Source organism: Xyrauchen texanus, chromosome 39 (genome assembly GCF_025860055.1).
Source record: "Xyrauchen texanus isolate HMW12.3.18 chromosome 39, RBS_HiC_50CHRs, whole genome shotgun sequence".
Lineage (NCBI taxonomy): Eukaryota > Metazoa > Chordata > Actinopteri > Cypriniformes > Catostomidae > Xyrauchen > Xyrauchen texanus.
The window spans coordinates 32,479,888-32,540,835 of NC_068314.1; the positions used below are offsets into that span (position 1 = coordinate 32,479,888).

General features: G+C 38.0%; 1 protein-coding gene across 1 annotated transcript; it reads right to left on the reverse strand.

The window, feature by feature from the left end:
* Positions 1 to 47,048: 47,048 nt before the first annotated feature.
* wnt7aa (wingless-type MMTV integration site family, member 7Aa) lies at positions 47,049 to 58,381 on the reverse strand. Its single transcript, XM_052111879.1, has 4 exons — positions 57,674 to 58,381; positions 56,800 to 57,026; positions 52,299 to 52,570; positions 47,049 to 49,308 (listed from the first exon to the last, which is right to left on the reverse strand). Exons 1-4 carry the CDS (start codon positions 57,742 to 57,744, stop codon positions 48,829 to 48,831), a joined length of 1,050 nt encoding a protein of 349 aa, XP_051967839.1. The 5' UTR covers positions 57,745 to 58,381; the 3' UTR covers positions 47,049 to 48,828.
* Positions 58,382 to 60,948: the final 2,567 nt, after the last annotated feature.

Consider the following 60,948-nt stretch of genomic DNA (forward strand, 5'->3'; position numbering starts at 1 on the left):
CTGGCTGAAGCTTGCTAAACAGTCAGGTATTTTTATGTCTCTATCCCACACACGCTGTGTCTCTCTCGTGCAGTTTCGCTTTTGAAACGGGTTCAGGTGGAATGCAATGCGATGAGATACAGCAGCCTGCCCGTATCACTTGCCCGCTTTCATGCAGTCTTCATTCTCCAGTCTTCATTCTCCATACAGTAAATCAACTCCCTTGTTTATTATGCCAGGGGAATGCATCGCGTGTTGAGTCAAGTGAGTACCTCCTGAAAATGTATACAGTAAATGCCAATGTTAGCCACATAAAGTGGGGAAACATTGGTGAAGTTTCACCCTTTGCATAAAAATGCCTGGGTTTGCTCCTGGCAGGCAGCAGATAACCTACAAATCGGAGCCTGTAAGGCTGAGTAGCCTACCAGGAATGACTCTCGTAAGCTTTCTTCTATCGCATGGAGTTTCAGGAAGTAAAAACAAATGGATACTGCATTAATTGTTACATTTTGTTTTTAGCATGTTAAAAATATATGCAGAAATTGACACATTCGATTTCCCAGACCTATACATTTGATATACTTTTTCCAGCATATGTGTTTAGCATTAGTAAACAAGTGCTTAGGTCATGGAAAGAGGTAGTTTTGTCTAACGTGACTGGTTGGGCTGTTTTTTCATTTAATATAAGCTCCATAATTAAAGTTTCATAATTATGTGTAGTCATCTATAAAGCATGTTCAGTTGATAATGCATGGTCTATGTAAATGCTGTTAAACCTATATAAATAAACACATCACGGGCAGGTACATAGTACACAATACAATGAAAATAAATAAATAGAAAAAGTCTAGCTTACATTGTCATTTAGGTTGCAAATCTTTATTAGCTCACAGCGTTTCAGGCATTCTTTTAATTTCTCTAAATATTCTTCCTGTTGCAAGAGAAATATCACTGTAACCATCATAATTTACCCAAGAAGTTTTACCAGTGATGCTGGCGATGCGCTTAACCTAAGGTGGTAGAAATCCTCCTACACAAACACACTTAAAACAAAACATTTAACAAAAGAGTTTTGACACTTTTAGTTCTAGAGTTAAGGTGCGTACACACTGCCAGCGACATCGCGCGCAACCGACTCCATACCATTCATTTTCAATGAGAGCACAGTGACTTCCGGCGACACGAGCTGTCGCGACCGTTGGCGACTAGATGTGGGCGTGTCCAGCGACGCGACAAAGTTGAGACAAGTTCAACTTTATTCAAATGAAGAGCGACAAACGGAAGCGACAGCCAATAGGAGAGAAGACGCGAGAGCTCACGTGATCCTTCTCTCTCTCTCTCAGATCCTGCAGTAACGGAAAGATGGATGAAAGGCTTATTCTTGCTGTTAGAAATTTTCCAGTGCTCTATGAGATGTCTCTTCCCACGTACAAGGACATTTTTAAGAAAAATACTGCGTGGAAAGGTGTATCTGAGATCACAGGGATTTTATGGACTCAGACAGACTGGCATTTGCATTTTCGCTGCAGATAATCAGCCGCTATGGCAAACAGCACGCCTTGTTTCTCATTCATCTTTGATATAAAGCATTTTATGTACTAATTCCATTTATATTTAGTCTTTTCCCTCCAAAATGTTTGTTTTTAGTGGCAAGAAAAGAGATTCGCTGTCAACAGCAATGGAATGACATCCGTGAAAGTCATTTATAAACGTTACTAGGCAACCAGTAGTGGGAACACCCACTAGCGACTTCAGTGGCGACCTGCAGCGGTAAAGTCGCTGGCAGTGTGTACGCACCTTTAATGTGATCCACACCTGTGAACTTGATTTTATAATCGCACAAATTTGAGTTTAATTTATGCGCTAAATGTCAGATGGTAACTGTTTTTGGAACCTGAACGTTTTTATGAGCACATGAGCATGGTATCGGACCCCATTCTGATACAAGTATCTGTATCGGGACATCCCTTGTTATAAGTAATTGCAAAAATTTACACAAAAAGTGACGTTCGTTCTGAAAAGGTCTAGCATAATATTTTGTGGGTACCACATAGTTTTCATCCAAATATTTTTCTGGGACCAAATATAGTGACTCTGGTGTGTCAAACCCAAACAAAAAAACTAGCAATCCAAGTCTAAGTCAAGGTTATTGCGTTAGGGGTCATTGCAGAGTGGAATGATGGGGTGCCACCTGACCAGCCAACAAAGCCTGCCAATGCTTCCGTTCCATCAAATGTCTTTCGACACAGCCCTAAGACATTCCACCTCTGCTCCCCTTGAAGAGAAGCTTGAGGATTTTTTCCTCTTTAAACCTGAGTGGCAGGCATCTGCGCTCTTCTGTTTACTAAATAAGCCACGGGAGGTAAAGAATCCATTTCATGTAATAGTCTTCATCACATCAGGGGAAGATACTTTTCGTCTGAAGTGAGATGACTCATCTTACACTCAGAAAGGAAAGAACTAGTCAGTGCTGGTATAATTGGGGAGGTTTGAATTATGAAGGGATTGTGTGTAGAACTAATAAAGCTTCAATTTGATGAAAGTGACCTTTGATAATAAAATTGCAAGTGCTAAATCATAACATTCCGGGGTGCTTAACTTTACAATTCATATCATAAAACTACAATAATAGTGCAGTGGGTAAAAGGTCAAGGACCTCCCTCAAATAGGTGGACAAGTAAATCTACCTTCAATGTGATTTAGGTGGAGAGATATTTAAAACTGAAAACAAAAGGGCAGTTTTATGCAATTTAATTAACAAAAAAAATTTGAAATTTAAGATATAAAAATTTTGACTTTTTTTCAAGCACATTTTATATGCTCTCTACTTCATAAAAGCACATGGCCAACTGCTTTGCGCACACTTGAACTGTTTTCTCTCGAGTTCTTGGACAGGTGGAGAAGCGTGTTCATATTTACCTTGGCTCTGAGCCTATCAGTAAAGATGGGAACTATGTTATGAAAGGCATATTTGTGGGTGGCCTTTTGCATGTTTGTGGTTGAAGTGCTTGCAAACATCTTTAGCCTTTATGGTTTTTGATATAACTGTGTGGAATAAATGTATTTCAAAAGCTTTGCACTTTCAATAATGTGCAATAACATTTCAAAATTGTCACAATTGGGAATATTTAGGGATGCACCGGTGTAAAATTTGTTTGACAATAGTGATATTTGATTATTTAGAACAACATCTGCCTATACCTATTGACCTATGCCTACGGTGGGACCGCGCTGCCATGTTTGTGAACAAAATTCCATATACTGTACCTTCTGTGGGATGCAACAAAAGTCGACAAAATTGAAAAAGTGATACGGCAGTTTATTTACCAGAGCCAAAATGTAATTTCTCTTCCAATAAGGTTTATGTTTTAAGTAGCATGGCAAGTTTGAACTGATCTGTTATATAACAAAAAAGAAGCCTGTTTTGTCTTTCTTTATAACTTTTTTCTGTCTTGTTTTCTCATGATCACGACTTCATTTTCTCTTGTGTTCTCGTGATTTCGACTTTTAGTTCTCGCAGGAACACATTTTCGCACCTGCAAGAGGATGCATCTTTTGGTCAAGGAGATGGATTTTATCTAGTGAATCGCAAGCCTGCATCTCTCATTCATCATCCCGATGGAGAATGATGGGGAAATTAAGCTTTCGGAAGCAGTGGAGATTTCATTATGATCGTCTTGAAATTGGGTTTGTTACTCAAAGCTTCTGTTCATGGTTTCCATTTACTGCCATCTGGTGTTCAAAAATTAAGCACAACTGGTAAGCCGTTGTGGCTGACAACGTTTAAAGCAATAAAATGTATTAATGCTATTACTGAATGTCGTTTTGGTCTTTTGTTAATTGAAGCAATTTTTAATAAATAAGTAATTAAGGCTCAAAAAACAACATCTGAGAGTAAATTAATAACTGATTAATTATTAACAATTAAGTTGTGGTCTCGAGAAAGCAACTTATGTTATGTTGAGATCATGAGAAAACAGGATGAAAAGTGCTAAAAACATTTGTTTCAAACATTTTAAACAAAGCACAATATTAACTTGCAATTAACTGAATTCTGAATTGCCTCTTGTCAGGCTCACATTAAATTGGTAAGATTTCTCAATTTTTTAATGTTCTCACATTATCGGAATTCTGACTGATGAAGCAAAACATCCTCCGCTTTATCTTTTACAAACTTGTCATTTTAAACCGTAGTTTCACCTCATGAAATTCTTGCAGTGAAATGCTTACAAATTACAACTCTGATGTCATTGTCACCCAATTCGAAGTAATTCCACTGAAGAGACATTTTCTTTCACAGACATCACATGTTGGAGGCGAATTGTCCGATGCCTTTTTTTATCCGACTTTTACAGGAAATAATCAGCCCTGATCTTTCGTTGTTTTGAAAGAATTGGCTGACTTTTGATATAGTGCAGATAATGACTTTCATCGATGAAACCAATGTTTGGCTGATACGTTGGTAAATCTCTAAGTATATTATTCCGATAATGATTCATTATGATTCGTTTTAGTCATACGGTTTGTTTTCATAGTTTAAAAATGTAATAAAAACCAAGTTGTCACTTTGTTTTGCAATAGTTATTGGTCATGTTTTACTATTAGATTATTCAGATGGCATCAAATGTAGTGTTTATTTTGTCGACAGTACTGTGTTGAACATCACTAAGAATAATGTTCCCAATATTACTAATAATATAATGTATTAATGTTATTAATTATTCCCAATACTGTTAACAATATTGTTCCCATCTCCAAGATTTACTCTTAAAAAAAGTTCTCTCTTATGGTTGAGCGATTTGCAAATTGTTTCGACAGAGTGATTAGAATGATTTTAAATTTTGGTTCGTTTACGAATCGAACATCGCTATTCTGTAAGAGGCTTTATGGAATTGATCCTTCACTGAGACCCGCCTTAAAAGCGCTTCTGACCAATCCTGTCTTGGCAACTGTTGCCCTGCCACCATTACTCTGACATGTGTTTGCTCTTTTATAATTAGAGCCTATGGAAGTAATGTGTGTTTGAGTACTTCTAAATGGGATATTATCAAAATAATAAATTCTATTTAAAAAGCATGGTTGCCGGGTCATTAGTACTATCGACACAAATTACCCAGTGTGTGTGTTTTTTTTTGTTGTTTTTTTTTTCAGTAATTTTTAAAGAAATCTGGAGAAGGGCATGTTATAAACCGTGTCAGCCCTCATTCCCAATTCAACATATAACATCTGCAACAATACCTAAATTTGCTCCAATGTAAATTAAAGCTAATAACTGAACATTTATTGATTTATGTATTACTTTAAGTCTGGTAAAAGCAATAGTAAATGGTTCACAGCATCAAAACGATGTTTTAAACGGCTCTGTTCACTTATGATAATGTTATTAGATGTGTAATGACTATTAAATGTAGTTTTTCCTCTTCAATTGACTGTGATAATCGTTTGCCTTGATTCTGATTCACAGTCTACACAGATTTTAATCAAATTACTGCATAATGTAACCATTTCTTTTACAAAACAAATATTCAGATAAATATGCATTACAATGCCACTCTTCATATCCGGCCATGTAAAATTATTATTCATTTCATTAAATGAGAATATTTTTCCAAAACCACGTCTTTTATGGCAATCTCCCATTTATTCCAGATTATTATTATTTGCAGAGAAGTTCTGCAAAGCTTGTCAGAGCGAGCAACCGAACTTAAGGTGGCGGAGCTTACCGTAGGGTCAATTGAATCAACCATCACACTAGAGCAAAGATATTGTAGATATGCTGTTTCTCAATTTAAAATGAAGATACTCTACTGAAGTGTTATACTTACAAATAATAGCTGCAATCTCAGTTTATCAACTGTTTATTAAGAACAAGTGGCTACATCAGCATAAAATGTTTCTTTTATATTTGTTTAGAAAAACAGCTCATGGTCAGGAACCTGTCCAAGGCAACATCAAGCCATTTTGCCAGTTAATAGTAGGACATTTAAACACCCTGAAGGGAAGTTGCTTTAGCTGTATGGAAAAGTAGCTTTAATATTTTTTTTATGTACAAACAATAAAGCTAAAGTTCACTTCTAACTTGGAAATATTTCTCCCCTATCATTTTTGTGTTAAGGAACTGAAGTACAGCTCTCCAAGTTGTTCTCTTTGCCGATTCTCAGTTCATGATCTGTTGTCAGTCAAATTTTAAGAGTCTTCTCATGGGTCTTTAAACCTCTGCTGAAGCATTTTTGTGGGGAATAGTAACCCACATTATACCGCTTGTCCGACTGACTTTCCATAAAATTCATTCCTATCTCAAGGTCAATGCGCTGTGTTTGTTTAAGTAAAATACACTGCTTTGTAATTGATACAAAAATATCCTTCACTTTATAAAGCCTCTATAAGAGGGAATTAATTTGGGGATTAAGGAAATCGGAGAAGGGAAGAGAACTACCTCTGGTGAATGCTCTTTAACCCAGACTTTCAGCACATGACTGGCTACAACAAAGGGTAATGGTGGTGATGATAGATGCTGCTGCTGTCTCTCTGTGTGGCACAGTCTGCGCCTGTTTTTAGTGTCATGCTTCTCAGAGGCTCAGGCTGGCTGCTACATTACCCCCGACTCTCAATCAAAGTTCACTGTCTGTTTGTAGGGCTCTGGAAAAAGTAGTCGGCCACTGCAATGGATACATTGGGTTATGATTACAGGTGTCAGTCCAAGGAATGATTTTTATCCATTAGACTTCATTATGAGACTATTACTGAGGATTGACTTACGTTTGTTGTGGATTTTGATTATCTGAGTTGATGAACAAATCTCAAAATATTGATATTTATTGATTTGACCAAATAGTGATTCAAAATTATACTTTGCACACAGTCTTGGGGGTCTTTTTTTTCTCATGTCAAAAGAATGGCCACCTACATGTTGGTGACACCTCATGACTTTGATTTGGTGGACAAATATTTGTTATGAAATAAAACAAAAGGTATTCTGACATTCCGTATATTCTGATATGTAACAGATATTCATTTTTTTTTTTTAAAGAATTCCAGCTTTTAATGAGACTTTGCCTTTGTTTGTTTTTTAATGTCTCTGGACGGTTACACCACATGACATTTTTACTTTAAGCCCTAGAAATATACTGAAATGAAATTTAAATGAAATGAAAAATATTGATCTAATCGAACATGTTTATCATAGAATAGGTGTATACAAGTAATTGTTTGTAAATTTAATTTTTTATGTTTTTGAATACGTTCTAAATCCAACCTAGTCTCCTAGAATGAACAAATTAAAGTTTTACGTGCCTCATTCAATGTTTCGTCACAGTTTTCTGTGAATTTAACACTAGAGGTGCTTCAACAACTGTGTTTTATTCAATGCCAAGACCAGTCAAGCATGCAAGCTAACACATGAGACGAAAGTGCCAGAGAAGCGACACAAGATGATGTGGTTGCTTCAGAAAATATGCTTTTCATTTCTCATTTTGTTTTTGGATACTATCGTTTAGGCATTGGTTAATAGTGCGGATGTCTATTTTGTTTATCTCTCATTTGATTTTAGATTACTGTTGGTTAGGTTTAGGTTAATGTTTAAGGTTAGGGATGTACATTTTACTCATGAAAACCGCCATCTAATAGTCAACTTAAAACTTTGACTGATTACGGCACCATCTCACTTGCTTTTGCCAGATAGTTCACTTGACAACACAACGCATCTGTAGTTCTCCATCATTTGATCATTACTTGATGAATTAATGCTGACATATGATTGATAAGAAATGTCAAGAAAATGAAAGAAGCTTGTTATTAAAACAGGTGCGACAGCTGGTGTGTTGGTTCACAAAAGCTGACTGTAATCTGAATCTTAAAAAAATTTAATCTGCAAACTGTGTTGTGCAACGATAATCATTCATCATAGTACAAGCAATCTTTTTTTTTCTGCTTGAAATGTTTGCATAATTTTTGATATTTTCTGCCAGATGTGTTATTTTCGTGGGTTGTTTTTTAGGGATGCTCCGATTGATCAACCACCAATCGGTATCGGATGATATTCACATCCTATGACTCGATCAGTGATCTGTAATTTGGCCGAACGCATAAACTGATTGCTCGAAATGCAAAAGATGTGCGGCTTCTTTAAGATTTCAGCAGCAATGGCATGGCATCAAGGAATCTGAGTGTGGGGAATACTGGCAAAGTGTTGTAAGACAACAAACTTGATTCAGCAATTAAGAACAATGCAGTTGGAGAGGTATGGCGAATATGAGAAGTTTGTGTACTGTAGGGTTGGGCAATATGTAAAAAATATTTTATCAATAATCACCTTATACATCGTCAACCCCCATGCCGAGGGTCGTTGAATTTTTTTGCTGTATTAATTTTGATTTAGAAATGTCATTCATTTATTGAAACACGAAAAATAAAAACAAATGACATTTCTAAATTAAAATTGCACTTTAATCTTAACAAAAAAAGCAATAAAATAACGAAGTGATCAAAAAATCTTATTTAAACATTTACAATCTCCAACGGCTCAATTTGCACATGTTTTTGTGACTAACAGCATTTCTTGTCATGTGTCACTCCGAGACGCTTTACAGGTTGCCCGCCTGTTTTGGGTGGATGAGCAAAATTACCAGAAATACTTTTGGACGAGGAGCTTGCGAACTTGATTCCGCCTCGTTGCATTTTAAGGGTGGCGGGTGCTAGTTTCACACCCTGGCCACTGTTGAATTTATTTGCTGACTTTCCAGATCCATGGTTTTTCCATTTCCCGATATTGCCGACCAACATCTGTTTGCAATCGGCATCGGAATCTTTGTAAGGCATCGTCGATATCCGATTACATCATCCTATCATCTAGCCCTAGTGTAATGTACTGTTAATGTAGTGTTTCACAAGTGTAATCAGCAAGAATTGAAAAATTAACTATTAATACAATCATCCAACTAAATGAAAAGGCAGGGAAGTAATTATACAATATTAAGATACCATAATATAATGTATTAAAGCTACACTATGTAACTTATAATCAAGCCCCATAGCATTTAAAAATAAAACCGCATACGTCTTGCAGAAGAACATTGGTAATGATGTAAGTTGTGGTTCGGCTCTGCTTCTCTGCACAGATGAATGTAGTTCGAGGCACCGGTGTACACATGGTTACAGGACATCTTATCAGAGAGAATGGACAAATAAATAACGAAAGAAATGAAAAGATGGATATCTGAAAACATGTCATCTGAGCAGGTAAGTGCCATATCTTATGCTGTTGTTTTGACTTAGAAACATTGGTGTTTTGAAATAAATGACGTTACAAAAGTTTGGCAGCGCTTGTTAAAATTAGACATTAACTTTTGCTAGTCTGATAAGGTCGAACGTAAAGTTTTTATAACTGCAGGATATTCTGGCCAAATAGACCACAATAGTAACTAATTTATATGTTGTCATTGTTACCAACCAGTGGTCAACATAATTTCAAGACTCACATGTCCTTGGCAAGCCTAGGACTAAAGGAGATATTTATATAAATTATAGCTGTTATAAGAAAAATACACACGTATGCTAGCAAGTGAAAAGTTCTGCACCGATTACAGTGTAATTATTGTATTTCACTACATACGTGTTTGTGTGAATACACAGTTATACATAAACCATATAAAAAAATATCTTGCCTGTTGAGTAAAATAAAGCCATCTCTGGGACACTTAAGTCCTTTCAGATCTCGGAGTTGTCGCCACCTCTGAAAAGCCAAGCCGATATTGATTCAGGTTTTATTACGGACTCCGTCTCTGGCCCTTTTTGCTTGTAGACTCCGCTCTGTTCAGGGTGATTCCCCTGAGGTTTGCCGTTTTGAATAATCTATGGTCAATTTTTCTCATTCGTTGTGACAACAAACTTTCAGATTCATGCTACTCCCACACCATACATGCACTACTGTAGCCAGACCTTATATTCTGTGCATGGATATGACGTCAACACACACAGGCGAATGACGTATTAATGCACTTTCCCACGAAATGTACCCCGACAGTTCTAAAATATTTATAATATAATATAATTATTGGTTTTTCAAAGTGTATTTGGGTAAAGACATAATTTGGAAGATGGATTTTTGTTGCACTCTCTCATTAATAACATTTTGTTATTTTTTAACAAAAAAAAGTTACATAGTGTAGTGTGTTACATTTTAAGTATTATGCAAAAATAAATAAGCAATAACAATAATTACAATGGCGGCCAGAGTTTTGGAATAATGTACAGATTTTGCTGTTTCGGAAGGAAATTGGTCATTTAATTCACCAAAATGGTATTCGACTGATCACAAAGTATAGTAAGGACATTATTGATGTAAAAAAACAGCACCACCACAAAAAAGTATTCCATCCATCCATCTTCAACCGCTTATCCAAAGTCGGGTCGCCGGGGCAGCAGCTTCAACAGGGAGCCCCAAACTCTCCTATCTCGAGCCAAATTAACCAGCTCTGACTGGGGGACCCCAAGGTATTCCCAGGCCAGTGTGGAGATGTAATCTCTCCACCTAGTCCTGGGTCTTCCCCGAGGCCTCCTCCCAGCTGGATGTGCCTGAAACACCTACCTAAGGGGGCGCCCCGGGGGCATCCTTACCAGATGCCCAAACCACCTCAACTGGCTCCTTTCAAAGCAAAGGAGCAGCGGCTGTACTCCGAGCTCCTCACGGATAACTGAGCTCCTCGGCCACTTGTACTCGCAACCTAGTTCTTTCGGTCATAACCCATCCCTCATGACCATAGGTGAGGGTAGGAGTTAAAATTGACCGGTAGATCGAGAGCTTTGCCTTCCGGGTCAACTCTCTTTTAGTGACTATGGTGCGATAGAGCAAGTACAATACCTGCCCCGATTCTCCGGCCAACCTCCCGCTCCATTGTCCCCTCACTCGTGAACAAGACCCTGAGGTACTTTAACTCCTTCACTTGGGGCAATACCTCCTTCCCTACCCGGAGTATGCACTCCATCGGTTTCCTGCTGAGAACCATGGCCTCAGATTTAGAAGTGCTATTTCTCATCCCAGCTGCTTCACACTCGACTGCCAAGCGATCCAGTGAGAGCTGAAGGTCATGGACCAATGATGACATGAAGCAACAAAAAGCAGCGATGAGATCTCCAGCCCACCGATCCGCACCCCTTCCCCACCCCGACTTCGCCTCGATAGCCAGTCCATGAATATCACAAACCGGATTGGTGACAAAGCACAGCCCTGGCGGAGACCAACCCCCACATGGAACGAATTCTACTTCGTCCCGAGGACCCAGAAACGGCTCTCGCTTTGGATGTACAGGGATTGGAACACCCTAAGAAGGGACCCCCACACCCCATACTCCCGTAGCACCTCCCACAGTATCTCCCGGGGGACCCGGTCATACGCCTTCACCAGATCCACAAAACACATGTAGAGTGGATGGGCATACTCCTAGGCCCCCTCCAGGATCCTTTTGAGAGTTTAAGATCTGGTCCGTCGTTCCACGGCCAAGACGGAACCCTCATTGTTCCTCTTCAATCTGAGGTTCGACAATCGGCCAAACCCTCCTCTCCAGCACCTTGGAGTAAGCTTTACCAGGGAGGCTGAGAAGTGTGATACCCCTGTAGTTGGCACACACTCTCTGGTCCCCCATTTTGAAGAGGGGAACCACCACCCCGTTCTGCCACTCCTTGGGCACTGTCCCAGACTTCCATGCAATGTTGAAGAGGAGTGTCATCCATGACACCCTCTCCACATCCAGAGCTTTCAGTATTTCTGGTCAGATTTCATCAATCCCCCCCGGGCTTTGCAACTGCGGAGTTGTTTTACTACCTCAGTGACCTGCCCAGGGAAATTGAATCTGATCCCCCATCATCCTCCGGCTCTGCCAATAGCATAGAGGGCGTGTTGGGATTTAGGAGTTCTTCAAAGTGTTCCTTCCCCCTCCTCTGTTGAGGTCAACAGCGTCCTTCTTTGCTGTATACAGCTTGGATGGTTCCCCGTTTCCCCCTCCTATGGTGGCTGACGGTTTTCCAGAAACACTTTGGTGTGGACCGAAAGTCCTTCACCATGGCTTCTCCGAAATTTTCCCACACCCACTGCTTTGCCTCCCTCACGGCAGAGGTCTCAGCCTTTCGGGCCTGTCGGTACCTTGCAACTGCCTCCAGAAGGCCTCTTTCTTCAGTCGGACAGCTTCCCTGACCATCAGTGTCCTGAAACTTTGATGAACTTTGGTTTTGCTTTCATTTAATTGTAAGAAAATGTTTGCCAGCCAATGTTTTATATCTTTGAAGAAATTTAGGGGGTTCTTAGATGAACAATTCTTGTCTACACTCACTGGGAAATATAATTGGGAATTGTCAGCATAACAGTGATGAGATATGCTGTACTTCTGAAAAAAAGAGCTCAGAGGAAGCATGTACAGTGAAAATAACAAGGGTCCTAAAATCGACGCTTGAGGGACAGCATGCTGTAATTGAGCCAACGTAGAAGAAAAATCACCTACATTTACAGAGAATGACCTTTCTTTTAGATAGGAAAACCACTGGAGGGCCATACCCTGGATGCCAACCATACATTCTAGATGATTGAGGTGAATATTATGGTTGATTGTGACGAATGCAGCAATGAGATCCAATAAAACGAAGATGTACAACTAAACAAGAGTATAAGTACATTCTCTTGTTTGAGAATTATATGCCTCACATGTCCTCAGCTGACTGCTTCATTGAATTCTACCCACTCAACACCAGTTTCATGTACAACAGTAAAGAGAAGACTCAGGGGTGCAGGCCTTATGGGAAGAATTGCAAAGAAAAAGCCACTTTTAAAACAGAAAAACAAAAAGAAAAGGTCCGAGTGGGCAAAGAAACACACTGGAAAACAGATAATTGGAAAAGAGTGTTATGGATCTTAACCCCATTGAGCTTTTGTGGGATCAGCTAGACTGTAAGGTGCATGAGAAGTGCCCGACAAGACATCTATGGCAAGTGCTACAGGAAGTGTGGGGTGAAATGTCACCTGAGTATCTGGACAAACTGACAGCTAGAATTCCAAGGACTGCAATGCTGTCAGTGCTGCACATGGGGGATTTTTTGATGAGAACTCTGAAGTAGTCTGAACATTTTTTTCAAGCTGTAATAGTAATTTTTCATGTTATCAATGTCCTGACTATACATTGTGATCAGTTGAATGCCACTTTGGTGAATAAAAGTAACAATTTCTTTCCATAAGAGCAAATTCTGTACATTATTAAAAACTTTTGGCCATCAGTGTATACTGTATGAAGTAATGACAATAAATCAATAACCACAAATATCACATTAAGTTTAATTGCACCTATGAGTTATCAGTTTTGTCTTCATTTTGACATTTTATAGGGCTATATATCTTAATATAGAGAATATTTTGTTAGCCTATACTTGTTTTAAAGTCTTATTAAAAAAGCAATTTTAATAAGCCTTGTAAACTTTAAAAAAAAAATGTTTTCATCAAAAACTAGGCAAAGTGATCTTACTGGGAAGAGGAAAATGTAATTAAAAGTGACCCTGTACAGAAAGCTTACATATAGCCAGTTATGACAGAGATACTGATAAAATTAAAATTATCTGGTTTTGTATTGGCCGATCAGGTGACTAGAGGATTGTGATCAGTGTTGGCTGTAAAAATCCTGATCGGAGAATCCTGTGCCACAACATGTCCCTTTGGATAAACCCAACTTGCAGCTAAAAACTGGAGGAAGCTGTGTCTTCTACTGTTGATTTATGCCATGTGCGCTTAACAGGAAAGTATTGCTCTGTTAAATCAACACTGTGGAAAACTACAGCCCAGGTGATAAATGTTAAGGCAATTTATTTAGCACGATGATCTGTTTTTATGCCCTCAGCACAACGCAGATATACCATTGATGGTAAAAAGGAGACTGTGGTAGGTGTTTGCAGGTGTAAATGGAGGTTTTGCGTGCTGCAAGTAACTAAGAAATCAGGCCTGTCTGTGAGGATTTAGGGTGGAAAACAAAGCGCAGTAGTGGTAGCCATCATCGACTGAGCAACACTCTAAGCAGCTGGTGACAGATCTGTCGGGATGCATGACCACTTTACACCATTATGCATGTGTGGGACACACAAACGCACTCACTGTTTTTACTGAAGGCCTAACAATCCAGCACAATGCACCTGAGGAATTCCACCAGTGTCCAGTGTTAAAAAGCAGTCTCTAAGCCCTCACTCCAACTAGCATGCCTCTGGCACCTAAGTCATAAACACACGTATTCACTCTTGTACTCACTGGTTTTTGGAATTAGGCTCCCATTCATCACGGTTGAGGTTTTTTATTTTTTTATGCATTGACGTGAGCAGCAAAGTCCTTTGTTTCTTTTTCATACCTCATTAATGCACAATATGTCCTTTGATCATATGGAGTTCGGTCAGGATTCTATTGGATCAGTATTACCAAATGGTCTTCACTTGAATGAGGTATCACAGAGGAATGACCATATCTAGAGTAAAGTGTTAGGAATTTGTTTTCGCATTCGCTCATCTCCAGGATTCATTCCTATCCTCTTACCAATAAAGTGTACTCAGGTGCATTCTCTCGTCTTGTGTAGAGGCAGAGAATGTGAAGGTGTTCAGATATTGAAAACTATTAGTCTTTTCTTGCTTAATGTCAGGCCTGTTCCCAGGTAATGGTGCTTTGTGTGATCAACATTTGGAGATGTCTGATTGGATAATAATTTAATTTGCCTGATATGTGTGCATGAAAATTGGAGAAATCTTTTGATGCATCATATGACTGGCACAGTCAAAATAAGAAATGTTACTCATCTAACCAGGTGTCATATGCTATTTAAGAGAGATGGAACAAGATTATGGTACATATGGAGCTGTTACACATTTGTTTAGTCTGTCTCTCCTTACTGGTGACTTTGCTTTAAATACCCATTTAAAAATCTTCTAGTGTGCTTAAATTGTAATGACTACTGTTGTGATTCAAATTTTATTATCCTTATTAAGCAATACACAGAACCTGAATGATAGTAAGAGCAGTCTATGAACTTAATAAAAGAAAAGCCTAGAAATAGAAAAGGTGACAGAGAAAAAATGGGAAATAATATTTTCCGTGTTCACAGGGTTTCCATTGATTAATACACATCAAAGCCAAGTTAGAGAGGCAGCGGTCATGGTTCATCACCTGAAGGCAAATCCAAAGTCAGAGTCAAAGCATGTTTGAGACATGTGAAATAGTTCTTCACACCAAAATAGGTGATTGATTGAATATTTTGACATGTACTGCATGTACATAATTCTAGTCTAAAGATTGGGGGCAACTCTCTTGAAAACATTATTTGCACGTCTATTGGTATGGAACAGATTAATACATCCTGGATCATGATTTCCCCACCAAATACAAGCTTAGTTCCAGAGATAAGTCTCTTCATACAGGACAAGGGCACTTGCAACAGAACAATCTCCCACCCATGTAATAACATATTAGGCAGTGGAAGTATGACCGCCTGAGGGTGGATAGGTAGAATTCATTGTTTGTTTTGTAAAGACAGGGAGAAAAAAGATTGAGAGGTATAGGAAGAGGTAATGGAAAGTTCAGTGGCAGGTGAGACTCACCTGAGAAGAGAGTGACCTGTAGGCCTGTCTGACTCTGACTGCAGTTGGGCTTGGGAAGGGAATCTGTTGACAGACACTCAGATATCACAGGCACTATGGAAAGATAAAGGCAACATTGTTTTACGGAAGGGGCTGGTCATAATCTAGGCAACCTAAAGATCAGTGTCATAGCTAGTGGGAGTATTAGTACCTAGTGTTCACCATACAGCATAACAGAAAGGAAAGTCACTTTGGAGATAAAGCAATGGAAAATTTGGCTAACCCAAATTAAACAGTTTTAAGATGTCATACTGAAGTTTCACCAACATGCACATTTTAAAATTACTTTAAAGTTACTGTTAATACTACCTTTCCCTAGCATATAATTACACACATGTACATGGAGTGCACATTGACTTTGCACTAAGAGTAAGGGTTACTAAACCCAGTATGTAAATGGGTAGTTGACCATCTGATAAATATGTATTAATGAATCTGGTCTAGCAGCGCACCATAAGGCCTGAGCATATAGACATTATCTACTCATCAGATGATAGTGATCTCGGTTCAAAGAGAAGCAGACTGCCCTGTCATTAGGAAAAAGGCTATGATCTATAATTAAAGAAATTAAAATCTCTCCAAAAAGATGGAAAGTTGATGGCATAATGGTATGTAGATGTGAAGACCTGTGTGAAACAGACATGGTAATTGTAAGATTTGCACAAGGACACACAAAAACAAGAATGGGTAGAGCCAATGTGGACAGGGTGCTAAAATAAATGACATAAACCAGGTGTTGAACTTCCTGAATATAGATATTAAGCAGGCCTGTCAAACACTGTCATTCCCCCCTCTCATTACACTCAAATACCTGCTGCCCTCACACATTGAAAAACATTCACTATCTGAGCCTTGTTAGAAAAAGCAAGCCTACTTTTCTTATTAAAGACAACATGAAATTGCATTCACAAAACAATTAGCTTCCATAATGTGTCATATTTCATATTTAAATAGAATTTTCAGTGGGAAATAATGTAGGGAGGGACTTTTAGGAGAACATTTTGTCTATAAGGGTTTAATTGGATTGTGAAAAGTAGAACGTTATTGGTTAAAGAGACCGTCTGTGTTGAATACAAGTTAAGCTCAACAGACAGCATTTATGGCATAATATTATGACAAAAAAATATTTTCAACTCCTACCTCGTTTATTCAAAAATCGCTGTTAATCGTTTATAAGAAATATGCTATCATTTTTCTATCTAGGTCCAGAATATCATAAAGATGCTTTCGACTTGGGCCTGTAAGAACCACCCACAACACTCTAGTAGTGTCATGGCAGTGACTTTGCACAGCAAGCACCACTCGTATTTTTTTTTTTTTTAATGTAAACATTTTTTTTAATTGTAGATTATTCACTTTGAACAAATACTTGCTCTGTGCACTTAACTTTAAAAAAGTATAATAATAAAATAAAAGGCTAAATGTGAACATTTTGTCAAGAGCCTTGGGATAAGTCTTTGTGAATTCATTAGGTGATCAAGCTTTAACTCTTTACATATGTCCTCCTGTTTCTTCATGACACTCTAAGTCTGCGCTACCACAAACTTCAGAAAGTTACAGTTCTTTCATCACTCCCTGCAGGAAATAGACAGCTGTATGATGAGCTACTGATCCAACGTAGCGCTCACCTACCTTAGTGATGGCTCTGTAATTTTCTTGTTGCCTGGCCCCATCATGCTCGTGAAGGCATAATTAGCCTCATACTGAGGTTACCTTTAGTTTCCACTGAGAAAACCACAATGATTTTGAGCTTGAAATTTCTCCCCTCGGCTCAGTATTTAGTGGTCGAGTTACCTGTAGCATGACTTGCTTGTCTCTTCAAATTCCCTTGAATTCCCCCAAATTCCAATACCTCTCTGATCTGAAGCTACCAGGCACGTATGAGAAAATAGGGTATGACGTGGCCTCGGCAGATATGGAATTCAAAGGAACCCTGGTGGGGTTTTTCTTCACCAGAAACCATTCCACTCTTCATGAGTGGAAAAAGATGGAAGCCTGTTAGCCAGAGATACTGACAAGAACCATCTTTGATCACAACCTTTGAAAGACAACATGCAATATGATTTTCTAATATTCATGGGTGGTACGACATTTTTCACAGCTTTCTTAAATCTGATAAATGCTTCGAACTGTGTGACTTGTGTCAGTACAAATGGTTGACTTATCTGTGATGTGGGTGGAAACTAAAATTGCCCAACTGTTTATACGCAGCCAACAAAATCATGGTGGAAAATAGAGAGGCTAAATATTTTTCTTCAAGGTGTGTTAAGCTAACATCACACCACCAAACATTTTCCCTCATGCCTTTTTTCAAAGAGCATATCTAGAGATAATTGTTAATTCCATGACTTCATATGCCTTTTTAGGGGTACGTAAATATGTTTTGATGAGGTCTTTAAAATTTAAAGAGATCACATGCCTCTCTTTAAATTTAGGAAAGGAGAAATTAAGTTCACTGATTAATCTTAACCTTAGCCTCTATAATGGCATAAGAAATGTTTGATGTATGGTAAAATTACATATTAAAACTCACTGTTCCAGCAGGTTTGCAATAGCCTTAGGTAACTCATAAAACATACAGCCAAGACCGAAAGTGTGAATCATTCAGATAATTCACACTTGATGCTTTGTCACAGCTATTATCCCCACCATACCCTAACACCCATCAAAGGTCTTTAATGTCTTTTTGCAGTAGTAGGTAAAGTGTATATCTCAGGTATCAGTGTTCAAGCTTTTACCTCTGGTGTTGATGGACAAGCCTTACCTGCTGGGAAGTTCAAGCTTGTGCCATTAGTCTTTCAGCATTTGGGAGTATGGCTTCAGTGCGGCCCAGCTGAATGCTACTCTTGTAATGCTTCGTGTGGACTGCCATGCTTAATTAAGATATCCATGTCTGTTCGCAAACATTCCATTATCTGTGGAATCTTTCACTCTTTACAACACTATCAACTTGACAGCCACGCAAGCCCTGGATTTTATCTGTGACCAGAGAACTGAAAGACTAATTACTGTACTGGAATATCAGATTTTATGTGTGAGATCAAACCTGTAATTCACACTTTTGGTCTTGTCTTGTGGTTCAAGCTTTCCACAACTAGTTATTAGAGGTCAACTAATACGTTTTTTTTTTATTCATACTGGTCTAAGATGGTCGTTTCTGCAGCGGATACAAATTTCTACAGAGCTGGGTGGCTAATAGTGTTATGTCAGGTCTGCATAACAAAGAAAGCCTAATGGCCAATTAAAACCATCCAAATGAACAATAAAACCATCTTAAAAACAAGCCCAATACCAAAACTCAAAATATGCTACTCCCATACCTAAAATACAAATTTTATTTATACTTATGCATTATTTTAAATTCACTGTATGGACGTTTACTCAAAAGGCTAATCTGTACATTTGACTATTTACAGTTTCAGGGTCTAATTCAGAGGCTTTGAAATTCCTCTTGTTTTTCGTGCTTATCATACAGTCTCCTTACCAGAGCTCCTCCCTCACAAAAAATCTTCCTACACTGTCATTCATCTTAGCAGACAGATCAACCATTGGTCGAATATATATTTGGTAAAGCAAAATATTTTATACAAACATTTCATAAAAAAAATATATTGATAAAAAACAACAAAATCAGTGGCAACACTTTAAAGGTAGCCCAATTCTGAGGGAAACACACTTTCTTGACAACCGTGGGCATAATGCCAACATATACACAAAATTCACTGACTTTTAATCACCCAAATCAGGCACATTTATCGGCCAATGCAACAAACTCATAAAGGCCAAATATTGTCTGATTAATCAAACAGAAAATCTAACTGAATAGCAAGCACCAGTCACATACATGTCCACAAGGCAAAATATTTCTCTGTCAATGCAAACAAAAGTAAACCAACAGACCAATTTATATGCAATCTCCACAGAGATTACTACAGTATACCTGATAAAGAATTGCCCTCAGGCTTTTCCTTGTAAAGTAAGCATTTGAAGTTTCAAAAGAGTTATCATAGAGATTTTTAGATGTCAAAGTATTCTGTTTTTGCATTGGAATTAAGAAGCAATGATACATTTATGTCAAGGAAAATGCAGTATGTTTGTACATACAGTTACAGTCATAACTCTTCAAATATATAGCCTAATTTTATTGTCACGTGCTGTTTAGTTTGGGAATATATCGGTAACGCTTCAGTTTGACAATTAACGCATTACATTTAAAAAGACTGTATTTACTTGCATAATATAATGTTTATGTAATGTTACAATATATAACCTTTCATACACACTCCAAAGGGATGTACTGTATTTGCTCCTCCTAAGGATTATGGTTGTTTGTGGCGATTGGCTGTGTGTGAAGGTGCACATTGTGTTTTTGGAGCAGGCAGGTGACAGCGGAGTGATGACAGGTGTATACACAGCTGAGACAGGTAAGAACTGGGCACTAAGCGGAAAGATTTGACTTGGTTTCAGTAAACAACAAGCACAGACCACCAAGTCTAACTTGAAGACTTCAAAGTCCTGTTTTATTTTTCCCCTTGTCTTTGTGATGGCATGACAGTTTCTTTCGCATGAAATGGTAGTAAAATTAGGCCTAAAATTACTTATTTAATCCCCAAGTACAAAGGCAAAAAATTAATTTCATAAACCTCCTCAACTTGTTTTTGTTTTACAAAACTCGAAAGGACTACTATAACTATCCTAGCTTCCTGAAAGCTTCCTAAAGAGATTTTTAAAAGATGCAACAAGAAACAAGAACTTGGAATTGAACAGAGTATGCATTTTTACAAAAGAAAACCTCCATAAAACATATCAGTAGACTGAGAATGGAGGTGACTGACAATATCTGTCAGAAAATGTCATGGTCCATTTTGTTGCTGCAGTCACTAAACAGATTAATTCAAAATGACCAACGGCAGATTAAAACTGAAATTTCTAATTAACTCTGTCAGTGTAAAGTTACTACTCTTAAAGTGCAGCTGTACAAGAGTTACCAAGGATAGCATTATTCTGTTTGGAAATATGTTTGAGTGGCTGCCAAAAAATTGAATTGCAAGTTATGAGATTATTAGTTAATGTACACCTTTCTGAGTTACAGATGTGAAAGTTTAGTAGTTCAATTGGTTGGTCACATACATACCATGTGTTTCTGTGGAAAGGCTTGGAGACAGATTCTTCTCCACTATGGATGGGTTGCAGTGTAATGTACTTCTAGGTTTTTAATCCTAATACATAACTTTCTGATTGTTGGTACTTGTCATGAGAAACATAAAACAGAATAATACTCTCTATTGATTTTTTTATAAGTAAAAATGTGTGTGCTTAACATAAGCCCTGAGCACTGCCAAAGGAGTCAATTCCATTAGTTTGAAAAAAAAGAAAAAACATATGGGTGCTTTACCTGATTAGCAATTTCAAAATATAGGGCTCACTTACTTGCAAAGTTCATGGGGTTGATAGTAAAATATCCATCAGTGATATTTAATTACATATTATTATCATCACTTTATTTTTGGCTATGAGAAATGTACTGACATGCTGACAAATTTAAGAGCGCCTTCAATTGTGAATAGTTTGCAGACCAACTTTACATGACCCATTATTTTGATTTGTCAGGTGCGTGCCAAATAACAATTAAATGTGCATACCCTCTGAAGGAGACTATATCTGTCAGCACTAACGACGAAGGCATGGCATGTTCATTAATTATTTTGTTTGCACCTCCAAAGATCTTCTTATATGGCGTGAATTAAACTTTAGCTGATTCCTTTTGATGTCCTAACATGTCTTTCAGTTCCTGTCTTGATTGCCTCCCTGACAGCATGCTTGCACCTGTTCTAAACAACGGCAGTATAAAATCTGCGTTTTTCTTTCTTCAAATTCTCAGCACATTAAAAGGTAACCGAAGTGTGCAAAAGTTTGAATTGTATGAAATTAACAAACTCAAATGACTGCACACTAATTTGCATAATTCCTCCTGTAAAACATTGTTATGGTGCCTGGGGATTGTGGCATGAAGTTTTAAGAGACCGAGTAGAAGTTACCTGCAGATGGCACTCTTGTCCCTGGACCTCACATGGTTTATAAGGAACTTGGGGACATGCGAAAGCAGATCATTAGGATATTAAGATATTTTGAAGAAATGTCTAAGTGACACAGAAAGAGTGGGTGCTCTGGTATTGTTCTGTTCCACTTGAATGATCTTCCACTTTTCACATCAAAGACAACCCAGGACTGCTATCCCCACAATTAAATCATTGGCAAAATACATTGGTTTAGGTTTAAACTAATAATGATTCAAACAATTATTTTATCCTGTTTCTACATGTCTCTGCCCTGACATTCACGTTGACCTCCTTTCTTATGTTCTGTATTCCAGGCCAGATTATATGACAGGATGACGTGTGAAGAGGCAACACAGTGTATTAAGCACAAGTACGATTCAACGCAAGAGCTTCACTTCAAGTGCATACCACAGTTTACAAAACACCCTTTTTTGGTCTATAAAAAATGGCATGGATTGAGGAATATGCAGTTAGCCAAGTACTTTCAAGTGCCTAGATATAAGAACACAGAGATCCGGTTATTTTCTGAAACAAGTCTGGAGATGCCATTAGAAACAGTGCATACAATTAGTTCATTCACAAAGTGCAAATGATATTCAGAACATTAATAAAAAGTATAAAAACAGGTGTATCTGTCACCAATTTTACTGATAAAAGCCATGATTTAATAAAGGCTTTTTAACTTTTTTCTACACAAATCGAGTGCCTTGGAATATTTTGTTTTTGTTTTTGAGCTTAATTATCCCAAGCAACCAAAGAGCACCGATATTGTACACCCTGTGCAGCACTTCTTTTGCATTCTTTGCTGTGATTAATAAAAAGTATGTTAACTTGAAATTGTGTTTGCTTTGAAGAGGAGCCGTTATTTCCACAAGCGTAAGAAGGATGGATAAATAGAATCAACCTCATTAAAGATTCTCTGTTGATGAGGAACCTTTAGACAGCGGGTCACCATCATTGGCCGCCTGCCATTGGGAATGATGGGACTCTGACAGACACATCAAGCCTCTGCTGTTTGGCCGCAAACACTTAAGATTTTAAAGAGGCCTTCTTCTGTCTTTCTATTTCTCTCAATTTACATCTTTCTCCCACGCCCACGCCGCCTCTCACCGCTCTGTGTCAGGATTCAGGGGAACTCGGTCGCTTTGACCTAATCCGCTTTTCCGGCCAGCTGTTAGGAAAAGTCACCTTTTGATTTGATCACATTTGAATGCAGAAAGGGCCGGAAAGAGGTGACTGTGTGGTTCACTTGGAGTTGCTTGACGCATGGCCTGAATGATAGCTGTTGTAGTTAGGGACAAACAATGTGACTGGAAGCTTTATCACTGTTACCAAGCCTGACCATCTGAAAATTATTGCCTCTTTTAAGCTGGGATCCGTGCATTAAAGGGGCCTAACCTAACAGAAACAAATGCGCATAGACATTCGGCAGACACTGCCTTGCTTTGCATTTCAGCATCTTGATTCTCCCATTCAGGAACATTGTTTGTTTTAATATTGCTTTTGGGAAGGTGATTAACTCAAAGAGGCCAATGTCTAATTCAAACAAGCCTTCAAATTGATTATGTCAGTATTTTGGAGAGGATCCCTCATCCCATGGGAGAATAAACCAATTACTTGTAATTATGTAATTATGTAATTGTTCAAGAAATAAATTTTTAAACATGAAATTCTACATTAACAATATTTGGTGTGAGATGGAATGGCTAATCAAAAAACTTGTATTGCATCCATAATTATTAGACATAGCTTTTCTGAAATCATAGATAGGACTTGTTCCTTAGACATGTGAGTCATTCAAACAATAAAGAGTAGTCGTACAATAGTTATTTGTTACCAAGTAAAGCATTACTTAATTTTGAAGGATGTGGTGGTGTCTGCCAAAAAAACTTAATTGTATCAGTGGAATGATGAGATCATTAGTTAATTTACACTGGTGAGTTGCAGATGTGAACTTTCAGTAGTTGAATTAGTTGGTGGGATAAATACCAAATGTGTTCCCTGTGGAAGACACATTGTTGCGTTGGAGAGAGAATCTTCTCTGTTATGAAAGGTGCAATGTACTAGATTACATGCACATTCTTTATTTTTCTTTTCTGTTTTTTTCCAAGAACTAAAGGTTTCAGCCATTCTTCGTTTTAATAAAAAAAATATATACAGTATATACAGTGCATCCAGAAAGTATTCACAGCGCTTCACTTTTTCCACATGTTGTTATGTTACATCCTTATTCCAAAAATGGATTCAATTCATTATTTTCCTCAAAATTCTACAAACAATACCCCATAACGACAACATGAAAGAAGTTTGTTTGAAATCTTTGCAAATTTATTAAAAATTTAAAAATCACATGTACATAAGTATTCACAGCCTTTGCCATGACACTCAAAATTGAGCTCAGCCAGGTGCATCCAGTTTCCACTGATCATCCTTGAGATGTTTCAACAACTTGATTGGAGTCCACCTGTGGTAAATTCAGTTGATTGGACATGATTTGGAAAGGCACACACCTGTCTATATAAGGTCCCCCAGTTAACAGTGTATGTCAGAGCACAAACCAAACCATGAAGTCCAAGGAATTGTCTGTAGACCGCCTAGACAGGATTGTATCGAGACACAGATCTAGGGAAGGGTACAGAAAAATATCTGCAGAATTGAAGTTCCCAATGAGAACAGTGGCCTCCATCATCCGTAAATGTAAGAAGTTTGGATTTATACATTTGCAAAGATTTCAAACAAACTTCTCATATTGTCATTATGGGGTATTTATTGTTTGTAGAATTTTGAGGAAAATAATGAATCTAATCCATTTTGAAATAAGGCTGTAACATAACAAAATGTGTAAGAAGTAAAGCACTGTGAATACTTTCCAGATGCACTGTGTGTGTGTATATATACATACAGTGATGGCAAAAATATTGGCACAGTTGGTAAATATAAGCAAAGAAGGCTGTGAAAAAATATCTGCTTTTTTTTTTTTTTTTTATCCTTTTTATCTTTCATTTAAACAAATCTCAAAAATCTAACCTTTCATTGAAATAAAACAATTGAAACAGGGGAAATATCTAATTATTAAATAATATTTTTCTCAAACGCATTGGCCATAAATAATGGCTTCCTTTTATTCAGTACTTTTTGCAACCTCCCTTTGCCAAAATAACAGCTGAGTCTTCAGGTCAGGGGACTGGAATGGGGAAATGTCCAGCACCACATTTAACCGTGGGCATTGGGTGGTACTTCATCTCTGTGTGCAACAAATCCATATCTGGTGTTTGCAGCCAAAAAGCTTTTTTTTTTTTTTTTTTTTTTTTTTTGTTTCCTCTGACCATAGAACCTGGTTGCATTTGAAGTTCCAATAGTGTCTGGCAAACTGAAGATGCTTGAGTTTGTTGTGGGATGAGAGCAGAGCTTTTTTTTTTTTTAAACCCTCCCAAAGAACTTGTGATGTCTGATTTATTTATTTTTTTTTAATATTTTTTAGGCTTTCTGATCCTAGTCATTTCTGCAGTTCTCCAGCTGTGATCCTTGGTGATTCTTTGGCCACTTGAACCATCCCTCACTGTGCATGTACAATATACAATATAGACGCACTTCATTTTCCAGGCTGATTCTTAAGGTCTGCATTTGATTGGATCTTGCCCTGATGTGGAAATAGCATTTTCAATGCTTTGGCTATTTTCTTATAGTCACTTCCCATTTTGTGAAGCTCAACAACCTTTTGCCGCTCATCAGAACTATATTCTTTAGTCCAACCCACTGTGATTGATGATTAAGGGAATTTGGCCTGTGTGTTACCTCATATTTATACCCCTGTGAAACAGGAAGTCATGGCTAAACAGTTTATTTTTCCTAGTCACCCAGGTGCACTAAAAAGTGTAAAATATGAATGGGAATATACTTCAGATATATTTTACTCATAAGAATTTGTAGGGGTGCCAATAATTCTGGCCAACATGTTTTGGAGAGAAATATTTATTTCATAATTAGATATTTCCCCTCTTTCAATTGTTTTACTTCAATTAAAGGAATTTTGAAAGATCAAATGGATAAACCATGCAGATTTTTTTTTTTTTCACAGCCTTTGCTCATTTACCAAGGGCACCAATATTTTTGGTAAACCACTGTACATAGTCAACACACCTGTACCCCTGCTTATTCATGCAATTATCTAATCAGCCAAACGTGTGGCAGCATTGTAATGCATAAAATCATACAGATACGGGTCAGTAGCTAATGTTCACATCAACCATCAGAATGAGGAAAAATGTGATCTCAGTGATTGTCGACCATGGCATGATTGTTGGTGCTAGATTGAGTATTTCTGTAACTGTTGATCTCCTGTGATATTCACACACAACAGTCTCTAGAGTTTACTCATAATGGAGCTAAAAACTGTGAGCGGCAGTTCTGCGTATGGAAACGCCTTGTTGATGAGAGTGGTCAATGGAGAATTCTCCACTGATCTTAACTGACTGAATGTGGATTAGCTGTTGGCCTCAAAGTCGGTGGAGCTGCAGGTCACACTTACCGATGACATAGACCAATGGCAGTAAAAAGGTGTTTAGCAGCCGTCAACCTTTGTTTTGACCACATTTTGTTCTAAATGACATCACACCCATTCGTTCTTAATTTTTGTGTGAAGTGTGCAGGGGCCTTAAAGCTGAGCATGAACGTATACTTTCTGCAAACACTCACAATGCAGAGTCGCTCCATAAATTGCATCCAAATTATGTCTATTACAGAATTCTTCAAATAAGAGAAAAATCCAAGGCACTAACAAGATACTAACTAAAAAATATTTATTTAAATATGTCAGATGATGTTTCAGTTTTGCACTGGCTCGTCAAGATGTCTTTTGAATTGAACAAATAACAAGTAGTAAGTAACAAATAACTTGTACCATAACAAGTAGTCGCACCATACATAAATCATCAGACAGTAATCAAAACAAAATTCTCAAAATTGGTGGCTTGCGGAAATAATCCTGATTGCTTAAAGCCACATCATATTTTACAGCAGTCCTGAAGCCACCACCACCCTCGCCATCGCTGGCTGGTTATTATGATGAATAGCTTTAATATGTCTGTAGCTTCAGGATACACCACAGAGAAATGAAAGCTTGACAACTTGTGTTTCCATGTTTTGTGATGCATAAATTGCATTTTTTTTTTTTTCATGTGTAGACTAGCCCAACAGCTTTGTGACAGAGACATATAGAGCAACGGGAGTGAGGCTATGTTTTCTCATAAATGTTTGTCTGTGTCAGGAAAGTCATGCTTGTAAAACAACAGCAGAAGATGCCATTTATATTTACACAAAATCCCTTATTTTTTTATACTATAATTACATTTCTTGTCTAAATGTCTCCCACACAGTTTTACATGTTCTACCCTCCCTGTGACTTGGCATTGAACAAGCTGTTGTTGCATCTGTCTTGAAGACTTCTACATGTAAATGACCACTATGATTATTGGCTAAACTCTTTGCAAGTGAGTAACAACACCCCCACCAAGTTGCTGAATAGGTAGAGTTATGTAAATTTAGGCTGACGTAGGTTAATGTGCTGATAGTTCTGTCATAATATCCATGATTGCAGATGCATTTCATATCAGTTTTATAATATTTTTGGAATTTTAATTTCATTTTTTCCTTCTCTTTTATATTTAATTTGTCAGTTACAAGTTTTCGTGAGTTTTCTAACTTTGTTAGTTTAGTTTTTGTTTTCTGTGTTTTCTAGTATTAGTTAGTTTTTGTTTTAGTATGTTATGGCTGCTAAAGCATTAACTGGTATCATTTAATGTCAAACGTCATTACATTTTTAGGGCAGTCTTGTATTACCTAAATCTAGTGGCATTTTCATTTCTAGTGGCATTTTATTAAAGCATATTGTAAATGTTTCAAATGTCATATTAGGGTATATAAATGGTTAAGATAGGTAAAGTGGGACAGTTACAATTTACCCCTATTGTATCCATATGTATTTCCTTATTCAGTTTAAATTAATTACAAAAATTTTATTTTTAAGGTTTTTACATTGATGATTTTATTTCAGGATGTGTTGCTCATTTCATGACCACTGGTGTGAATATAAATTGTAAAGAAAATGACGGACATTTGATGCAAATCTTTTTAAGGTGATAAAGTAAAAGTTGGCTTAATGTTTGTAAGTGTTACGTATGATGTGAGAGTAAGAAAAAAAAATTATTCAATAATTTGTAGATATATTCTATACAATTATTTTTCCTCTGTCCCACTTTATCAACACCTCCTTTAAAAAAAATCTTTACCAAATCTGAGATTTGGACAAAAGAGGGTCTCCAATAGTACTTACTAAATTTTTGCTTTTGACTAAGGTAGAAGTTATCCTAAGCTTTCTTTAAAGGTATTCTCAGGTTATGTGGCATTTGGATCATAATTAAAAGTGACCAAAAAAAGTGCAATTTCCCAAAGTGTCCCACTTTGATCATATTTAACCTATGTGTATAAAAAAATATAAAGCGAAAATTGATTCAAGGTCATTTTTATTTGTTTTGGAGTTATGAAAGTATTTTAGTTATATATGATAATAACACTGTACTATATGATCATTTAGGCAGCGTAGTTTCTTAAGTGTCTAGGAGGACAGATGAGGGAGCTTGGAGTTGTAAACATGAGTTATTCCTAAAGAGCAAAAAAATCCTGTTTTCATGATATCTCTTTAAAGAGTTTATTTATTTACATTTGTTACTTTGGAAAATCAGTAATGCTGAGTTTACACAACACTATTTTTAGGGCTGATTTTTACTCACCGACATTTTTGTGCAGATCGACGACAAAAGCTCAATCATAGGTAAATCAATGCTCACTCCCATGAGCAACGAACGCAATGTATGAATTATCAAAGACACAATCTGAGAGAAGTGCCGACGTGCGCCGATGTCAGTGAGATATCTAGCATGTTAAATATCTGGACCTGTCTGTGATTCCAAATCGCGCAATGTGAAATGTGTTTTGACTGAATACAACTGCAGCGTTGACCTACAGCCAATGAGACAGCAAGAAATGGGGCACTGGAAGTTTCAGTGGGAGGAGTCCTGATATACCTGCAACAGAATATTAACTAGCATGGCTGCGGTAATAAAGTCTCATTGGACCAACGAAATTGAGGAAAAATTTGTGGAACATTGGCAGGAGCACCAGTGCCTATTTGATGTTTCATCTGAACTGTACCACAACAGGGTGGAGAAAGAGAAGTTTTAGAGAGAAATTGCCTGTTGGACAGTCAGGTAAGCAAATTGGTAGATTTTTCAGTAGGAGGTACTTTTTCATATTGTAACCAATAAAATATATGATGCCTTAACACAAAGGCGATTAAAAACCTACACATCATATTTTAAAGGGGTCATGACATGGTTTTTTTTATTGTATTATTATGTTCCCTTAGGTGCAATTATAGTATTAATATATTTTTTTTTTAAGAAAAACTTTTAAAATCTAGTGATTTATGACCTTTTCCCACCCTGTTTCTCATCCTCTGATTCAAACAGTCTGTTTTGGGGGCGTTTTCCATTGAAGACTTCAGTGTTAACGCCCACTGTTATGATTGGCTAACGTCAGTGCCTATGTATCAATTATTGACGCCCCCAGCCAGAACAATATGCAAGTAAACTAAGTAAAAACACTGTGATTATTCATAATGAATGAAATTGCGCTTTAAAAAGTAGTTTAAAGTTTAAAATAGATTACTTACAGTTTGCGTCGTCGTTGTTCCCAGAATAGTCGGCACGGACTTATCTTTGAGCAACAGTTTTCTGGCAAAGCCAGCATCATATTGAGATTTGTTCTCAAAACAGTCATCCTTAAAATGTACAGAACAAACGCTTAAGTTAACACTGCCGTGACTAGGTCGATCCGCAAAAAATAAACTGCATCCATTTTTCCCTGACGTCTGGATCTTTCGGCAGCTTATTCAGAGGTTTTGTTTGACCACAGCCAGGAACAGCACATCTGTGTGGCATCGTAATTTTCCTGTGCACAAGTAGTCTCTGTCAGAGTTCGCTGTCCATCGACTGAACACTTGTGAGGCGCACGGCGATACTGAAATGAGCGTAGTCTTGCGCTTAAAGCGTAGTTATCTTGTGCTGGAGGCGGTCATATGCAAACGCTGTTACGTCACTTCTAACCGACACGTCACTTCTAACCATGAATCCAGAACGAGCTGTATTTTGAGCTTGATTAAATAAATGATTCGTTTAGAATGGGGAGGACGTCTTAAAATATTAAACTTGCAGGACGTTTTAATGATACAAAGACCTCTTATATACCAAAAGATCAAGGCAAATTTGGTTTCTCATGTCATGACCCCTTTAAAATGCGTAACACATGATCAGATGCATTTGTTTTCGTGTCTCGTATTACTTCTCGCATGTACTCTGTTGTGAAACGTAATTTGGAGTCCAGGCAGAGTTTTCGGGGATTCGTCAATAGTGAAATGTTTCGTAATGTGCTAACCCCAGTCGCCAAATTCTCGTGTAATTTGAAAATGCTACGACTTCCATGACAAGACTTGTGTTGTGTTATATGAACGGTACCACGATCCGTCGTGTATTGAGTAGGAGGCATAAGGTGTTTTGTTATTATGTTTACTGACCAACATAATTGTTTCGATGAATTTTTCTTTTGAATGATAATGATGAGAATAATGTACTCTCTGCTATTATCATGTATGGAACAATACATGATGATAACCCCACAATAGGAACATTTTCCTCTCTCACCCCCACAAAAAGTCTAACCGTGAATGGCTGGCAGCTCTGTTGCCATTCCTCCAGTAACAAGAGATCAATGTTCCTGTGGAGCTGCGAATTATTGTAGATTTTGATCGCACAAGTATCGGCTGACAGTGCCATGCCACATTTTATTTCAAAGAGCTCGCTGCGACAATGGCTTCTGGTAATAATAGTATATGTTTCCCCTCCTGGAGAGGCTGTGAATGCTATCTCCCCACACCATCTCATTCCATCTAAGCCTCACACAAACCGCTGACATATCACACAAATACCTCCTTTATTAGCTGGCAGTGATTGTTTGCTGAATGGGAGAGTGGCCTCCAGGACCCCAGCAGACATTCCAGCACAGCGTTACACTTACATGACATAAAGATGGAAGTATATCTCTGTGGAACAGGTCTGTACTGGCAGAGTGACAGCGGTTAGTAATGTTCTATCATGCATCCAGATATGTGCTCATCTCGTTCCACACCTCATGCTCCTTTCTAGTTAAATTGTAAAGCAAAAGGCAAACCGTTTCATGATATACATCCACTGATGTACAGATGCAATCTTCGTTTATTACATTTAATTCTTGAATGGGTCATCAAGAAGGATTTCTTTTTTATCAAAACAGTTAATGTTTATATGCACATAACCTATTCTATGAACTACATTTGGTTCCACATGATGCTTTTCATCCAAAATGGTCAGTAAAATGTCATCTTCCTTGATAATTTAATTCCACATTCATCAGCTAGAGCGGGAAAAGTTATTTAATTAACATCTCTCTCCATCTGACATCAGCACAGTCTGCCCAGCTGTGTTTTCCTGAAGAGAGGACATGTACACACTCCTCTGACCCAGCACTGAACTGAAGAGGCAGCCAGTTGAGTTGCAAGAGGCTCTGTTACAAGGCTAAAGCCTGGATTACACTACCCAACTTTTAAGTCTGAGTACATTATAAAAAACACTTGGTAACACAGACATGTAAATGTAAATGACTACACAAAATACTGGGCATCATACAGCAAATGATTGAGAATCTCAAACAGAGCACAACTCGTGCAGAAACACACCCTTTTGTTTACTCTTATCGTTGACATTGCAGAGGCACTAATTCTACTGCCCCAACTAAATTAACTTTTCCTCTATCGCGGAACTCCATTTATTGCTTGTTCAACAATTCACTTTCTTAAGATTTTTGACCCCATATTCTCAATTTCCACTGGCTGGTCACCACTGTATGACTTAAGATTTGAGTTGTGGAGCATCATACACTATGACTAGATGGAATCATAGATGGTCAGAAAATTATGCAATATTTTGTAAGATCTGTTAACTCTGATTGGCCTAAAATTTGCAGACTGGAGCCAATGAGCACCGACTGATTCGGCTCGACTGCAAATTGGTGCTAAGATCTGTGTTAGTCGTAATCTAGCCTTAACCAGCACATGCAGAACTGATCAGAATTAAAGTAATGCACTGTAACTAATAACATCTAAATGTACTGACAACAAAATCAGTTTATTTTACTTAATGTTAAAGTTACAAAATTACTTTTATATCATACATATAGATTAAGAAGTGAAGGATTTAAACAATTCCAACCATCCTCCAGAGTGAAGAACTGACCATCCCAGCAAATGGCAATGTGAAAGATTAAATCCGAATATCAACTTTCCTTTCTTGAAGAAGCTTTAAGCTGTCCAAACAATGATAGTGGGGGACAGCAAAAAGCAGCATAAAGCAACCATGGGAAAGGGGAATGTGCCACATGAAATAGGGGTTGAGGGAAACATCTTATTTTCCTTTGCCTCAGAAATATGAACTTGTTTCCCACATCTGTTTTCTTCAACTTGCGGGACCGCCAGGTGCACAGTTCTACCAGTCCAAGCCCATCTTGATAACTTCATGTTGTATGCAACAAATCTTTTTATGTAATTAATTTAGACTGATCAGAAGAGGGAAAATTAATACAGTATACTGTAGTATATAACGCAATTGTTAAAGGTAACTGTTAGATATTGTTAATGTGTCAATTATGTTCAGTAAACTAAGCAAATTTGAGAAAACATATTCATAGCAAGAGACTATTTAGCAGAGATGGGCTACTTCTATTAAAATGAATGGGAGAAACAACTAAAAAGTGTCCAACAGTCAACAGATGTAGAAAGGAAGTCCCGCTTTACAGGTAAAAGAGCCAATCACCTTTTAGATACAAACATCACCTGTCAATCATCTAGAGAACATGCATGCACATTAGCTATACAAGCTGGGAAAATAATTTCTTATAATCTGAGGTTAAGAAACCCAATTTATGATACCAGCGCTGTCAGACTTTACTGCTGATTTGAAATATGTTCTTTGTTCGTAATCTTGACCAACAGTTTTTGAGATTTCGATGATCCCCCATTTAAGTAGATCACATCTGCAATGGCATGATTGGAAATGGTCTCTCAGGAGTGTTCCAAAGATGGCTGCCAGTGAACTGACTTGCTAGAAAGACTTTGGCATAGCCAAAAACATGTTCATAAAGCTTGATTAAAGCGAACTACCTATTTTTGGCTAATGAAGTACTTAAAATAAAATAATAATTACAAATTAAGTTCTCATAGTACCTCAGATAGTCTCTGGCCTGATCAAACCTGGACATGCAACCTGAGCAAATGTAATTGTATTATAGCACTTCAAAACTGGGGTTGATCTGTGATGCTCTCTTTCTAGTGCTGCCAGAGATGTCAGAACGTCAAACACAGAGAAAAGATGAAAAGTCATTGCCAAGTGTGTCACCTTTGCCAGAAACTCAGCATGCCAGTATTGTTCATTCTTTTGAAAGAGCCTCTCATTTACCTGATACCCACCAAATAATAATGCTGACTTTGTGCAATACTTTACATACTGTACATGTTTGTCTATATGGCTGAGATAGTACGAATGCTAAATGTTGCCACTCCTTGAAGACTCACTTGGCATGCAGTTGACAAAAGCCAAAAGTCTTTTCCCCTGAAGAATCTGCATCTTGTTGCTTGTTCAAACTTGTTGTGTGGAAGGAGCCGGAGTTCACTGCAACAGTACTCAGCTGGTGTTGCCAGTTTAAATGACTAAGCCACTTAGACAGAGTCATTATGCTATTCACCTCACTTCCAGAACTCATGTATTTGGTGTCAAGGAAGCGACCTTGTATTAAACTATTAGATGGAAGGCAGTGGTTATTGTCATTTTGGCCTACCCAGAGACCTACTTGACAATCAAAAAAATGTACTATTTGGAGGAAAAAAATTGATAACTATGTCTTCCACTTATGGAAAGAACAGCCAAACTGTTTGAAGAGTCACAGAAGTATTATGCAACATTGGAGTTTGTCATGTGTATTTTTTCTTATTCCTCTGTAGACATGCATGATGAGACACATTTGAAACCAGTCTGAATTCATGATGCGTTAAGTTCTGAATTAGCCTCACTCTAAGGTTGATTTCATCTTAGTGAGGAAACACAATCATAAGCAACTTAAGGGATTATAGGTATAGAAATTATATTCGAAAACATAATTATTGAATTGATATCCATAAATTCAACTTTTATTTGCAATTGCAATGCACAATATTGAATCCTGAAGTCACCAAAGTCTAGTATAACCAGAGTCATTACTGTACTGTTGAAATATGACTAGTCTGAGTTCAGACATATTGAACAGGTAAGCCCCAGAGCCAGGTAGGTCACATAACTCAAAGAGGAAAACATTGCTCATGTTTCCTGAGTACTCTTAATTCTCAGGGGTGTGGTGGGGGGAATGGGGGGAAAGCACCAAATAGAGGGCAACAAAAGTCCCTTGAAGCCCTCCGGGCCTATAAAGTCTTGGATTGCTGTACTTATGATGTGTTACTCGGGTTAGTCTGGTGCCTTTGGCGTTGGAACCAAACACTTGGCCTTGAACTACTGCAGGGTGAACTCTAGGTTACTTTAGGTACACAAAGCATGTGATTAGATTAAAAAAAGGAGTACAAAGTTATCGAAGGTCTGGGAATCAATGATTTGGAGTTTTCAAAGTTTTTTGAATACCTTTATGAAAAGCTATAAAAAAAGTATAAAAGGTATGGATGTGAATAATGAACTAATTTCCCTTGAATTTGTCATTGAATGTCTTTTGCGGCTGATTCTATGGTTAGCACTGTCACTACAGCCCTAATGTTTTTATTTCTTCTTTCAAGGAGACCATCACTGATAATACACCACATTCCTTGCGCTAACTGCTCTGGGAAATGTGATGAAAAAGATGAGTGAATTAATAATTCTAGTGCTGTGAAGGCATATTTGACCAGTAACATAAAGCTGTCATCTTTAACAGGCCCGGATTATGAACACACAGAGCCCTGGGGCTATTGCAAATCCAAGGGCACCCCACATGGCCTATCTTGGTAGCCTATTTCACAATGCTTGCTACAGAGTTGTAGTTGTTTTTTTACAAAACTGCTTTTCACACAATCAGTGCTTGTCAACCGCACAACGGAGCAGCATTTAATATGCATACTAACTATTCCAGACACATTAAGTACAACATTACCATAACGGCAGAAATCAAACCATTGCAAACCAAAAAAACTCATGAGCATATTTTGCTTTGAAATGTGCAGAGGGGATCTTATTGATGGTCTTTTTTCTTGCTTGAAAAGGGAGAAATCCTTGATGATATCATTGAAATCCATGGATCTAACGTTGTTTGTTTTTGCAAAAACACTTTGAGAGAATCATCCATCTAGAAATTGTTTCCATGGTAAACGATTGAAAAACAGCGCAAGCGTGATGAAAAAACACATTTGTGTGAACAGCGCCTTGTTCACATGGCACAGCACTTGCTGCCATCCGTCCTGCCCACTACTACCCCCTTATAGACAGAAAGTCTGTTACAGCGATCTGTGCCCCTCGGTCTGTGGTCTACCTCTAACTTAAATGGCTGAAGAGCTAGATACCAATGGGTGGTCCACACATTGGTATCCTTCATGCGATGGAGCCACTGGAGCGGGGCAAGGTCCAAACAGAGTGTAAAGGCCTGTCCCAGGAGGTGATATCGAAGGGTAAGGGCCATACATTTGATAGCCAAACATTCCTTCTCAATGGTGCTGTAACTCTACTCTCACCAAGATGTACAGCACCGGGCACTCCTACTCCTCGAACTCCTGGGACAACACGGCTCCCTATTCCCTGTCTGACATGTTGGTCTGTAACACAAAAGAGAAAGAGAAATCAGGAGAGTGTAATAACGGCCTGCCGTAAAGCGAAGTATTCACCTGCGTGAATGCCTGCTGACACTGCTCCATTCACTGGACCGGATCTGGTGCCCCCTTTTTAGTAATATCAGACAGTGGGCTGGTGATGGTCAAATAGTTACGCACAAACTTACGATAATAGCCAGTCATCCAGGAACTGTTTATCTACTCTTTGATCTTAGGTCTGGGGTAGTCTTATCAATTTGGGGCAGCACCTGTCCACGACCCCCAATTGCACACTTCTTGTCCTCATTTTTACACATAACTGTACCAACTCAAATATTCTTGTCACCTTTACATGTCTCTGATCACTACATTGTTCAATTCAACATGACTCTCCCATCTACATTAAAACAGACTCCACCTTTGGTGTCCCTTCGCCGTAACCTCCGTTCTCTTTCACCCTCTTGCATTTCCACTGCTGTCTCTACCTCTCTTCCAACAATACATGTATTTTCCATGCTTGATGTACTGCTGGATGACAATCAGTCAGGCTTCAACAGTGGACACTCCACCAAGACTGCCCTGCTGCCTGAGTTGCTGAGACAGGCAAAAGCTGAATCCAGATCATCCGTCCTGATTCTTCTGTTACTTTCTGCAGCCTTTGACGCAGTCAACCATCAGATCCTACTCTCCACCCGCTCTACTCTGGGCATCACAGGAACTGTGCTTGACTGGTTTAATTCCTATCTCTCAGGTAGGTCCTTCAAAGTAGCCTGGAGAGGTGAGGTTTCCAAGCCACATCAGTTACTTACTGGGGTAGCTCTTGGATCAGTGTTTGGGCTACTTCACTTCTCTATATACACAACATCACTGGGACCCATCACTCAGTCAAATGGTTTCCCCTACCACTGCTACGCTGATGACACGCAACTCTACTTGTCTTTTCAGCCCAATGACACCACAGTGACTGCTCGACATCTCGGCCTGGATGAAGGAACACCACCTGCAACTCAACCCAGCAAAGACCAAACTCCTCGTCTTTCCAGCAACTTTTGAACTGCTTTTGAACACAACATCACCATACAGCTGGGTACAACTTCAGTATCGCCTTCCAAAACTGTCAGAAATCTAGGGGTAACTATCGATATCAAGCTAAATTTCACAGACCACATCTCAAAGTCTGCAATATCGTGTAGATTTACACTACAATATCTAGAAGATAAGACCCTTCTTCTCTGAATATGCCACACAACTGCTTGTTCAGTCACTTTTCATAATTAGACTGGACTACTGTAACTCTCTCATTGCAGGCCTCCCTGCATGTGCAATTAGACCCCTGCAAATGATCAAATGTAGCAGCATATCTGGTCTTTAATGAACCAGAGAGAGCACATGTTACACCACTCTTTGTCTCTCTCTACTGGCTGCCGGTTGATGCATGCATGTGAATGCAAATGAATATATGTAATGTAAATGTAGCATGGCCTTTAATTCTTCCCGAACCACTTTTTTTGTGTTCAGGTAATCTGTAGGGATGACTGCTTACCACTAGTCCTGGGTTGGTTTCGATATGGTGCTCCATGAGATTTGTACTACTGGGAAGAGGCAAGAAAATGTCAGAGAATTCTCTTTGCAACCTGTGACTTGTTACGGTGAGAGGTGGTCTCCGCAAGTGACTGGGGTGACTCGATTAGTGGCTTTTAAGTTCACCTTCCAGCCCGAGCTCCTTCCTTTCCAGAGCCACCTTTGCCAAAGTCACGGGGACCACCTCTCTCCATGGTTTTAGGAGATTGAGGTGGTAAATTTGACATGCTCCGCCTCTACCCATTCGTTCATCTTCATAATCGATCTCCCGACACGCTGTGTGACCTCAAAAGGCCCTTGCCACTTTGTGAGTAATTTAGAGCTTGATGTGGGCAGTAATACAAGGACTTTATCTCCCTGTGTAAATTCATATAGTCACGCTCCCCTGTTATACAGCCGGTACTGACATTCTTGAGCTTGTAGCAAATTCTCCTGTGATAGCTGTACCAATGTGTGGAGTTTTGCTCTCAGGTCAAGAACGTGTTGAATTTAATTTGTACTGTTTGAAGGTCCCTCCTCCCAATTATCCCTCATGACGTCTAAGACGCCAGGAGACTTACGACAATACAATAATTTGAATGGGGAAAATCACGTGGAGGCTTGCAGGACCTCTCTTACTGCGAATAACAGGGGTTCGAGCCACTTATCCAATTCCAAGCATCTTCGTGCATGAACTTACGATTCATGTTGTTCAGGGTCTGATTAAACCATTAAACCAAGCTGTCAGTTTGCGGGAGGTACAGACTTGTCTGGGTCGATTTGATCCTCAATAATTCGTACAGCTCACATAGTGTATGTGACATGAAAGTAGTGCCTTATAAGCAAGGATTTCTTTCAGAATCCCCACTCGGGAGATGATTCTGAAGAGTTCCTCCACAACACTACATGCTGAAATGTTGCATAGAGGCAGCGCTTCCAGATATCGCATTGCGTAGTCCACCAGAACCAGCACAGGGATGCCAGTGTGCTGTCTGCTCTAATTGCCTAATGAGGTCCATGCCAATTCTTTCAACGGGGCCTCGATCAAAGGAAGCTGGCACAAAGGCACTCTTGGGGTGGCCGGCAGATTCACCAGCTGATGTTCACGGCATTCCGCACACCACCTGAGAACTTAGGGATTTGGCAGTGCGCTTAAACAGCTCCAGGTGGGCCTCTGGGTCATCCTGAACCCCTAATTTAGCAAGCCTCATGTGGGGGTGGACGCCCCCTCCTGGGGTAACAAGCTCCACAAGACCCACTGGTCCTCCTGTTGGGCCTGAAGGAGCATCTTGAAGTGTTGTTGCTGCTCCTTCTGCAGCGCCATGAGGGCCTGGTGGATACCGGAGAGGATTCTGAAGACTACTTCCAGTGGCGAGGAGCATATCCTTCTTTCTTCCCAGGTTTTGGCACTAGTGTGACAAGGTACTTAAATCTCTTGACAAGGAGGATGCTGGAGCTGGTTAAACAATGTATGTAAGTTTTTATTTCACACACTATTTTAATACAATGCACACACTAATGGCTTTTTAGCACATGCACACACAGCCAAATTTGTGTGTCGTTATCTCTCTCCCCTCTCAGTCTGGACGCCCCTTTTTATCACTCTCCACTCTCGCTGTTAGAAATAACACCCACAGATGGGACTCCTTACTGATCTCATTCTTCATTCACAAATCGGCGCTCGACCACGCTCCTACCTCCACAGGGATTTTCTTTGGATAATGAATGAAACTCACCAGGCAGGTGTTCCAATCATCGCTTATTATTTTTAATGGTAAACACAGACAAACCACATATGACTTATCAATCAACAATGTAACCAACAGTAATGAAGGTCTCCTGCCCTCCACAGCCAATCACAGGGCCCCCTTCGTGATTGGGCCCTGGGGCTTCAGCCCCGCCTAGCCCTCATGTAAATCTGGCATTGATCTTAAACCATTTTTCTTACTTTGCTTTGCAATATTGGTTGTATGTTTAGCATTTGTTTCTTTTTTTCCTGCACATTCTTTTTCCCACTTGTGCAGGCACTGATAGTATCATTATTATTATAAAACTGTATTCTTTTGGATCTGCAAGGTGAGCAAGAACGCATACGTCTACTCATTTTGTATACTACAATTAGCAATCAAATAACTTCAGATCATACAAACATGTTGATGGAAGTGATTCTCAGAAACCCCAATAAAAGCAACCAACATCCTCCTCTGTTTAGAACTTGAGGCACGGAAAGAGCAAATGTACACTTATCCCTGTGCTTTAGGCCACGGACATGGCTGCTTTACCGCTATAATCCTGCTATTATTTCTGTTCCTTTCTCTGAAAATTACAGTTTTCACCGCATTAAGTTGGAACGGCTCCCGTGCTGATGTATTCACAGCCTTGCCATTCGTTTGGCCTCAAGTCCTCAGATCGTCTGTAACTGGAGTCATTAACACATTCTTTACACATCTAAAGGGATAAAGCAAAGGAGCGCGCTCCAGCCTTTTAATGTATGAACAGCTCATATTTACCTCCACCTGGCTGTGTGCTGTAAATATCCCTTCAATATTGTTCTTCTATATTCCACAAATTGGGCTGAGTTGCAAGCTGGCACAGGTCTGGGAAGACATTATACATGAAGTGTAATTTTAGACACATGCCACACATGATGAGGAGAGGCCAGCATGGAGGGAAATCTGTAATTAAGAGTAGTTTGATGGTATTTCCTATGGCAACATGAACGATCAGCTTCGTTTTCAGGCTACGCTGGACCTCCTGTGTCATATGCCTCTCTCGGCTACAACTGTCAGCAACAAATCTCACAACCTTTGGAATGTGTTTTAAGTGATACTCCAAATCCCACCACTGTCACCCAGCCCAACCTCCAGTTAAACAGACCAACACACGCATACACACAATAAAGAGAACATGTTTTAGAGGACTTATTAGTGATTTAAATATAGTCACATGACAAAATACATGATATTTATGAAAATAAATAGTCGTCTTTAACCACTTTGTCACATGAAAAACTGAGCACCTTGATTCTAGCTTTGGGGGAGAATCAACAAAATATTATTGATATAGCACTTAAAATTCTGGATGCAATAGAGCTGTTCAGTCTGTAGTCTTAAAACCCAATGGAGAATTTTCAAGCCATTGGTTCCCTCAGGAATTCCTACACAGTCATTCATCAAATGGGAATTTTTAAACTGTTGGGGGCTTAAAAAAAGGAAGTTGCTAACAAGTTGCTGCATAAGTACAACAGTAGTTGTCCAATGAATTACACATCAACACATAACTAATATTTGTAATTAATCGAAGAATAGGAAAGTCTCTCCAAATATTGTCAACAGTTAATTTTACTCATAAATCGAAAACAGATATTCTAAAAAACAATTTGAAATCCCTGACGGAACACACATGGCGAATTAGCCTTCTGGGTTGGCTTTCATAGTTACATCATGACTGAACAGCTATATTCCTTGATGATAAAATTAGCTAATTTGCATATGTACTGTATACAAGCCAGTCCTAATGCATAATACTTTGCAACTTTCTTTTCATTCCATGATCACAGACTCAACTGTAAGCTTCTGTTATTAAACCAAACATCTCATGTTGTGCTTTTACAGAGGCGACATATACTGATTGTAATCATCTTTGTCTCATGTAATGTGTAGAGCAGAATGCATAAAAGGGACTATAATAGTCCAGCAGGACCAGCACTTTTATACACATTATATGTGAGCAATTCCAATCCTACAGACACGTTTACATTCATTTGTATTGTTTGTGTCCCTTGGGCTCTCCAAAAAAACTGGGTTCTGGATTCCAAAAAAGTGAAAAAAAAAGTTACAAAAAAAATAAATAAATTAAAGAGAGAGAGATCTACCTTTCACTGGTCCAGATAGAAGCTGAAACAAAACATTTGTAAAAAAGAAATAAATTTTTTTCTACTGAAGACTTTGGAATAGCTGTTAATTTTGCTGCTGCCTCCAGCAGACTGCTTAACAAAAACAAATGTTTCTTAAAAGGCAGCACATGTTATATAAATGTTTTTGGTTTTCCTGTAATGAAATAATGTGTAGTTAGAGGTTTTTGTTTGTTTACACATAAGAGTCCTCCCAATCAGTTCCACACAGTGAGTTATAAATATTCTCAATTTAAAAAACTAATTAAGAAAAAAACAACATCGGTATTGGCTGATACTGAGAGTTCTGGTATCGGGTCATGAGAGGAAAAAATTGTATCGGTGCATCCCTAGAAATAAGCTTCATAGAAGTCGATAATTTTCCAACCAAATATAAAAACCCATTCCTCATTTCTCTAAGTATCGTCAAGAAAATAATTCTGTATATCAATCAATGGATCAATCTTCTTACAGAATACATCACATTAGAAAAAATAACATTCACCTACAAGAAGAATATATTTACATGTAATGACATCTGGAACACATTTTTTATTTATTTAAATCTAAATCAAACACCCGGAACCCAATCATGTCTTTACAAGGGGAAATTATAAAAATGTTTAAAAAATATTTATATATTTGTGGTTTTATCCGTATATATGCATATACATTATATATCGTTAATACCATTTCATTACATCTCTATTATTGTTATGTATACCTTGTCTTGTCTCACTGTTGCCCTTTATATTTTATTTTTGTCACTTTTGTAGTTCCTTAGTTTTCACTTTTGTCACCCTTGTAGCTCCATAGTCCCCTTGTCAGTTTTCGTGTTCTCTGTTCATTGTTTTCACCTGCCCTCGTTAGTTCGCCATTGGTTTCTGTTTATTGCCCTGTCATCTTGTTTGAGTTCTGTTTGTTCATTGGTTCCCATTTTCCCATGTCCATGTATTTTAACCCGGTTGTTTTCACTCCCCTCGGTCAATCGTTGAATGTTGTTAAGGTATGTGTTCCCTGCCCAAGTTCTCAGTTTTGTTTTCATCGTGTTTAAGTTGCCTGTTTTCCCATTGTGGGCTTTTCCTTTGTGTTTATTTGTTTGTTTGTTTAATAAAGTTAAGCTGCATTTCGATCCACTCTCATTTTACAGAAATGCATATCTGTAAAACTACAGACTTACGGTTTATTGGTTTATCTTGTATTTATGTTGTATTTCCATATTTTGCTCTAATAAAAAGTTCTATGAGTTCTATGGTACATAAAATGTATTAATAATAATGATAGCAAATTCTATGATACATAAATACAAACTATTTCTGTAATAGTTAAACAATGCCTGAGTATTACTTTTGGATGTACTCGCTGGCGGTGGTGGAGCGGCTCCCAGACCTAGAGAATTTTGTATATCAGCAATCATTTTATTGACTGGTCTAAAATTTCATAGAGCTGAGATGATATTATTATTATTATCACTACTACTACTATTATTGTTGTTATTATTATTATTATTATTATTATTACTGCTGCTACTATTACTACTATTATTGTTATTATTATTACTAGTATACTACTACTACTATATTATTATTATTATTATAACTATGATTTTTCCATATCTATCTAAGTTTAAATCTATAGCTTTCTTTTTCTCTCCCTCCACAACATCACCAGAAAAATGTAATTAATATTAATGATGATTACTATTATTTGACATTTAATTAACCTATTCCTTAAACCTATCCCAGTACCTGTAGACACTACTATATCTATACATCTATATATATATTAGGGCTGTCAATCTATTACAAATTTTAATCGAATTTATTACATTGTGTCCCGATTAATTAATCGCATATACAAATATTTGCTGAGAAAGCCCCTCATATAACAATAATTCAATATATAATTATTATACATATTTATATCAATATAAATTATACATAGTTATCTTTATTAAAAACAAATTATTTGTATATAAATAAAAAATATTCAGATAATTAAAATGCATTACATTCTTGTAGCAGAAGAGTTAATCATTGATAAGTCAATACAAAAAGCAGCTTTAGAAAACAATGTATTGTTTACTACCATATTATTGATCATAAGCCAATCATTGGCACACAGTTCACAGATATCCATTACACAAGTGAATTTATCAATCGGTTGGAGATTTATTATGAGGGCTTGTTTAAGGACCCGTCAATTTACACCTACATCAGACATTTATTTTTTATTAATGCTTACAAAACTTTTACATCTATAGCCAAGAGGTATATTAAAACAAACAACAAAAAGGAAAATAAATAAATAAACAGTTTAATAAAAATATCAGATTGTTTACATATATTTCAATACACTTTACAGCTTTCTTGTTACTAAAATTGGAAATTGTTCTTAGGTATTGCTGAACGTCTGAATTAAAAATTAAAACTTATGGTTTATAACAACCATACTTACATTTATGAATACTAAACTTTGCCAACAAAAGCAGAACATTAATCAATTAATATTCCTTATGAAGAGACATGTCATAGCTAAAAAACAAACGAATAAAACATTTTCAAAACAAAGTTGAAAGCTGGGAATGATATGATCTCTAACAATCTTGCAGAAATCAGACCAAAAACAAGTCGAGTAGGGACAACTCCAAAATAAATGAAAAAAAATGTACAGAATATATCGACATCACAATTAAATCTCTATACAAGAAAATACTTAGTGAAGTAATACTTACAAATAAGTTTTATTCGTGATTAAATATTTATGGGTAACTTTCAAATTTTGCACCATCTCAATCCAGCCACACCCTGCGTCAGACATGCTTGTGTAGCGTCTCGGGTGCGTTGCATCATAAACATAAAATGCTTAGGTCACCATGTCAAGTTAAATATAGTTTAATACTCAATCTTTAAACACATCTTGAGTTCCCTTAGTTCGCATTTGTGCTCCTTCAAGTGTTTTGAACGCAAGAACGTAATGCATCTTTGTGTTGTTGCTGCTGAAGGTTGTTTTCTTCACCGCATAAACTGCGCATTGCTCATTTCAGTTGCTGAAATTTCACTTACTGCCCTCTGGAGTAAACAGGTGGTACTACAAGCTTGCATTTCTCAGGACACTTCCTTATTATGGTCTAGGGGAAGTGCGATTATTTGCGTCAACTTTTTTTTAACGCGTTATTTTTTGTATAATTAATCGCACTGAATTAACACGTTAAATCTACAGCCCTAATATATATATATATATATATATATATATATATATATATATATATTCAGTAAAAAAAAAGGGAAGAAACAAGCTCCATTTTTCTAAGTGTAATGTCCACAGGGGGGTGCCAAAAGCGAGCTTGGATGTGAGTTGTTTTCAGCTGTACAGGCTGTAATAAATCTAACCATCAGTGGAGTAAAAATGTTATGTAAGAGGGAATAATGCAACCCCTGAATTGTGCTTGTCACTGATTATGCGAACACTGTTATTTCCTGGTTTCAATGCGGGATCCAAACTGACATGACATAATTCTTGTCACGCCACAAGAGAAGGTAAACACACTGGAGCCAATGTAAAAATGTCTGATAAGAGATGTTAGTGAATCTGCATAATGTGTGATCATTTTGAATCGGTCATTTAAACAGAGGAATTTTTGTAGCAAATTAAAAATGTCCATGAAAATGTACCTACAAATGGCTTACTTGCAGTTGACTGTACAAGTATTAAGATGGGATAGGGGAAAGTATTTTAACACAGAAAAAGTTACAAACTTCGGCTTTAATTACAATTAATCAAGCAGTAAATGGAAATCAGCCACTTCTGAGAATTGTGAATTTTTTATGATATTGCATTATCACCAATTATCGTTCTGTTCCACTAGTGTCAAAATAATAATTATTTTCTGAAAACTCCCTCCATCTCCCATTGATCATAAAAATAGTTTGCCCCACCTCAAATGCTCTGAGCATGTCTTAAGTGTTTTAATACGGTAGTGGGAGTAATGTCTGTTTTAAGACGTGTTCCATTTTGTGAAAATGGGTAGGAATTTGTTTGGGTCCACAAAAGGAATGGCACCCATCTACTGAATTACCTACACAGTCAGGCAAAGGCAATCAATAACCTGAAGTCATTGTCAAAGTTCCCCACTGAACCTAAAGAGGTTTAAATCAGATTAGATGCCATAACATGGTTATCAAAACATTCGAAATTGATGCAGTTTCAGTGAAACCAGGCCAGCAAATCTCTCAATGACACTGCCAGTCTTCTGCAGCCTGGTGCCGGCACTGGTCCAGCAAGAACTGCAGTAGCTTCACATAGACAAGCTGGCAGCAATAAATCAAAGGCTTCTGTTGGATTCCAGGTGTGCACAGGTGTGCCCAGAGTGGCCCATAAAGCAAGCTGGGGAAGGCTCAGTTCACAACCATCACAGTTTTAGACAGGCGTTGACGTTAAACGCTGAATGGCTTGGCAGCGGAACAACAGCGTTTATAGGAAAACATTGTGGGAATCTTAATTAGCGTTTCAATGATAGCCTTTTGGCATTTTCAGCTGCTGGCAGACAGCATGATATAAAACACAAGAAATTCATTCAGAGTGAGGATGAGGAACATAGGCAATGCTCTGCCTTCATGTGAACACCTGGCTGGAGGTTTAAGTTAACTTACTGTACACTGACTGTGCAGGTGGCTAATATGCTTAACTGCAGCACAAACACATTGATGCTGGAAGCTAATATTTTGATCCCTGCACATCTGATATAAAGTAGGCATGATAAAATAATGGGGCGACACATTGGCAGGATGACAAGAAAACTCAACCCTGAGAAACTTTTTCACAGTCTCTGTTAACTAAATGGCTTCATTGTAAAGGGAAAGCGAAGGCAAAACGAAAGGAGGCGACTAGATGTGGAATTTGCCTCCCCTAAATTGTTCTTCGAACACTTCTTTTCTCCTCCATCTACAAGTGTTAAGCTCTACACTCATGCCATTGAAAATGTGGTAAAGAGGCAGGAGCCTGAGCCAAAGAGAGTACCATCCAAAAGGGTTTTCAAAACCACACAATATTGCGATTCAGCTCATGGTGACTTGGTGCCGAAGTTACTATAACCGAGACTGTTTGGCCAGCTGCCTTTTCACGCTGCTGCCTATTGATGAGTTTTCATGCAATTCTCAAAGGAGCGTTTTGTGATGATTATCCAAGGGGTGAACTTAAGATCTTTTCTAACTGTTGGATTGAAATTCCTCTTGACATCATCCTTCACAATGGCAAAGCCCCTCTTTTTGCCATCCCTTTCGCCTTTAGGGGGGACAAAATAAATAGCATCCAAAAGTTAGCTGGATTTTGCATAGTTAACATTTCGCTAATGGGCAGGCCTGCTTCTCAGGGAGACTAGACAGCATTTTTGGGGCCCACTGAGGCGTTGTTGTGGAGATGGCGCTGGGAAGTGAATGAAGCAGATGTCAGAGTAATCCATCAACCCTCTTCTCCCCCTCTATCTCCCCATTGCTGAGACACCCTCCTTACCACTACTCATCAATTAAATCCTGAAACCAGCCCTACCATTAACATACATGCACTTTTCTAAGCTTCCTCCCTGCCCTGCGGCCTTCTACACAGTTAAAACTGTCAGAGCCAGTAGTCAACCATAACTTAACAGCAATGTGTGTTTTGTAGCTGATAACTTGTTAGCACCTTACTAATTTGAGAGACTGTCAAGCTGGTGATGACTCTTTTTCACTCTTTTAGCTGGTAGGATGTATGATGGTGTAGGCAGAGTATGTGAATGGCAGGATTTAGTGGAGTTTGTTAGTGAGTAGTAAAACCTAATTTGACTGTTTTAGTTTTACCCTCTACAATTAAAATATATATTTTTTTTAATTAAACAAAAGTAAGCCTTGTGTCCCTAAAAGAGTTAGATTATCCACCCTCATTAATAAATCCTGCTAAACAACAAAAAAGGTGCAAGCCACAGAAATATTTATTAACACTGTTCAAAACACAATGCACATTTTTTTAATCATTTATGATGACACAATCATGTAGTATGATCAGTTTGGCAAAACATCTGTTGAAGTGACTGACTATTGTAAAATATAACATCAAAGCCATCTTGTTCGTGCACAATGCTCAAATTCAGTTCTTTGGTGAAAACCTTTTAATAGTCATGCATTGTTCTCAGTACCAGAGTTTTGATCCAGGATTATTTAGCTATAGTTTCCCTTTTTGATCCCACTGGACCATTTTCATGAAAATGCTACATTTAAATGTTTATGTAAATAGAAAACTAATTTGCATTTTTATCACCTTAAAATAGTACACAATCATTGAGATGTAGTATACATAATAAACACTATTGATCAAGCTGGTACCATGTCACAATCACACCCACACTGTTTCTATCTTATCACCCTTATTTCTGTCCATCTGAAGGACATCGGTAGTGGGATTTTCCTCTACACAAAATAAATAAAATACTCATATAAAAATAATCTCTTACAAAATATTTGTTAACACAGGGAAAATTTGTCTGGACAACAGATTTAGTCACATTGCGCAAAATACTACTATAAACTACTGTCGCAGAACAGAACTAGCAGCAAAAAGAGTGTTATATTACCTATAATGTATAGCATTAACAGTGTTGGTTATCTGATCTCAACAATCGACATCAGTAGCAGGTTGAGGCATCTCCTGTATGTAGGCTATTCCGTTCCAAAGTGAATTAATCACCAATTCTGTTTCTCTGCCAACAGAGCAAATATTAGCGAAAAGAGAGGGGAGCCTGGGGTCTCATTAGCATAAAGCTTTGTGTCAACTGAGGTCATGAAGTTTAAATGTAAGCGGGTAGTCAGATGGTTCTAAAGACTTCTGAGGTTAGATCCTATGTAAATACCACTATTTTATTGGCCTATTCCACATTATTGGTCTTGTAGACCAACTCAGAAAAAGGTGATGGTACTCGTTCGTTCACTTTAGAAGAAATTAGCCTTCAGACATGATGCACAATTCCAGTGTATATTTGTTCATACAGTAAGAATATATGTGCAAGGATTGAAGTAGAGAAAAAATGGCAGCACAAATACTTAAAATGATAAAGACAGCAGAGCACACTTTTTTTTTTTCGTACTGTGCATCGTTGTAGGTTCATCCCTAAGCTATTATGTACAGTGTAAAAGTTGGGACCATTTATTTCTATGCAAAACACACAATATCAAAACAGGAGAAAAACTAAATCTAATCTAGTAAACACAATGAGAAGAAATCAGTAGTTTCCTTATTAAATAAATTAACATTAGCTGTTTTCTCTAAATAAAAAGTTAAATATAGCCATTGTTGAGTCCATGTACATTTTCTTTTTTGGCCTAAAGTTCCTTGAGAAGGCCTTCCTCACTGCTTATGGAACAGAACACCCTACAAGTGCAACCCACATCTTTCTCATGGTCCACAGATCAAGCCTTTGTGGGCAACTTCGCTCTGTTGCTCAGCATTGGAACTGATAAGTGTCTGCTGGTACCAGCACCCTCAGCAGAGCTATGGAGCAATGCTGCTTACATTGCCTGCAATTACTCCATCTAAACTCACAGTGATAGAGACACCACCAGGACCAAGTTTTCCTGTGCAAATGGCTCTTTCCTCTCAATAACTTCAATCCATAGCAGTAGTAATAATCAATGTTGTGAATCTTGTAGACCTTCTAACACAAGTCATAAATGGGTGTGCATAAATACCCCACCAATAAATATATTTCACTTGCACGTGTACACCTCTGTCCTTTCACTGCAGGTGTTACACTTGACATAGCAACACCAAAGAAACTTGCAGTTGCACTGCCACACACGTGAGTACTGGTGTGTGTTATATCCTCGGCCGCAGCACATTAGGTCGCAACCACTGGCCTGCTGCGCAGTCTTATTGCAGATCCTACCCTGGGTTCCCATGCTTCCTGTCACAGGATCTGCCTCACAATAGTTGGGCGACTTCTCAATGTACACCAAATCGGTGTCCATGGGCTTCCGGTATGAGTAAGGTTTTTTAATCTTCAGGAAGGTAGGTCTCTTGTTCCGACTGGCTCGGACCGGTTCCACATGCACGGCGTGGTTATACTTCTCTTTGAGGATGTAACCCAGCTGGCGGAACTTTGGGAGAGTTGTCCAGCAAGTCTTGGTGGTGCAGGACCCGGATACACCATGACATTTACATTCTAAGCGCATGCTCTTTTCCAAGATCTGAAGTAGGAGGAAAAATAAATAAGTCAGTACTTTTGGGATCATTTTGGCCCCTAGGTTCCCAATAATTAGTTATGTCACAATACCGGTATCAGAATTGGGTCCAATACTGCACTCATGTACTTGTACTCGTGTTCATAAAAGTGCTCTGATACCAAAAACTGATATCATCTGATGTATGAATGTCATTCCATAAACATTTAGAGCACAAATTAAAATTATGTTATGTCCTAGTGCGATTGTTAAAACGTAAAGGCTGCAATTTCTTGTGATAAATATATATTTTGAATGTGTGGAGCTGGTGTTTTGCAGATGCCGGCTGCTTATACCTTTTTACCTCCTTTGCTCAGACACTGAAAACACCATCATAAGCATTGCATACTTTGTAGTAGATGACAGCAAGCAGAGTGCTAATTCACTTTGTTGCGCAAGGCACATTCTGACTACACATTTATTTAATTAAATAGTGTGGTGGTGGCATAGTGGGCTAAGGCACATAACTGTTAATCAGAAGGTCGCTGGTTCGATCCCCACAGCCACCACCATTGTGTCCTTGAGCAAGGCACTTAACTCAAGGTTGCTCCAGGTAGATTGTCCCTGTAATAAGTGCACTGTAAGTCGCTTTAGATAAAAGCATCTGCCAAATGCATAAATATAAATACCACCCTTTTGGGGTTCACATAGTGACTTGCTTTTACAGATGTGAGAACTTATGGTCAAAAACACACAGAAAGAAAGGGCTTTACTTCAAAATAAAAGCTCAATTTAAATGTAAAAGTGTACTACAGAAATTGTGAATTGTGAACAAAAATGTTACGTATCGACGAGTACCAAAAGAAGTATCTGTATTCATACTCCCCCCCCCCCCAAAAATGGTATCAAAACATCCCTAGTAATAATGGAAGTAGACTGTATAATTAGGCTTAGGTAGAATCAGTTAGTCTGACTGGTGAAAATTTTGAAGTGTGCAGTCATACATTACAAAAGATAAGAATTACTGAAGCTAAAAAGGGAAAGTATGAGAAAAGAGTAGATCACTGCTGATTGTTTCTTCATTTTATTTACGGCAAAGTAGTGGTAGTTTTGGTCATAAACCATGGTTTAAACATTTTGCATTTATCAGCATATCGTATGTATTGCATATTCCAGCAAACTGTGATCTGGGTAGACAAACAAAACAGTAGGAATTAGTGAAATCACCATTGGTGGCATTTGTGCGCATACAGTTGTGTATTTTGGAGCATATTTCCAGGAATGGTTTAACAGGTTGAGACAAAGGTATTTAAACATTCCAATATGAAGAATGCAAGGTTTGTTAAACTTGCAGTGCTAGACTAAAGACTACCTCATTCCTCTTCGGGCCTGCAAAACAGCATATGCATTAACAAGCTCTCCGACTACTTGTAGGAAGCCGTTTCATTTGTGTACACAACACACACCACAAATTGTTTCAAGGGGCAAACTTTCAGAGGTTGTCTGTAGGATACTCTTGTCCTTTATAAGCAATGGAGCGGAATCTATGCAGGATATGATATAAACACTGACTGAACGATGATCGCAGAGTTCCTACAACAATCAGCCTGCGTGTAGTGTACACAGATAAAGCGCAGGAGTCAGGTTTCAGGTGGCCGTGTTCTTCCCCTTGTTTTCATGCCACTGGTACAAAAACAAGACATTTTGAGCACCGGTATAACCGAGGTAGTCTGTAGGTTTTTTTTCACCTGTAGTTATTATTTAATGTGTTATTATTTAGGCGACAAATGCCTACCATTTTTGCATTTCGCATACTGTTGCAAGAAGAAAACACAGGTTTGCTCAGAATAGATGAATGAATGGGCAAACGTAAGCAGAACTCAGTGAAGCAGAGTGCCTGTTTAGATATGGAAGATATCTGAGAGGTCTGACTGGCATCAGTGGATTGCCTGGTTCTAGGCGGTATAATCTTTGGTATGGTTGATTAATGTGTCCTTTCTCCCCCTTTCTTTCTATTCATATCACTTTTTTACTCTTGCTTTGATTGAAAGAGGCTTCACTTTTTAATTACCTTTTTGATTCTTTTTTAGACTCTTAGACTTTCTATAGTCTTCTTGGCAATGGTCTGCAATCTAGGATGCATATCAGGCTTCGTGTTGTCATGCTGCTGATTCTTGATAAACAGTAAGTCTCAGGAACATTTTACAAAGGAAAAATCTGTGTATCACATAAGAGGACACGCCTCTCTCACTGAGGTGGTTTATTTTAACACATTAACCAATCCAAATGATGGGTGTGGTTTGTTGATATCGCACCCATAACTTTATTGAAGACTGCTTAACAAAAAGTATGAAACTGCATCTTACTAAAAAAGTTGTTACAATCATTTTAAAGAAAACCGGCAATGACTTTGTGAATGCACAAGTCACTGGACTGAATTCACCTGCTATAAACACGTTTGCTTTTTGTGCGGCACCAGATGAAATATTTTATTATAAAATTTTACAAAAGTCAGTAGCCAGACCTAGGGTTTTAAAGCCCATGAAGAAGCTCTGTCCAGAGTGCTGAAACATCACACTCTCCAGATTGGCACTGAATGATGTAAAGCTTATGAAGGTCAGTCAAACTGCTCAAGATTTACTGGGTATGCCGTTGTTATTTTAATGATGATATTTTAACAATTATACTCTTTTTGACTTCTCTGATTCTAAAATTTCATTTCCAACCATGTCTTGAGTTCCAACTGTGTTTGGCACTGAGTGGCCAAATGTATTTTAATCAACTGACCTTAAATCACCAAAACCACATATGGAAGTAGTCAAAACGCACATGACCATATCGCATTTGAGGTGTAAATGCTAATCAGTCCTGATGCGTCTATCATGAAATTTAATTCACAAGTAACGAAGCCTTGTAAGACTTTCAAGAAAGGTGTCTCATATAAATAGCTCAATCAAGACAACTTAGTGAATATTATACATACAATTTGTGTAATTCTGATGACTTGCACTACATACCTTGCGCCCCACTTCATTGTTATGGAGGTTCATGAGTGTTCTGGCATTCTGCTTGATCTCTCGTGCGTCTACAAACACCTTTGAGAAGCTCAGGCCGTAGCGGATATCGGCTGAGCATCCTCCCCACTTCCAGCCCTCCTCCTGGTTGTAGAAGCCCTGGTTCTCCTTGTCACAGCCACATCCACTCAGTGTACCCTGAGTGCAGGCTGCTGTGATGGCATGGGCAACCCCAGCAGCGATGATGGCGTAGGTGAAAGCAGCCTCCTTACTGCCTGAAACCAAAAGAACAGTCTCGATCAGAATTGCTGACAACAAGATCCACTGACTTAGGCAGCATCAAACTCCCCTTACATACCTGACATAGCTTGATACTCATAGCAATAATAAAATATGTTAGCTGAGTCAAGTGTACTTCATTAATCATGCACGCTTTGCACTTATTAATGGTATAGCCTGTGGCCTGTGTTAGATGGGGGTAGGGTCTTAGTGAGAAAAGTCCAATATAAAAATGATCTAGAACACCAGATACTGCAGACTGAGGCTAACAAGGCTATGCAAACAAACACCAATCACATAACTGTGATTACTCAACACACAAATGATTGTCCTTTAGTTGTCATAGAGAGGAAACATAAAGACAAATAACAGATGAGCAAAGGAAGGAACGGTCCATCTCTTTAAGAAGCACAAAGGACAAGGGTTTATTTCAGAGACAACAGAATAGTAGAGATAGAGATTATGTGTTTAGACTCTAGCCTGGCCACTGTCCCAGCTTCCGTCAGAACGAGGGATCCACCCTGTGGAGATGAACTTCTCAGGCATGCAGCGCCTCCCTGGCCAGAGCACTGTTATAATTGATTGCCAATGTTAAATGGGGCATTTCCAGGTTAACAGTAAATTTCATTATATGGACAATGATAAGTCAGAAAATCCTAAGAAGGGTTTATTATAGGGCTTTTGTGTGAAGAACTCGTGTGTGTTCACATGAAGCGAACGGTGAGAAATATTCTTAAAGAAATAACTCGTAATATAGGAATATTCTGGTTTAAATACAAGTTAAACTCAAAATTACCGCATGTGTGGCATAATGTTGATTACCACAAAAATGCATTTCAACTCATCAAAAGTTGTTACAGTGATGCACTTACAATGGAAAAAATGGTGGCCAATGTTTTGAAGGTTTAAAAGCAGAAATGTGAAGCATATCATTTTATAAAAGCACTTTTTAAAAGCACTTCATTCTTCTGTTAAATCTTGTGAATTAATTGAGCTGTAGTGGGATTACAGGATTTGCTGTGTTATTCTATCATGACATCAAAGTTGCCAGTTGTAAAATTGGATATAACTTTATACAAAAAATGTTAGTAAGAGATTTTATCAAACTGAAATCATACTAATACTCACATTGTTTTATGTCTTTTGGCTATACGTGTGAAACGGCAAATGTTTTAATGTTTATGGATTGGCCCTTATTCACTTCAATCATCTGTGCTTCACTGTAACCCAGATGTTTGCTTTTTTTTTTTTAAACAAAAGGAGGGACGAGTTGAAATTTATTTTGTTTATACCACAAATGTTGTCGACTGAGCTTAACTTGTATCGAACCCAAAATATTCCTTTAAATGAACAGATGACCAAGCTCCAACTTAAAGAGTGACTTTTTCAAGAGTATGTTCTAATGTAATAATATTTAAGTTTTCAATTGTTATTATTAATTGAATGATGACTACAATCTTTTTCTTTGCTGTGTTCTTATTCAGAAACAGCCAAGCTGCATGGAAAATCCCTTCACAAGGAAAGCTAAGGTTTTAAAGATACTGTATATTGATTGTTGCTTAGTCATGTTAACGTTCCCAGAAATGTACATATCATCTTCTGGATTAATGAATCATCTTCTATTGACTCTCCCAAAAATCATTTACACACCTGGAATCAAAGAAACACTTTTTAAAAAGTTAATCTTTTTCAATGCATAGGCCTCATAAAGAATGATGTCATGAGTTATCTGCAATTAATATCTTTTCTATATTTTGAACATTTCATGGCAAGAAGTGGAAAACCCAAAAATATGGCAGTCTGTTAACAGAGCAGCTCAACAATTTTGGAATTTTCACCTTCAAGCAATCTAGAATGGTAGTAACAGTCTTCAGTAGTTTCCTGAAACTCACTAACATTGGTATGTGTTGACCTGCTGATGATAAACATCTTGGAACTCTGCCCATGCAATTTAACAAAGGCCAGTTTGGGGCATCAATTATGTGAAGATTTTTATGAGTTGTTTGGGCTTGTCGCCAGAGGAGAAGGGATGTATTCCAGAAAAAGGAAAATTAAGACTAGGACCTATCGAAGCAAATTATCGATACGATGGAATTGAATGGTCCTTGTCTTTGTATATCACTGGAGCTATGTTTACTTGTAGTATATCAAGATATTCTGAACACAAACACAGCCGATAAGACGCCCATAAAACATGTGTGTTATGACACGAGTGTCATTTGCTTCTTGGAGATATCAGAATAAGTGGCATGATTCTGTGCGAGAAGTCTCTTTCCAAAACTGTAAATGCGAGAGGTTAATTTATAAACCTCATACAATGTACTTGTCTGGACTTGAGGCATTAATGCTGTTGGAAGAAAACTATTTTTGAGCATACCAGAGGGTGGTTAAGTCAGAGAAGATTTAGAAGGGTTGCACTCAAGCGCTGTAAAATAACACAAGCACAAAGATGGTACGTCTTTCGCATATCTGTCCAACTGTAGCTGATTTCATGCAATGTACTGCAGGCTATATTTCAATCAAAACTTCATTCATATGCACGATAAAAGGTAAACAGGTCCTTGGGTACTGGAAAAGGGGTGTTCAAAGACATATATTTCAGAAACACTGTCAAAAGTGCACCAACAAGTGGAATCCATGGCTGTGTGTGCCAAATGTGGACCTTGGTACCAGGCCCTGAAAATTATTGCACATTATTCAACTTATTTTTTTAAATACACAAGAGTACACAAGTTCCTCCCCAAAGGATTAACTACCTCTTTTCATCTCTGCGGCTTCTGCTACTATGAGCATGACTGGTCAAACACCCATTGCAACCAATTCTGTTTGAACGGTTGTCCACTTTCTTTAATCCTCCCCACACCAAAAAGACATCAACATTCTGCTGGGATATCTGGTCTTTCAACTGCTTCAGAAATGGAGACACGGTCTGTCACATTAGGTCAGTGTCAGCTCTATAGCATTTGGATGGAGAGGGTTCAACACAAGACCTATAGCAGCTGTCCAAGCAGGCAGCCCTAAATAATATAATCAGCACCCACAACAGATCCAGGCAGCCATTCAGAATGAGATGGAAAAAGAAGACAATCTGAGCAGAGCAAGTTCTTGCAGCCTTCTTTGATTTTTCTGTCAGGAGGTGTTTGTCTTTGATGCAGAGGGATAAAATACAGCTTTAGCGACAGATGCAAGCCTCTACAGATCTAAGCTTCTCCTCTGGCCCTCAATCGCAATGCGGTGACTGGATCTTAAGAGCGCATAGTAAAAGCAGAGTGGACAAATTTAATCTTGGAGTTGACTTCTGGTTGAATTCAGACATTTAAGCATCGAAATTCCCTGCAGCCATCTTCCACGGGGGAATTCAATAATTGTGCCTCTTCAGCAGCCAAAGAGGCTCTGAAACTAAAGCAAAGCCCTTCACACCACCATTCATCAGTGTCGTAGGCTCAATAGCATTGAAGCGCCTCTTAACAGGCCAAAGTTTGCCTTAGGAAAATGGATAACATTACCTCAAGTGAAAAACTCTCTTAATTAGATTTGCTTTGTCTCTCTAAGGTGACATATTGTTACATTTATTTACAATACTGTACTTTTTTCAGTCGTACCATTCAACCACTGTAACTTATACCCGTGGTAAAGTGAAAACCCCGACAGCCAAATCATTAAAATCTACAGATAAGACAAGACGACTAGAAAAAGAATTCTTTTGAGAGGGTGGACTGTTGAGAGGGCTATAAATCCAGCCGCGCTGGCACTTGCTCCCTGAATGCGGTTGAAACCTACCTGACATTGTTACTGTGGCGTGTGAGACACTAAACATTAGCCTGACATTCAATGACAAATCATTTCAACTAACATGTCAAAGTAAGTGAAAAGGGACACAAAGTGAACATTTTGGAGCTAGTAACAATCTAAGAGTCTTGTAGCAGGTGTATAAGAGTGGCTTCCAAATTAGGATTAATAGCAAAACTGAAATCTGTAAGTCAGCTCCATCTGGACAAGCTGGCTGAACATTTCTGGCCTAAAAATAGATTTATTTGGTGTTTCAATTCACTCTGAGGGTTTGAAGAAAAGTCAATATGTCACATCCCATTCTTTTTCTTTTCTTTTCTGCTGGAACTTTAACAGCAATTGGCTGACATTAGTCTAAAAATCAACACACACAAAAAATAAACACTTTCAATTTTGAATACTGCGACAAAGTAAATGTAATGATTTGGTAACATACCCACTTTCAACTCTTTTCCAAAGACAGTTCTCTCCCCGAGGGCCGAGCAGTTCCACCTTCCATTTTTGAATTGAAACTGACACTCATTGATTCCCATTTGCGCTCCTTCTCCAATGACAATGATAGCGTCAGGTCGGCTTTGACAGATAGTCCTTTGACGAGGGGCCAAACCAGGAATTTTGTTACAGATAATACTCGCTCCCAACGCAACTACGGAGGAAAAGCCGCTGCAAAGTTCCAAAATAAGGGGGTGTTTATTTTCATAAAGGGAAATATTGTATATTTAAAATATGATGCATTTTCATGGAATGGGACATGACTAGAAGATATCTCCATGAAGTTGAAATATTCTGGGAGATTATCGATATTGATGCGGTTTTGCTTGTGGAATATAAAATCTGCGTATTTCAATATTATTTTCATGGACTTGCCACCAATAAACAATAAAAATGAAGTAAAGAGATTTATTTCGTGCAGCAAAAATGGACATTGGACTGCATGCGTCAACATGTGCGAAACGTGTAATCTGGGATAAAAATAATAAAACAAATGCAATACTCTTAAATATAAATTTACAAAAAAAAAAAAAAAAAAAAATCCCACTTGCAATAGACTATATATTTTAGAACTGAGCATTTTCCCCTTGACTATACATTAACATTCTTTTTTTATCGAATAAAGCAGTAAGCTGCTTTTAAAATGCCAATATTATCGTGTTAAAAATGCAATGCATAATTATGGGCCTTTGCATTGCAGAACTTCAGAATTACAGAATTTTGGAACTGCAATTAACTTTTTTTTCTCCCCTTAAATTAAGAACTAAAACTTTGTTACAACAGGTAAACACATTCCATTTGACCATACACATACTTACCCAATCTTCAAATATATTATTCCCAAGCAGAGGAAAATGTGAAAAATCCATCGGCGTGTTTTCCTACTCATGTTCAGCCTTTAATTTGCAAAATGCGAACACTGCGAAATGAAAATAGCCTCCTGATGGGTAGCCTAACCGGAGGACGACAGGCTTTATATCAACAAGCAAACCAAGTCCTTGGAGTGATGCAAAACTCCGTGAGAACTTGAGGCGAACACCTGAGCTGAAATCCTTCGGGACTTGCGGAGGTGAATGTTATTCTGCATATGTACCACTTCTGGAGCACTTTTACGCGTCGGGATTTACTGGAAGAAACGCAATAATTAAGTCTATAACTAGATCTTACATTCACAGCACTCTTTCCCCAGTAGATCCTTTGTTAAATCTATAAGGGTGTGTTCTGGAGCAAGTTACATCTTCCAATACTCCATGTCTTGTCTGTGCGCTCCTGAAGGACAGTTGACTACCAGCAGGTTGATAACGCGACTAATTTCAGGAAAGTCGCTGCGAATACACGCACGCGCCTTCCCGCGACAAAGCAGAAGTATGCATACGGGAGGCCAAATCTTATTTGACAGGCGACAAACGAAAACTCTAGTGTAATAGGCGACTTTTGTAAGACTAAGGTATTTATTTATGTTTTTACTTTTACACCATTATAAGCAATCTAAGCAAGAGATGACTATTCAATATGCGCTCCTTGGCGAAGACCATATCGCAGTAACTCCAGCTTCTAAAACGGAGCTTTTATCCTTTTTCCTGCAACCGTTTGCTCCTCCTCCCATGAGAAAAGAAAACGTGTTCGACTTTAGATTTCCCCCTCACCCACCTCAAGCCCTTAATTGCGAGATGAGACATGGGCTCTAAACACCTTCCAAAAACTGATGGCAAAGGACCATGCGTCCTGACACAGTGTTCAAAAAGCACAACATTTAAAAAGCCTTTAAAACCCTTTCAACTGTTTATATGCTCTTTAATGGAAATATACACTATATAAATGACACCTGTTTCATATTGCTTGACCATTGCTCCTAGAGAAAGTGTGAATACAAAACTTGAATTATAAACCACAACTTTACCACTATATGGCAAATTCAATCTTTATTGCATCCCTGACAGTCAACACCTGCACACATGTTTTCTCTTTTTCAAAACTGCACAAATGTAGGGCCTTCTTCCACTTTTTTTCTTTTGGTTTGAGTAAAAAAAGAAGTCTGATTGGACTATACAACTAACTTTCATTGTATACGTTGTTTTCTCAAAGGAACATTATGAACAATTTGTGAAAAGGATAATTCAACATTTCACATTGAGTTGTATTGACGTCCTTACATTTTAATTTATAGACCCACGACAACTTAACTAGTTTGCAAACCAATAAAAGCCAAGTCCAAATACTGGAGAAAAAATTATTCATGGTGGAACTTATGGGTCCTTGGCACAAAATTGATCCTCAAGAGAAAATGTAAGTACAAATCTCCAGCTCTAGTGGGAGTGAAGTTTTGAATTTTAGCCATTTTCAACCGCTTGTGTAAAGGAAACCATGCATCCCATCTATAAATGTACAAAAGCCAATTAGCTACAGACCTTTCGTGCATGCAAAGTTTTGAGTTTTTACCATAGGAATACAAATTATAGCTGTTCAAAATGACTTGGAATGTTGATAGGCCAGAGGAAAAGCTAATTATTATTTTATTTTTTTACATGGCTGGACCACAGCTGTCATTATGATTGCAGATAATGTCCCAGTTTAAGGGTAATACCCCTACATTTTGTTAGTAAGTTTTGGTTTTCCATGTCAGATTACAAATCAGTCAGTCTGAACCAAAACATATTGATCCAGATCTCAATAAATAGGTTACAACACAAAATAGACCAGGGGTTTTCAAACTGGGGTTCAGGGATACCCAGGGGGCCACATGGGGGTGCTAAGGGATTGGCAGAAAATTCCAGAGAAAAGGGGATTAAAAATGTTATATTTACCAAATTTGATATTATCACAGTTTCTTTCAACTTTCTGAAGACTTAGAATTAATATATTTAAAAAAAAAAAAACTGTATTCAGGTTTGTACATGTGTAATAAGTGGGTAAAACAAAAAACTAATTATTTTCCAGGTATTATTTTTAAAATTTCTTTTAGAACAAAGAACATTTTTAAAATATATATATTTTTCACCATTACTATTTTCTCAAACACTGTAAATAGTTCTGCATATATAAACGCATTTAGCTGCCATTTATATTTTAGGAAGGGGGGTCCCTCTCAAGGGGATTCCCTCTCAAGGGGATTATCATATTTGGTTGGCAACACAAATTATTTAAAAAAACTGGCATACAACTCAATAGCGCCATCTCCAGGAAGACTATTTTCTGTTCCCCATGAGTGCCAAAACACTGCTGCCATTGGTTCCTTCTTTCAACCCCATACACATCTGCTCTTTTTTCATTTATTTACCTGTTTCTCATCCGTATTTTAGTTTTTATGAAAGAAAAACACAGAAATGTTCAAATACTTTATTGTATCTGGAACAAACATAACATGCAAGGCTCAACAAAAGGGCTCACAAACATTTCTTTTGTCGTTCACCCAAAAACAAAATGTTACAAAAACAACATTGCATTTCATTATCTGACATAATTAAGAGTTTGTTTAATGTGCATTTCTGCCTCTCAGGGAAGGCAATAGATTGTATAGTTATCTTCTACACAGGATAAAATCACTACCCTACAACTACACAATCTACTACCTCACACTGTGCAAGCATCGTGAGCTGAATAATGCAGCAGAACTGATACCATCATGTATAGATAATTTACATTTTTAACAATCCAAAAGCACAAAATTCCAGCTCGTGGAATTTTCGCCGAGAAAATGCCGATGATTTTACATTCCAGGAAATGTAGGATGAAACTTGGTAGCTCCGTTTTCACTTTGAGAAAGACAGTAAGCTGTATAGTTATCTCCCAGTGTGGGTGTGACCCTAAAACTATACAACCTACTACCTCATCCCATTGTGCAAATATCACCTGCTTTTCACCTGGAAACAAAGTAATACCGAAATCAACGTTTTCTGAAGTCCTTTTTGTTCACCATTTTCGGATTCTCACCATGTTTCCAAATGCACAGTCTGTGGACAGCAAAAAAGGTTATTAAATTAAATGTCATTGTGTCTATAATCTCCTGACAAAAATACTGTTTGAAACTTTAAATCAAAATAGTAACTGTTCTCCATGTACATCATGAGAAAACGTTTTAGGAAAACAAGACGGA

What these genes read in the sequence shown, in the direction of transcription:
- wnt7aa (XM_052111879.1), bottom strand. Translation starts at nt 57,744, where the DNA reads ATGAGTAGGAAAACACGCCGATGGATTTTTCACATTTTCCTCTGCTTG. An exon ending in ATAATATATTTGAAGATTGG is followed by an intron (nt 57,027 to 57,673) that starts GTAAGTATGTGT and finishes GGAACTTTGCAG; the next exon opens with CGGCTTTTCCTCCGTAGTTG. An exon ending in ACAATGAAGTGGGGCGCAAG is followed by an intron (nt 49,309 to 52,298) that starts GTATGTAGTGCA and finishes CTCCTACTTCAG; the next exon opens with ATCTTGGAAAAGAGCATGCG.